Raw genomic sequence first — 72,089 nt, 5'->3', positions numbered from 1 at the left:
TTTATCCGGGTAGCCGGAAAGTAGAGCATTGCAGTAGTCTAACCTAGAAGTGACAAAAGCATGGATTAATTTTTCTGCATCATTTTTGGACAGAAAGTTTCTGATTTTTGCAATGTTACGTAGATGGAAAAAAGCTGTCCTTGAAATGGTCTTGATATGTTCTTCAAAAGAGAGCTCAGGGTCCAGAGTAACGCCGAGGTCCTTCACAGTTTTATTTGAGACGACTGTACAACCATTAAGATTAATTGTCAGATTCAACAGAAGATCTCTTTGTTTCTTGGGACCTAGAACAAGCATCTCTGTTTTGTCCGAGTTTAAAAGTAGAAAGTTTGCAGCCATCCACTTCCTTATGTCTGAAACAAATGCTTCTAGCAAGGGCAATTTTGGGGCTTCACCATGTTTCATTGAAATGTACAGCTGTGTGTCATCCGCATAGCAGTGAAAGTTAACATTATGTTTTCGAATAACATCCCCAAGAGGTAAAATATATAGTGAAAACAATAGTGGTCCTAAAACGGAACCTTGAGGAACACTGAAATTTACAGTTGATTTGTCAGAGGACAAACCATTCACAGAGACAAACTGATATCTTTCCGACAGATAAGATCTAAACCAGGCCAGAACTTGTCCGTGTAGACCAATTTGGGTTTCCAATCTCTCCAAAAGAATGTGGTGATCGATGGTATCAAAAGCAGCACTAAGGTCTAGGAGCACGAGGACAGATGCAGAGCCTCGGTCCGATGCCATTAAAATGTAATTTACCACCTTCACAAGTGCCGTCTCAGTGCTATGATGGGGTCTAAAACCAGACTGAAGCATTTCGTATACATTGTTTGTCTTCAGGAAGGCAGTGAGTTGCTGCGCAACAGCCTTCTCAAAAAAATTTGAGAGGAATGGAAGATTCGATATAGGCCAGTAGTTTTTTTTATATTTTCTGGGTCAAGGTTTGGCTTTTTCAAGAGAGGCTTTATTACTGCCACTTTTAGTGAGTTTGGTACACATCCGGTGGATAGAGAGACGTTTATTATGTTCAACATAGGAGGGCCAAGCACAGGTAGCAGCTCTTTCAGTAGTTTAGTTGGAATAGGGTCCAGTATGCAGCTTGAAGGTTTAGAGGCCATGATTATTTTCATCATTGTGTCAAGAGATATAGTACTAAAACACTTGAGCGTCTCTCTTGATCCTAGGTCCTGGCAGAGTTGTGCAGACTCAGGACAACTGAGCTTTGAAGGAATACGCAGATTTAAAGAGGAGTCTGTAATTTGCTATCTAATAGTCATGATATTTTCCTCAAAGAAGTTAATGAATTTATCACTGCTAAAGTGAAAGTCATGCTCTCTTGGGGAATGCTGCTTTTTAGTTAGCTTTGCGACAGTATCAAAAAGGAATTTCGGATTGTTCTTATTTTCCTCAATTTAGTTAGAAAAATAGGATGATCGAGCAGCAGTAAGGGCTCTTCGGTACTGCACGGTACTGTCTTTCCAAGCTAGTCGGAAGACTTCCAGTTTGGTGTGGCGCCATTTCCGTTCCAATTTTCTGGAAGCTTGCTTCAGAGCTCGGGTATTTTCTGTGTACCAGGGAGCTAGTTTCTTATGAGAAATGTTTTTAGTTTTTAGGGGTGCAACTGCATTTAGGGTATTGTGCAAGGTTAAATTGAGTTCCTCAGTTAGGTGGTTAACTGATTTTTGTCCTCTGGCGTCCTTGGGTAGACAGAGGGAATCTGAAAGGACATCAAGGAATCTTTGTGTTGTCTGTGAATTTATAGCACAACTTTTGATGTTCCTTGGTTGGGGTCTGAGCAGATTATTTGTTGCAATTGCAAACGTAATAAAATGGTGGTCCGATAGTCCAGGATTATGAGGAAAAACATTAAGATCCACAACATTTATTCCATGGGACAAAACTAGGTCCAGTGTATGACTGTGATAGTGAGTGGGTCCAGAGACATGTTGGACAAAACCCACTGAGTCGATGATGGCTCCGAAAGCCTTTATAGGAGTGGTTCTGTGGACTTTTCCATGTGAATATTAAAGTCACCAAAGATTAGGATATTATCTGCTATGACTACAAGGTCCGATAGGAATTCAGGGAACTCAGTGAGAAACGCTGTATATGGCCCAGGAGGCCTGTAAACAGTAGCTATAAAAAGTGAATGAGTAGGCTGCATAGATTTCATGACTAGAAGCTCAAAAGACGAAAACGTCATTTTTTTTTTGTAAATTCAAATTTGCTATCGTAAATGTTAGCAACACCTCCGCCTTTGCGGGATGCACGGGGGATATGGTCACTAGTGTAGCCAGGAGGTGAGGCCTCATTTAACACAGTAAATTCATCAGGCTTAAGCCATGTTTCAGTCAGGCCAATCACATCAAGATTATGATCAGTGATTAGTTCATTGACTATAATTGCCTTTGAAGTAAGGGATCTAACATTAAGTAGTAACATTTTGAGATGTGAGGTATCATGATCTCTTTCGATAATGACAGGAATGGAGGTGGTCTTTATCCTAGTGAGATTGCTAAGGCGAACACCGCCATGTTTAGTTTTGCCCAACCTAGGTCGAGGCACAGACACGGTCTCAATGGTGATAGCTGAGCTGACTACACTGACTGTGCTAGTGGCAGACTCCACTATGCTGGCAGGCTGGCTAACAGCCTGCTGCCTGGCCTGCACCCTATTTCATTGTGGAGCTAGAGGAGTTAGAGCCCTGTCTATGTTGGTAGATAAGATGAGAGCACCCCTCCAGCTAGGATGGAGTCCGTCACTCCTCAGCAGGTCAGGCTTGGTCCTGTTTGTGGGTGAGTCCCAGAAAGAGGACCAATTATCTACAAATTCTATCTTTTGGGAGGGGCAGAAAACAGTTTTCAACCAGCGATTGAGTTGTGAGACTCTGCTGTAAGGCTCATCACTCCCCCTAACTGGGAGGGGGCCAGAGAAAATTATTCGATGCCGACACATCTTTCTAGCTGATTTACACGCAGATCTCTGACTGTTTCATCCTAACATCGTTGGTGCCGACGTGGATAACAATATCTCTATACTCTCTACACTCACCAGTTTTAGCTTTAGCCAGCACCATCTTCAGATTAGCCTTAACGTCGGTAGCCCCGCCCCCTGGTAAACAGTGTATGATCGCTGGATGATTCGTTTTAAGTCTAATACTGCGGGTAATGGAGTCGCCAATGACTAGAGTTTTCAATTTGTCAGAGCTAATGGTGGGAAGCTTTCTGTTGGCTGAATGAGCGACACCGGTTGAGCGTTCCTACAGCATTTCCTTCCAGAAACCATGAGAAAGTTGTCCGGCTGCGGGGACTGTGCCAAGGGATTTATACTACTATCTGTACTTACTGGTGGCTCAGACGCTGTTTCATCCTTTCCTACACTGAAATTACCCTTGCCTAACGATTGCGTCTGAAGCTGGGCTTGCAGCACAGCTATCCTCGCCGTAAGGCGAGTACAGCGACTGCAATTAGAAGGCATCATGTTAATGTTACTACTTAGCTTCGGCTGTTGGAGGTCCTGACGAATCGTGTCCAGATAAAGCGTCCGGAGTGAAAAAGTTTAGGGGAAAAAACAAAAATATAAACGGTAATTAAAAAGTAAAAACTGTAAAGTTGTCAGGTAGCAAAATAGGTTGGCAACAAAACGCACAGCAACTCGAAAACATGTCTGCAAGTTGTGACCGGAAATGACGTCAGAGACGTAGAGGAGTTAGAAGAGAGACAAATGGGCCCTGGATAACCACATATTTGAATAGATACCCGCGTATTTGAATAGATACCCGCGTATTTGAATAGATACCCACGTATTTGAATAGATACCCGCGTATTTGAATAGATACCCACGTATTTGAATAGATACCCACGTATTTGAATAGATACCCACGTATTTGAATAGATACCCGCGTATTTGAATAGATACCCACGTATTTGAATAGATACCCGCGTATTTGAATAGATACCCGCGTATTTGAATAGATAACCACATATTTGAATAGATACCCACGTATTTGAATAGATACCCGCGTATTTGAATAGATACCCGCGTATTTGAATAGATACCCGCGTATTTGAATAGATACCCACGTATTTGAATAGATACCCACGTATTTGAATAGATACCCACATATTTGAATAGATACCCACATATATGAATAGATACCCGCATATATGAATAGATACCCACATATATGAATAGATACCCGCATATATGAATAGATACCCGCATATATGAATAGATACCCACATACAGTGGGGCAAAAAAGTATTTGGTCGGCCACCAATTGTGCAAGTTCTCCCACTTAAAAAGATGAGAGAGGCCTGTAATTTTCATCATAGGCACACTTCAACTATGACAGACAAAATTAGGGAAAAAAATCCAGAAAATCACATTGTAGGATTTTTAATGAATTTATTTGAAAATTATCGTGGAAAATAATTATATTTATGAATGCAACAACCCTGTCTTGGTCACTAACAAATACAGGCATAGGTGCTAACTCTACAATTCACTCGAAAGGCAATGCACCCTGGGAAATACACTATATATACAAAAGTATGTGGACACCTTCAAATTTGTGGATTTGGCTACTTCAGCCACACCCGTTGCTGACAGGTGTATAAAATCGAGCACACAGCCATGCAATCTCCATAGACAAACATTGGCAGTAGAATGGCCTTATTGAAGAGCTTAGTGACTTTCAACGTGGCACCGTCATAGGATTCCACCTTTCCAACAAGGCAGTCGTAAAGTGTCTGCCCTGCTAGAGCTGCCCTGGTCAACTGTAAGTGCTGTTATTGTCAAGTGGAAACGTCTAAGAGCAACAACGGCTCAGCGGCAAAGTGGTGGGCCACACAGAACGGGACCGCCAAGTACTGAAGCGCTTAGCCCGTAAAAATAATCTGTCCTTGGTTGCAACACTCACTACCGAGTTCCAAACTGCCTGTGGAAGCAACATCAGCACAATAACTGTGCATTGGGAGCTTCATGAAATGGGTTCCCATGGCTGAGCAGCCTCACACAAGCCTAAAATCATGTAAACGCCTACACTGACTGGGGCCATGACACCACTCCGCTACTGTTGAGTTATGAAAGTGGGTTCTCTGCACTAGGTTTTCATGAAGTGCTGTATGTTGTTTTCATGAAGTGCCCAATTTGTAAGTCGCTCTGGATAAGAGCGTCTGCTAAATGACTTAAATGTAAATGTAAATGGACTCTGGAGCAGTGGAATTGCATTCTCTGGAGTGATGAATCACGCTCTACCATATAGCAGTCCGACGGACTAATCTGGGTTTGGCGTATGCCAGGAGTACTTTCCCGAATGCATAGTGGTGAAGGAGGAATAATGGTCTGGGGCTGTTTTTCATGGCTCGGGCTATATGCCCCTTAGTTCCAGTGAAGGGAAATCTTAACACTACAGCGTATTTGACGATATACCGGTATTTATGCATGGACCGGTTCGTTTTTTTACTTTACCTTCTATAATGCTATCTTAATGTTTGGTTTGTTAAATGTGATAGTCCGTGTGTAACGACCATTTTTATAGTTTACTCCGCTACTTGAGTCATCGTCATCTCTCTCTCTCTCTCTCTCTCTCTCTCTCTCTCTCTCTCTCTCTCTCTCTCTCTCTCCTCTCTCTCTCTCCACACAGACCTAGTCCCCTTGTCACTCAAGGAGCGCATTAGTTGTTGCTTGACCGCGAGACACTTGCTTTCAGTCTGCATGGTCAATGCAGCACATGCAACAATGATGTTGTTTCCACTTTCATCTTAATATTAATCTACAAGCATCCTATAATTACAATATTAGTTTGTGTTTCTTACATCTGCAAACAGCTAGTTTGTATTTTCTTCGCAAGTTAAGCTAAATCGTGTTAGCCACTCATGCTAATCGCTAGTTAGCTAGCTAAAATAAAAGTACTGAGTCAGAGTAAACGTAGCTAGCTAATACAGCCTGATACGAATACTGGTGAAGGCTTAAATCAGCATATTGTTTGTGCAACAGTATCTTCTATATCAAAGAGGAATAGGCGAAGCATGAATATGTTGGCTATATGAATAAAGATTAAATGTAGCCTAAGATTATAGGGTCCCCTAAGAAACACTGATCATCACTTTGGTTCCTACCCTGTCACGATAACTCATCCTTGACGTTTTCATTCGCTGTCATGTCAAACAACACTGTAATCAAAGTGCCCACTATTATTTATATTCTAACTATAGAATTATAATAAACATTCTATTTCCATGATTCCAAAAGTTCACCCAAGGGTTTTGATCTAAATCGCAATTGCAACATTTGGTTAAAAAATAAGACCTGGTATTTTTTGCCCGTATCGTGGCAGTGTGGAAATGCAGGAAATAATTTTAGGTTGAAGTTGAATTGAACAGTATAAACCAATCACAATGGAGAAAGACCCATTGAAATAATGTAGAATATATGTGTTGCCACCCTAAGGTCACTGCTCATAAAGCAAATTTAGAACTTTTATTAATCAAAAACATAAAATACAGTGATATTATATTTTGGCCATATGGCCCAGCCCTAGCTACTGCATACAATGACATTCTAGACGATTCTGTGCTTCCAACTTTGTGGCAACAGTTTAGGGAAGATCCCTTTCCTGTTTCAGCATGACAATGCCGCCATGCACAAAGCGAGGTCCATCAGAAATGGTTTTGTCGAGATCAGTGTGGAAGAACTTGACTGGTCTGCACAGAGCCCTGACCTCAAGCTTCTACGGTCATCTTTGGTGTTTAAATCTTACCTCATCTTATCTCATTGGTCTTGTCATACTTTAGGTGTTGATCACCTTTTCCTGTCCGTTCCCATGGCTGCCATCGTTCTTACATTACACTCTGATGTACACTGAGTGGACAAAACATTAAGAACACCTGTTCTTTCCATGACATATTTTCACCAACTACTTGCTCCCGAGTGGTGCAGCGGTCCTAAGGCACTGCAAGAGGTGTCACTATAGTTCCTGGTCCGAATCCAGGCTGAATCACATCCGGCCGTGATTGGGAGTAGCATAGGGCGGCACACAATTGGCTCAGCCGTCATTGTAAATAAGAATTTGTTCTTAACCGACTTGCCTAGTTAAATAAATAAAAATTAAACATGTAAATACACTGAGTGGACAAAACATTAAGGACAACCTGCTCTTTCCACGATATGGACTATCCAGGTGAAAGCTATTATCCCTTATTGATGTCACTTCTTAAATTGACTTCAATCAGTATAGATAAAGGGGAGGAGACAGGTTAAATAAGGATTTTTAAGCCTAGAAACAATTTAAATGTGGATTGGGTATGTGTGCCATTCAGAGGGTGAATGGGCAAGACAAGATTTAAGTGCCTTTGAACGGGGTATGGTAGTAGGTGCCAGGCGCACCGGTTTCAGTGTGTCAAGAACTGCAACACTGCTGGGTTATTCACACTCAACAGTTTCCCGTGTGCATCAACAATGGTCCACCACCCAAAAGACATCCAGCAAACTTGACACCACTGTGGGAAGCATTGGAGTCGTCATGGGCCAGCATCCCTGTGGGATGTGGAGTCCGTGCATTGCCACAAAGAATTGAGGCTGTACTGAGTGCCAAAGGGCATATAACTCAATACTAGGAAGGTGTTCCTAATGTTTTGTACACTAGGTGTATAGTTTTAGCTCTGGTCAGATCCAAAAGCACTCGCTTTCTCTCCTTTCATACTAATGTAAACATTTTCAGACAGATGACATACTGTACTGACGAGACCACCTCCAGAGTTTTCCTACGGCCTGAAGCTATTCTGGTCGTTGTATCTTTTACCATGTCTCTCCTTATGGGGTTCATGCAAAGGCTTTGCTATGTCATCTTTATTGGCCCGGTCGTAACCGGATAGAGGACAGGCGGTCTTTTGTGTCACATACAGACAGAATCATTTACTTTTGAGCCCGTCTGGGGGCGCTAGATGGGCTGTGTTTGCACTTTTGGGACTATCCCATTGGTTCCATTGTGCCAGACAAGCTCAATCAAAGTGCAGTTTCTGCAAGAAAACAATTACTATTTGAACCCAGTTCTTGGCTGGACTTGTGAATAAGATTACAGATAATGACAGGCGAGCTATTCATCCAGACATAAGGGATGAAAAAATGAAAAAAAAAGGTTGAATCCAGACTTCACCCTGTAATTGAGTTGGACTCCACTCTATCCAACAGTTTCTGTTTAATGCCATGTCATGTAGACTCCATCCATAGCCAGAAGTCATCAGTGGGGAGGGAGATGTATGAGCCATGTTTATCTGCTATGGTTTTCATTTAGATATTTATTAGCGGATACAGACACACACTCTTTTCTCTCTCTCTCTCTCTCTTCCAAAGTAAATTCTTGGTGCTATAAATTTCCAGAACAGACAAGCTCATTTTTACTATGAATCAGATAGGGGAGTGAAATGTGTGTGTCTCTCTCTCGCTCTCTCTCTCTCTTTAGAAAACATACAAATATGTTGGTGCAATCTTAGAGTTAATCGTTTTAAAATGTGATTATACTATATTTAGAAAGCATATAAATAACTTCAAGCCTTATTCATACAGTTTTGTTTCAGCAATTTATAACTAACTACCAGAAAGGTGGGATTTTAACATTTCTCAGAGAATGCAGCCTTATTAGTTATTGTTTATTGCCCTCTCATGATAAAAAATTACTTCCTGGGATTACATAGATTACATTTTCAATTACATTTAACTGGTTTAACCAACAGTGCATAATTGTATGCTAGGTGCAATGCTACCACGTGAAGGGAAAGATTATTTGTTCCATTTCACAAAATACTTGGATAAGACACATTCGGGCCTCCAGTTATTGAAAATTAAAACACGCAGGTGGTTCCCATTTAAAGTGCAACATGGGAGATTAGACAAAACGCTACCATTCCAATATTTTTGGAACAGTCAGGCCTCTGCTGTGTGTTAGTCAAAGAGGAGCAGTGATCCTGATATTCCAATGTTTTCATGGCATTACTCTCCCTAATCCTGAACCAGGACAGGAAATCAACAAAGGAGGGGGAATGTGGTGTTCCCTGGGACGGATTCCCATTTTCCCATCCTCTTTTAGTTACAACTGGCACTGTAGCACGCAAGTATAAGGGTTGATAGTTCATTCAAACCCAAAACTGGTAGCAAGCGTCAGGAAGATAGAGGTTTTCCTAATCAGGAATGACATATTATTAAACCTTAAAAGGTAAGTTAAGATGGGTAGCGTCAAGAAGTTAAAGGAATAGTTCAGCGATTTGACATATATTTTTTTTGTCTATGGACAAGGAGTGACTCTATGGACTCTCTATGGACAAGGAGTGACTCTATGGACTCTCTATGGACAAGGAGTGACTCTATGGACTCTCTATGGACAAGGAGACACTTTTACAACATTATCATTTTGGTCAATCAGGTCAATCTCAGCCATTTAGCATAAAAGTATCCCTTCTAAATTGATATGTGTTTGTCTCAATTTGAAATAGTGTCCCATATTTAATGTATGTAGTTCTGTCCTTGAGCCGTTCTTGTCTAATGATGTTCTGTATTATGTCATTCTGTATTATGTTTGGTGTTTTTGTGTTGAACCCCAGGAAGAGTAACTGCTGCTTTTTGCTTTTGCAACAGCTAATGGGGATTCTAATAAAATACCAAAATACCAAAATCTCAGGTTTCTAGAGTGTGGGGAGCACAAAGGAAACTACTACGAGACAATTGGTGGACAAGGTGTGCTTCTGGACGTTGCAGCGTCATGTGAGTGAGAGGCCAGCAGGCCAATCACAATCCGAGACCAGTAAATGACAGGTCAAGGAGCTAATTCATTTGATAGAGATGTATTGGTCTTATTTATTGGACATCGGGCCAAATGTGTGTGCTTCTGGTGCTTTACAGTTTTTTCCAACTGGCTTACACACAAAATCTTTTCATGTCACACGATTTTTGAAGCCTCTCACTGAAAGTGCAAAACTACACACCAAATATCCAAAACCATAAGCTATTTCTCAGCCTTTGACTCAGTTGTCAATTGCATAAACACTTTTTTCAAAACACTACACACAATTCTCTACCTAAAACACAAAAATCTAACAGGAAGTGACTTGCTTTCCTTTTCCAAACTCAACCAATCAAAATGCTACACTTATTCACCAGGTCACACACACACTCCTCACATATGCAAACACTAATAGCTTAACTGATCACTAACCAATCACTGCTTTACTGTAGTATAGGCCTATAAATAGGTCAAAGGTCAGATTACCTGTTTTGAACAATGGATGCCAACAATGGACAGAGCAAGAGGAGTAGGAGGGAGAGGAAGAGGAAGAAGAGGACGAGGGCAAAGAAGAGAAGGAAGGAGAGGCATCTCTGATTAGATTAGGGCAACACTTGTTGATCATGTGATCAACCACGGTTTGACCATGAGTCGATTTACAGTGGCGTCCATAATTCGAACCTTCAGAAATGAGAACAGGTATGCAACTATCTAATGACTATTTTAGCATTACAGTAATGTACTGTAAAATGCATATGACTACATAGTATTGCATAAACATTTGTAACTCTAAGCCATCCATTTACTGCACTGCATTGAATGAATGAGGTTGGTTATCATGCTGTACTACATGTTTTTGTACATTGTTTACAGTTCCTATGCTGAACACATACTGTGTTTGAATTCTGTACAGAGTGGAAAGGCAAAGACATCATGGAGGACTAGGACGCTTGTTTACAGATGTACAAGAGACTGCAATTAAAAATATGGTTTTGGCCAACAATGCAATTAGGATTCGAGAGATAAGAGAGCATATCTTGAAGAATGACACCATATTTAACAACATCAATGCTGTAATCCTGTCGACCATACAACGCATCCTCCAACGGCACCGAGTGACGATGAAACAAATTTACAAGGTGCCATTTGAAAGAAACTCTGACAGAGTCAAGAATATGCGACATGACTTTGTAGAGGTATGTATGCAACACTACTTCCAGTAGTACTTCAGACATACCATATTTACTCATCTGTATATCCTTTTGTCTGTTACAGAGAGTATTGGAGCTGGATGCCCATGTAATTCGCCATGAATTTATTTATGTGGATGAGGTTGGCTTCAACCTCACCAAAACCAGGCGCCGCGGAAGAAATGTAATAGGACAAAGAGCAATTACCAATGTCCCTAGACAGCGTGGGGGTAATATAACTATGTTTGCTGCCATCACTCAAAACGGGGTCCTCCATCACAATGCCACACTGGGTCCGTACAACACCGGCCATATGCTCAACTTTTCTGGATGCAATTTACACAATGCTTGTCCCTGATCCAGATCAGGAGCCTGCTAGATTTGTGGTTTTATGGGACAATGTTAGTTTTCACCAGGCTGTTCTAGTTCAAAACTGGTTTGCCACCCATCCACAATTTGTAGTTTTGTACCTACCCCGATATTCACCTTTCGTAAATCCCATAGAGGAATTCTTCTCAGCCTGGCACTGGAAAGTGTATGATCGCCAACCCTATGCCCGCATGCCGCTTCTCCAGACAATGGAGGACGCATGTGGGGACATAGAGGTTGCCTCTGTCCAAGGTTGGATACGCCATGCTAGGAGATACTTCCCTCGATGTTTGGGAAGAGAAAACGTATCTTGTGATGTGGACGAAGTATTGTGGCCAGACCCAGGCCGGAGAAGAGATGAATCGAAGCGTAGCTTCTTTACGTCTTTCGGATGGGACGTTAAACAGGTGTCCTGACTCTCTGTGGTCACCATAGAACCCATGGCACTTATCGTAAGAGTAGGGGTGTTAACCCCGGTGTCCCGGCTAAATTCCCATCTGGCCTTCATACCATCATGGCCAACTAATAATCCCCAGCTTCCAATTGGCTCATTCATCCCCCCTCCTCTCCCCTGTAACTATTCCTCAGGTCGTTAATGTAAATGAGAATGTGTTCTCAGTCAACTTACCTGGTAAAATAAGGGTTAATAATTTGAAGATATGATAGGCTCGGCAGAAGAAGAAACCAGATGATTTTCTCGGCAGAAGCCATGGACAGCCAGTAAGGCCACCTATTGGAGAAGGTTGCAAATGGCGAGGACGCCATGGCAATTCCAAGATCTGAGGGAGGAGCTGGAAAAGCTTGCGACTGAGGAGCCTCAGTGGACTCCTGTGGAATGAACAGAACACAGAGACCTTGTGCTGAACCTGGACATTACATGTCTGATTCACAATCTAGGATGGGACCTGAACCATACTGCAGCTGGCTCTGACATTTTATTTTCACATTGTCCTTTCCAGCTCGGTTCCAGCAACTTTGAGGGATGCCTAGACAGGCCAGGTTAGTACAGCTACTAGGCTTGGCTTGGCCCTATAGTGGGAATCAGCCAACAGAGACTGATTAAATGCAGGGAGAGTGCAATATGCATCCATTCTATCCTTCATAAGTAAAAAATAATAAAACATTCATAAATACGACTGATAAATTGTAGATGGCCTCCAACTGTTGTCAACATTGAGAGTGGTTACATTTATCCAGCCCCATTTCTCAGCTGTTTACCCCCCCAAAAAAGTGGCTGGGTGGCCACTTTGTTGCTGTTTGAATCGTAGATTGCCCCTTTAAACTGGACTAAGACTCTCCTGCCAAAACAGAGGATATGTCATGGAACACGGTCACACCCGTGGAAGGAGTACAGAACTGTAAAGGGAAACAGACAAAGCAGAACAAATAATGCAGTACATTCTCTGATTCATTAGGCTAAATGTAAAATAATATTATGGTTATGTACTGTATGTGTGCAGTGTGAAATAACTAGTCCAGCTTCAGGTTAGTCACAGAGCACGGCTCTTAACGAACTATAGGAATGCAGATCCCTATGCCTCCTGTCTGAACATAGTACTTACATAGACATAAACAGTGCTATCGCGTGGCTATCGCCTGTGTGCCTGATTTTCTTTTCTTGAAGTTGGCATTTCTACATTGGCAACGAGGGTCGAAACATTACACATGTCCAAAAGCTTGTGGCCACACAGACCTTCTCCCTGCCAAGTTACAAACAGGAGCGTGTAATTACTTTGACAGCTGCACTACCTCAATTAAACTCGCAATGTATCCCAGAGCAAATATTACACAGACCCTCACCACATATAAAACGAGAAAACAGTGCGCAAAAGTGTAGTCAACACTTAATTTCGGTGAAACTAAATGAATTGAAGACATTATTTCGACAGGGAAACATTAGCAAGGAAACATGGATGGATATGCATGAAGCAAATTCATTGCATCTGTTGGGTCAGTGTCAAATCTTCTAATAGCAATTGAATTGTAAGGACGTTGTGGTAGGAGTGGTTGAATGTGAAAGGATTATAAAGATTACTGTAATTAGAAGGTGTCTGTTAATGTGTAAAGTTAAAGCAACCGTATGATTTAAACGTTGCAAAAGTGTGGATAAAAAAGGTCCTCGATTACAGAGGATGTGTAATAATGCCTTGAAAATGGTCATTAGTGACACATCATTGACAAACATCACCATATACAGTGATAATTACAGGATTTCACAGCTAATTTAGCAGAATGGCATAAAGCACACAACGAGCCCAGTAAATCTTTCTGGAAATCGATTTAACGGATGCATTCCTTAAATCAGGGGAATTTCCATCCTCTTCTGGACCATACTGTCAATTGGGTGTGAAAGAGCGTAAATGTGTCCATCACGTCTTCAAGAGGAAACCGACATGATGAAAAGTGAAAGTAGTTAAGTGTTTCCTGGGGATTCAGGCTCTAGAGAGTTATTAGAGAACTCCCTAAAGAGACGAGATGGCATTAGACTGAGAAGACCAAATCACTGACGTTACTTTACAGCAGGCTATTGGTCATACTCACTTAGGAGTTAGTCATTTAGTAAGTTAGTATTTAATTGTTTGATGAAAATATGTCTGAATTGTCCAGAGGCATTCAAATAAAAAAATATTATAAAACATTTTTCAAATATTATGAATCTGTTTTCAGCACTTTCAGTAACAATCACAGTTAATAAGCATTTATGCAAAACAGCATGGTCCAAGTTGTTTAACAGTATGGGTGGGTTCATTTTGGAGATGACAGACAGGTAGGGTCTGAGGGTGCATGAGGAGAGTGCCTCTGTGTAGGTATATTCACACAACGGAGAATTTGGAGTAGAATTTTCAAAGAGAATGGGAAATTACAAGAGGAAGGCTTTATTCAAAGGTCATATCAATCGTGGCGCTTTAGGAGGGAAACATGGTAACTATTTCCATGAGCAATGATGTGTTAACGTAAACTAGGGAAATTTGTTACAGGCTTACTGTTGGACATTTTCAACGGCTAACTGATTTGATTATGGTTTATTGTTCATATTCTTGCCGACCGTCCAATTGATGTAGACTTTAGGACACTGTCTGTGGCAGCCTTGCTGCAAGACACCAGCCATGAATCCATCCAGCGTGGCAATCTCATTTTATAATCGCACTGAGCATCCGCAGGCACCCTCTGACATCATAACAATCCTATTGAAAAGAGTGTAACGATTCAATGAAAATCCTTCTATTCTGTGTTTACAGTGGCTCACAGTTCACGTATGGTCCATTTTAAAGAAGTACAATGAAGGAATGTCCAGGGTAACACTTTATTTAAAGCATCCAGGTATACTGCTTTATAACTTGTTATAAACATGTATGAGCCTTATAAAGTACACTGATTATAATAACCATCGATTTGCACAATAAAATCGATTCACAACTTAAAAGTTAAATATACAATTAAATATACACTAACAATATTTACCAAGCTAAAAGTATACAATGTCATGTGGTCGTCCCACCTAACTCTCTTAAGATGAATGCACTAACTGTAAGTCGCTCTGCTAAATTACTAAAATGTCAAATGTAAAACATTTATTTAAGGATACAAATCGTAAATCTAGCTTTGAGCAGCCATGAACGGGGTTCACAGGATGACAGAAAGGACACAAGATCAGTTGGATAACAAAGTAAGAACTCCATCATGTAGGAACTATCATCCTTTATGTTCAATCAGCGAAAACATGACCATGTTTATCTCTCAATACCACAAGGATGACGCAAGTGAGGTTTAGTCTAGTGCGGTGAGTTGGTTATGTTTGGATGCAGCAGGTCATCAATCTTAAAGTCATTACTTAATGTATTGACTTTATATACCAATTCTGGGGTCAATTTGACCAATGGTTTATGGTTAGACTTGTAAAAAAAATCAGCATTAGTGTATTAGACTTTTGTTTGTTTCAATAAATCGCAGTTGGTACACTGCACATTCCAAAAGAGTTCCAGAACATGTGAATAGACAGCTGTAATACGCTAACTGTGCAAGCAGCAGGACTTCCCTTTTTTAATTTTCCCAAATAAAATATACATTTTTCACTATGCTCAGGCCACATAATAGGGCAACAATGTGTGTTTATACAGATCTACTATACAATATATTTTACATTTTTCGTTTGCGTCATTTAAATCTGATATTCATTCGTATGAGACAAAGTCCACCTGATCAATAATTATCGCTCTAGCATCCTATGGTGCCACTGGTCCCAATGACATCTATAGTGCCACCAACTGGTCTGGTGCAGCCAACTAAAGTTGCAGTGAGTTTAAATTCACACAGCTTCATATACATAAGGTTTACATACACAAATTTCATGGCACCATGTCCATCGGTTCAGTTTTTATAGTCCTGGTGGGATATGGTGCCATCTAGTGGTGTAGCATAGCCGATATTGAATGCAGCAACTAATCATTCTCAAATTCATTAGAGGCTAATTTACTGAGCGCATTCGGAAAGTATTCAGACCCTTTGACTTTTTCCACATTTTGTTACAGCCATATTCTAAAATTGATTACATTTCTTTTCCCCCCTCATAGATCTACACACAATACCACATAGTAACAAAGCAAAAGCAGTTTTTTTGAACTTTTTGTAAGTGTATACAAAACCCATATATATATATATTTTTTTTTTTACCTTTATTTAACTAGGCAAGTCAGTTAAGAACAAATTCTTATTTTCAATGGCAGCCTAGTGGGTTAACTGCCTGTTCAGGGGAAGAACGACAGATTTGTACCTTTTCAGCTTGGGGATTTGAACTTGCAACCTCTCGGTTACTAGTCCAACGCTCTAACCACTAGGCTACCCTGCCGCCCCCATATGGCGGCACACACACAAACACACATACACATATACACACTCTACACACACACACACACACACACACACACACATGCCCTCTACACACACACATACTAACACATACACTCTACACACACACACTAAATGCTGTGTTATTGTGGATTCTATATTGTTAATTTGTAATAAGATAGTAATAATGCAATTATGTCTTGTTTGATGCATTGTGTTATTTATAATGTAGTCTTTGTTGTGTTTTATTGTGATGTAATTGTTTTAACTTTTTATGGCTGCAGGGGCAGTATTGAGTAGCTTGGATTAAAAGGTGCCCATTGTAAACGGCCAGCTCCTCAGTCTCAGTTGCTAATATATGCATATATATATATATATGCATATTATTATTAGTATTGGATAGAAAACACCTCGGAAGTTTCTAAAACTGTTTGAATTATATCTGTGAGTATAACAGAACTCATATAGAAATCTGAGAAATTCCAGTTCCTGTTTTTTTTTTCTGGGGGTGGCAGATCTTCAACCAAGCTCTCATTGAAATTACAGCGAGATATGGATGAGTTTTCACTTCCTACGCCTTCTACTAGATGTCAACAGTCAATAGAACTTTGTCTGATGACTCTAATGTGAAGGGGGGTCGAATGACACAGGAAATAATTACCACTGCCACGAGTTGACCATGCATTCACTTTGCGCGTTCACGGGAAGCACCTGCGTTCCACCGCTCATTTGAAGTCATTCCAATTCTCCGGTTGGAACGTTATTCAAGATATATGTAAACAACCTTCTAAAGATTGATTCAGTACATCGTTTGACATGTTTCTACTGACTGTTATGGAACTTTTTGACATTTCGTCACGTTATAGTGGACGCGCTTTGTGACTTTGAAATTGTTTACCAAACATGCTAACCAAAGTAGCTAATTGGACATAAATAACAGACATTTTCGAACAAAATCAAGCATTTATTGTGGACCTGGGATTCCTAGGACTGCTTTCTGATGAAGTTCATCAAAGGTAAGGAAACATTTATCATGTATTTTCTGGTTTCTGTTTACTCCAACATGGCGGCTAATTTGGCTTCTGTTCTGAGCGCCTTTTTTATTGCATGTGTTGCTTTTCCGTAAACTTTATTTTAAATCTGACTATGAACTTTATCAATCAAAACATGCATGTATTGTGTAACATGAAGTCCTATGAGTGTCATCTGATGAAGATAATTCAAGGTTAGTGATTCATTTTATTTTCTTCTGATTTTTGTGAATGCTATATTTCACTGGAAAATGGCTGTGCTTATTGTGGTTTGGTGGAGACCTAACATAATCGTTTGTAGTGCTTTCGCTAAAAAGCCTATTTGAAATCAGACACTTTGGTGGGATTAACAACGAGAATAGCTTTAAAATGATATAAGACACATGTATGTTTTAGGAATTGTAATTATGAGATTTCTGTGGTTTGAATTTGGCGCCCTCTATTTTCACTGGTAGTTGTCATATCGATCCCAGTATTGGGATTGCAGCCATAACAAAATAACCCTGTTTGGACCCCCCGGGAATCTAATATACACCCCGGGAATCTAATATACACATACTGAAGCAATAGATTTCACAGCAAGAATAGAGGGCAAGAATAGAGGGCAATTGAACATGTTTCATCTCAATTCATTTTTAGAATTCCCATTCAGTGCACTCTGACCCTGTTGACACAACAATGGAACAGGATAGGTCTGAAACGCATACCGGCGGTTCGAGAAAGTAGAGAAACCAACCTGATCCGTTTTTTTTTTATTGTGGAAGATAACATCCCCAAGCTACCTAAATGAGACAAAGTCAATAACCCACTGTTTTTTATTCTACAGGTCCCCAAGCTACTGAATGAAGAAAGAGCCGTGTAATGCATCACTGAGGGACATGACTTTATGAGCTGTGATACCATGTGCTGAAATATTCTCGCACCACCGCTAAGGAATGCATTTGTGGAATTCATGGTACCTGTTGGGAGAAGCTGCATGTGTTTTTCAGCTTTGAGACGATTAAACCGAACTTCTGTTGCTGCTGAATGTTGTGTGTGGTTGAGCGTCACGAGAAGAGTACATTAGTGTACCTATATTATGACGTGTGTTACGAAGCAGCCGTTTCACGTCAGCTGTAGTAGGACAAGTAGTACACAGACAGTGACGTTGTTTTGGTAATAAGATTTGACCAAGTTACAGTTCATATGAGGAAATCAGTCAATTGAAATAAATTCATTAGGCCCTAATCTATGGATTTCACATGGCTGGGAATACAGATACAGTGGGGCAAAAAAGTATTTAGTCAGCCACCAATTGTGCAAGTTCTCCCACTTAAAAAGATGAGGCCTGTAATTTTCATAATAGGTACACTTCAACTATGACAGACAAAACGAGGAAAAAAAATCCAGAAAATTACATTGTAGGATTTTTAATGAATTCATTTGCACATTATGGTGGAAAATAAGTATTAAGTATCACGGTATCACTGTGCATTCAAATTGCCAACGATAAAATGCAATTGTGTTCGTTGTCCGTAGCTTATGCCTGCCCATACCATAACCCCATCGCTGTCACGATCGTCGTCAGGGGGGAAATGACCGGACCAAGGTGCAGCATTCTTTTTTATTTTATAAATGTCACCAACAAAACTAAGAATAAGGAAACGACCATGAAGCTTAATTCGGCTATACAGGCCACTAACAAAGACAACTACCCACAACTAAGGTGGCAAAACAGGCTGCCTAAATATGATTCCCAATCAGAGACAACGATAGAAAGCTGTCCCTGATTGAGAACCATACCCGTCCAAAAACATAGAAACAGAAAACATAGAAATAAAGAAACTAGAATGCCCACCCTAGTCACACCCTGGCCTAACCAAAATAGAGAATAAACGGCTCTCTATGGCCAGGGCGTGGTGCACCTGTGTAATGATCAAGCTGTTTAATCATCTTCTTGGTATACCACAACTGAAACATGGGACCAAACACTTTACATGTTGCGTTTATATATTTTTTCTGTGAATATTATCGAAGTAAAACTGCAGTAGAAGGTATGCACTGTCTGCGATATAGACTCGAAATTGAGAACAACACATTCTCTCCTTGTGTTGGGGAGTATTTGAAGGCACATATTTGACTGTTTTTCATTGCAGGGATTGTGCTGGGCACAGAGCCTGAAAAGTTTCATAAAGCAACAGTCAAAAGCCTTTTGTCAGAGTTAGTTTTTATCATTCCCACAGTTGACTATCGATTAAAGTGCTGTTTCATTTCATTGCTCACTTCCATTTTTTTTTTTTTTTTCTCTCTCTCTCTCTCTCTCTCTCTCTCTCTCTCTTCCTCTCTCTCTCTCTCTCGTTTAGGTGCACTGACATTGTAAAACAAAATATTATTTTTCAAATGTCTGGTAACACTTTACATTTGAAGTTACTCTGTCCTGTGTAGTAACACCGCGGTTAAATAGTACTTTAGTTACAAATTGGAATTAGGAACAATCGCCTATTAGTCTTACAACAACCGCTCATCTCTGTTGCTATGTAATTACTGTGGGATTGTCACATGTTACTGTTAAGTTGTTACTAGTGCAATTATGCTTTGTTTTCTACTGTCTTCCTTTTGAATCCCTAACCGAACTAACTCACTCTTAGAAGGATCTACGTTGACCGTCAGTTACAGACCCGGTAAGAGGTCATATAAAACACAGCGGTTTCAGTGGGCATTAGAAACCATGTCATTACACCTATACATTTACAGGATCCCTTGGTAAAAAAAAAAACGATATTATCTGCTGACATGGCAGTTGTGGAATACCACATGGTTTCATGATCCTCACGAAGTAAATATCGGGTGCATGTGTCAGACGACTGAAGGCATTCTTAACTTCATTAGAGGCTAATTCATTAGAGGCTACGTTATTAGAGGCTAATTCATTGAGTCCATATACCAAATCCGGAGTCAATCGGACTTATGGTTTATGAGAATGTATTTTTAGCATTAGCTCTAACGTGCATCTATAGGTACAGTGCGGCCATATTTGAATGCAGCAATATATATATATATATATATAAATATAATTATATATAAATATTTATAAATATATATTGGGTGCATGTGTCAGACAACTAAAGCATCAGAACATTGGGATCTCTTACAAACGTAAATAAAAAGCTCAAGAGTGAAGTGCCTAAAATGTGCTGATCCTCGTCACGGTCCCCATCACAATACAGCTCTTGTTACATGGTATTCGTCTCTAGTCTTGGTACTAGTAGAATACTGCTCTTGTTACATGGTATTCATCTCTAGTCTTGGTACTACTGGAATACAGCTCTTGTTACATGGTATTCATCTCTAATCTTGGTACTACTAGAATACAGCTCTTGTTACATGGTATTCATCACTAGCCTTGGTACTACTGGAATACAGCTCTTGTTACATGGTATTCATCTCTAGTCTTGGTACTACTGGAATACAGCTCTTGTTACATGGTATTCATCTCTAGTCTTGGTACTACTGGAATACAGCTCTTGTTACATGGTATTCATCACTAGCCTTGGTACTACTGGAATACAGCTCTTGTTACATGGTATTCATCACTAGCCTTGGTACTACTGGAATACAGCTCTTGTTACATGGTATTCATCACTAGCCTTGGTACTACTAGAATACAGCTCTTGTTACATGGTATTCATCTCTAGTCTTGGTACTACTGGAATACAGCTCTTGTTACATGGTATTCATCACTAGCCTTGGTACTACTAGAATACAGCTCTTGTTACATGGTATTCATCACTAGCCTTGGTACTACTGGAATAAAATGAGCAGCTCCCTCCACCGAGCAGAGAGATCTATTGACTTGTAATTGGATGCTGAAAAGAGACAGCCAGTTAGACGCAAGAAAGCAGGTTACTTGAATTCCCCAAAGAAGCCTAAGCAGCTTCCACATGTTCATCCATCCTCCACTCTACAGACAACACCCTCTCATTGGTAAAGTCAAGACTGGCATCAGTGACTGATTCCTAAAGGGCTAGTTGCAACGGGCTCCTCCAGATGGGCTGTCGTTTGGCTCGATTGGCTTAAGTTCTGAGCGCACCGAGACTTTGGGTTACTTCCTCTGCTCACATACATCACAGTGTGGATGGGAAGTTACTGCATCTATTCGCATTTGAACTTCTGCAGTTGCGCCTGATGTTGTTTGGATAAATCGAGCAACTCGAAAGATGAACAAGATAGTTGTCAAGAGGTCAAATCAATACAAGATTTTGGAGGAACACAGGAGTGAGGAGGAGAGATGCAATGTGGACTGTCTGGTAACAGATGAACAGCATATAGACTTACTGTGCCAAGATGCAATAGAAGACAACCTTGTTGTAGACAGGAGGTACGGGTAAGCACATTTTCTCTTATTTTTTGTCAAATACAGCACAACTTACTAAAGGTAAAAGTAAAACCCACATTGATGAGATGCATTTTCAAAAATCTTCATTGCAGTCCTATATTTGTATTTTTTTTAATACAAAAGACAGTGTTGATATTTTATTAAATATATATAAAATTGTTTGTAATATGTAATGCTGCAAAAATATATGTAAAATAAAATTGAGATAGATATATAATAACATTACTTATTCAGATTGAGGGGAAATAGATACCATGATCAAACGTTTGAATTGATTGGGAGAACCAGGTTATATCTGCAGAACAAGAACACTTCTTTAATTATTAAGGAACCTGACCCACATATTCCCATCACTGAGAGCCAACTTTCGGTAGCTTCCACAGCCCAACAGTGACACCTATGGATCATGTAACCAACAATACATAGTTAGGCATGATTTATTACTGAAAGTGAAAACATTAACGATGACTGTATTACAGTAAAAGTTGCTCATTATGATTTGATTGGTATAAAATACTATTTAAGGATTTCTATCATGTTGATGCCAGATGGGCTGGTCATTTTTTTGCCCAGTTTGCCTGTCTACAGAACATTGGGGGTTTTGTACAAAACAATCATTATTTGGCTAATAATGTGGGCCTCAAGAAAAAAAACGGGCCGGTGTGGAGACCTGTATGGAGATTTTTTGGTTTGTTGCCAGTGTAAATAATGCCCAGGTTGTATTCTGGTCCTAGTCCGTCCCTGAACTATCAGGTATAGCAACCCTATCCTTGCAATAACTATGACATGATGACAACTCATCTCCCGTCAGAGAATGATCAATTTTTATATCATATATCACCTCAACACAGGGCTAGTCTGGGTGGGATCAAAGTTCGCTACAAGCGGCAGGCACTTCAGGACATGGCGAGGCCGCTGAAGCAGTGGCTGTACCAACACAGGGACAACCCCTACCCCACCAAGACAGAGAAGACCCTGCTCGCCCTGGGGTCCCACATGACTTTAGTACAGGTGAGCAGAGACGTGACTTTAGTACAGGGGAACTGAGACGTGACTTTAGTACAGGGGAACTGAAACGTGACTTTAGTACAGGGGAACTGAGACGTTACTTTAGTACAGGGGAACTGAGACGTGACTTTAGTACAGGGGAACTGAGACGTGACTTTAGTACAGGGGAACTGAGACGTGACTTTAGTACAGGGGAACTGAGAAGTGACTTTAGTACAGGGGAACTGAAACATGACTTTAGTACAGGGGAACTGAGACGTTACTTTAGTACAGGGGAACTGAGAAGTGACTTTAGTACAGGGGAACTGAAACGTGACTTTAGTACAGGGGAACTGAGACGTTACTTTAGTACAGGGGAACTGAGACGTGACTTTAGTACAGGGGAACTGAGACGTGACTTTAGTACAGGGGAACTGAGACGTGACTTTAGTACAGGGGAACTGAGACGTGACTTTAGTACAGGGGAACTGAGACGTGACTTTAGTACAGGGGAACTGAGACGTGACTTTAGTACAGGGGAACTGAGACGTGACTTTAGTACAGGGGAACTGAGACGTTACTTTAGTACAGGGGAACTGAGGTATGTTAGTCATTCATGGATCATGTGGATGAACCATGGAAGTAGAAGTAGAAACCAGTCAGTGAAAAACATATTTGTTGACAAGTTGAAGTTCCTGAATTCCTCTTTCTCTTTATGCTGCAGGTCTCAAACTGGTTTGCCAATGCCCGGCGGAGGCTGAAGAATACAGTGAGACAGCCAGACCTGAGTTGGGCTCTACGTATCAAACTCTACAACAAATACGTTCAGGGCAACGCTGAGAGACTTAGTGTCAGCAGTGATGACACCAACTCTGAGGGTAAGAGGGGCTGCCGGTAGACTAAGCGAGATTAGAGCTGGGGATGTAGTTCCAACAAATATGCGTTACACATATCAACACTGCAAGTGTGAAATCAACTCTAAAATTGTTCATTGTAACACTCATAAACTAATGTCCCGTACCACACAGAGTTAATGTTTTACTTAAGAAAGTGTTGGGGATTTAACACTTTTAAAGAGTTTCTGTAACTCTGTAAAAAGTTGACAATTAACACTGGCCAATACTGTTATACAAAAACAACTGTCTCTGAGTAATTTTGTTAATAAGTAATAGAGTTGATTACCTTTCAACAAATAAAATGTTATTTGTCACATGCTTCGTAGACAACAGCTGTAGACTAACAGTGAAATGCTTATGTCACGGGTCCTTTTCCAACAATGCAGAGTTAAAGATAAGGTACAAACTAAAATAAATAAAGACCAGAGTTTCTTTGTGTCCGCAGAGAGTAAACTTAAAAAGTAACGTGAGACCGCAAAAATGGAAGAGGCAAGTAAGAAGGTGGGAAAAGTAAGGAACTTGTCTGTCGGCCCTGGTTTTAAAGGCCGAAATTGGTTAAAGAAAATTGTGATAAATAAAAAAGTATACCAGTTTAATTTAAGGACCAAAAAATTGACAGCTGTGCCATATAGATAGCAAAATAGTTGGGAAGAGATTTTTCAATGTACCAATTGAAAAGTCATAGTCAGTCGATCAATAATATAATAATACCTTTAGCACAAATAATTATCTTTAATTTACAATTTGTAAACTATGAGAATAAAAAGGTTCAGAACTTTCACAGCACAGTTGAAAAATATGTGGCAAATCAAAATAAAAACTGGATGGTGTTGGGGGGGTCGATGAGAGGGGTTGAGTGTGTCGATGAGAGGGGTTGAGTGGGTCGATGACAGGGGTTGAGTGGAGCGATGAGAGGGGTTGAGTGTGTCGATGAGAGGGGTTGAGTGGGTCGATGACAGGGGTTGAGTGGAGCGATGAGAGGGGTTGAGTGGATCGATGAGAGGGGTTGAATGGGTCGATGAGAGGGGATGAGTGGGTCGATGAGAGGGGTTGAGTGGATCGATGAGAGGGGTTGAGTGGGTCGATGAGAGGGGTTGAGTGGAGCGATGAGAGGGGTTGAGTGGAGCGATGAGAGGGGTTGAGTGGATCGATGAGAGGGGTTGAGTGGGTCGATGAGAGGGGTTGAGTGGATCGATGAGAGGGGTTGAGTGGGTCGATGAGAGGGGTTGAGTGGATCGATGAGAGGGGTTGAGTGGATCGATGAGAGGGGTTGAGTGGATCGATGAGAGGGGTTGAGTGGATCGATGAGAGGGGTTGAGTGGGTCGATGAGAGGGGTTGAGTGGATCGATGAGAGGGGTTGAGTGGAGAGATGAGAGGGGTTGAGTGGATCGATGAGAGGGGTTGAGTGGATCGATGAGAGGGGTTGAGTGGAGCTGAAGAGTGGGTGTAATGGGTACTATGTCCTATGAGTAATCAACATACTTTTACTCAAAATGTCAAATATACAAAGTAACAAATACACGCACAACATGACAGACCGAAAATACAATAAACAATCACTCACAAAAAAACCATGGGGAAAATAATAAACGAAAATATATTTTAAAAAATATCAAATCAAATCATATTTGTCACATAAATGTGTTTAGCAGATGTTATTGCAGGTGTAGCGAAAAGCTTGTGTTTCTAGCTCTAACAGTGCAGTAATATCTAACAAGTAATATCTAACCATTTTACAACAATACACACAAATCTAAAGTAAAGGAATGTAATTAAGAATATATAAATATTGGGCAAGCAATGTCAGAGCGGCATAGACTAAGATACAGTTGAATAGGATAGAATACAGTATATACATTTAAGATGAGGAATGCAAGATATGTAAACATTATTAAAGTGACTAGTGTTCCATTATTAAAGTGGCCAGTGATTTCAAGTCTATGTATATAGGGCAGCAGCCTCTAATGTGCTAGTGATGGCTATTTAACAGTCTGATGGCCTTGAGATAGAAGTTGCTTTTCAGTATCTCGGTCCCAGCTTTGATGCACCTGTACTGACCTCGCCTTCTGGATGATAGCGGGGTGAACAGGCAGTGGCTCGGGAATTGTTGTCCTTGATGATCTTTTTGGATTTCCCGTGACATTGGGTGCTGTAGGTGTCCTGGAGGGCAGGTAGATTGCCCCCGGGGATGCGTTGGGCAGACCACACCACCCTCTGGAGAGCCCTGTGGTTGTGGGCGGTGCAGTTGCTGTACCCGGCGGTGATACAGCCCGACAGGATGCTCTCAATTGTGCATCAGTAAATGTTTGTGAGGGTTTTAGGTGCCAAGCCAAATTGTGCCTTCTTTACCACACTGTCTGTGTGGGTGGAATATTTCAGTTTTTCAGTGATGTGTACGCCGAGGAACTTGACATCTGTGTGTATATATATATATATATATATATATATATATATATATATATATATATATATATATACACACAGATGTCAAGTTCATATATATATATATATATATATATGTGTGTTTATGTGTGTATATATTTACATAAAAATATATAAGGGAATTGAAAATAATGCAGACAATTACGTTGATGGAATCTACAATTACGTTGATGGAATCTACAATCTATCTACAATATTAAACCTGATTTCCCCCCAAAAAAAGAAAGATATTCAGGCTCTTTTGGAGACCAATTGATGGAGGCCAATGTTTTTTTGTTTACCCCCATGTTGCAGATGACGAATGTCCCTTACAAACTCCAGCAAATCAATCAGAGATCTCCAGGCCCTCCCTCAAGAGTGTCATCAAACAGGAGAAAAGGACTGATCCCGCCTACGGTGACGACTACATCTCTCCACCGCCCAAGTACAAGAGCAGCTTGCTGAAACGGTACCTTAACGACACCCTACGACACGTAATGGCGACCACTGATGACGTCACAAAGTCCCGCCGCAGGAACCACTCAGGGTCGTTCAGCTCCAACGAGTGTGACGATGACCTTGTCTCGCCCTCTTCCTCCGAGGCAGAGACACGCTTTGTCTACCCTATGTGTAAGAGATCACACATTCCTCATTATATTGTGACACTTTACTTGAAAACTCCAACCATAAAGTCTACAAAACACTGCCATAAGCACGACCTAAGACACGGCATACGCAGACATACCAGCTAATGTACAGTGGCAAGAAAAAGTATGTGAACCCTTTGGAAATACCTGGGTTTCTGCATAAATTGGTCATAACATTTGAGGGCAGGGCACCTCTAACCAGCATCTCCAATCTCGTCTCATTGATTGAACTCCAGGTTAGCTGACTCCTGACTCCAATTACCTTTTGGAGAAGTCATTAGCATAGGGGTTCACATACTTTTTCTAACCTACACTGTGAATGTTTGTTTAAATTATGTATTCAATGTAGACAAGAAAAATACAACAATTTGTGTGTTATTAGTTTAAGCACACGGTGTTTGTCTATTGTTGTGACTTAGATTAAGATCAGATCAAATTTTATGACCAATTTATGCAGAAATCCAGGTCATTCCAAAGGTTTCACATACTTTTTCATGCCACTGTATGTTTATATCGACTGGACAAAGTCGTGGGTTCACTTGCTTGGCATAACACTAACCAACTAGTTTACTTCTAATCAAGTTTATTAGTTGGGTGCACAGATTTGCAAAGCGAAATGCTTGTCGGGTTAACGTTTGCCATTTTAGGTTGGCCAAACTTCTGTTCCTTGAGTTGGTCTTATCTGTCAATGTTGAAAGCTTTAACAAGACACAAATAGGCACCTGTTTTAACACCTGTGTGCCCTTCAGGACCTGAAGTTAAGAGAACTGCCTTTATTTAGGTTGACTTCTACTGTGTCATTGACTTGTTTATTGTTTACTCCATGTGTAACTCTGTGTTGTTGTCTGTTCACACTGCTATGCTTTATCTTGGCCAGGTCGCAGTTGTAAATGAGAACTTGTTCTCAACTAGCCTTCCTGGTTAAATAAAGGTGAAATACAAATTAAAAATAAACAAAAAACTTGAAGTTAGGAGAACTGCCCTTAATCAGGTTGACCTGAAGTTATGAGAACTGCCCTTAATCAGGTTGACCTGAAGTTAGGAGAACTTCCCTTAAAATCAGGTTGACTGAAGTTAGGAGAACTGCCCTTAAAATCAGGTTGACCTGAAGTTAGGAGAACTGCCCTTAATCAGGTTGACCTGAAGTTAGGAGAACTGCCCTTAATCAGGTTGACCTGAAGTTAGGAGAACTGCCCTTAATCAGGTTGACCTGAAGTTAGGAGAACTGCCCTTAATCAGGTTCACCTGAAGTTAGGAGAACTGCCCTTAATCAGGTAGACAACTCTAAACTCCACAAAAGGTCCTGGAACCAAAGCAACAGCTAATAGGAATTTATGCTGACATTTAAATCCCTTACTTTAAAAATCCAGATCAGTGAATTCCATTATCCATATTCTAGAATGCGTAGTCAATTACAGGGTCAATTACAGAATATCTGATATTTTATTGTCCCCAAGGTGAGACGTGAGGACTTTTGCCTAAGTTTCTGGTACAGATGCCGTTTCAGAGTGTTTCTGCTTGGTCCCTGTCACTAAATCACCACAGAATTCTCCATGGAAGTTGGAACCACTGTATTCACACTCAGAGTTGACAGTATAGTTTCTAATTGTTTATCTCAGAATTGTGACTTAAATTGTTCAATAAAAACATAACAGTTTATATCACAGGAAGTTTTTACTTAATTAAGTCACAAAATACTTAGTTTTAGGGTAGGCTTCCAAAAGAAAATATAAAATTCAGAAAACTTGAAAGATTTCAGATGTCACAGGCACACTGTAACTGTTTGTGTCCCTGGAGTATTTAGGGGCTGCTTGGCGTGGGAGTGGAAACAGTAAACTAGTCAATATGCCTATGCTAATTAGTGCTGTTTCTGGGTTGTCCAAAATGACGGCAGGTCATCAAACACGCTTTATTTGCACTACAAAATAGTCAAAATAAAGAAATGAGTAGGTGCGTCCAAACTTTTGACTGGTACTGTAAATAGAATATTGTAAAAACAAATAGGAACTCAGTCGGGGTCTCAACTTACTGTTGAGGTGTTAGAATAATAGAATACACCAGGTTCAATTTAGAAATGTGGTTGTGCATCAGCAGTCACTCAATTAGCCCATATCAGCAAAAACATTTTAGATTAGCAAGTTATCTAAACTTGTAGTAAACATGGTCGAATTACCAACCAAGGTGGGGCCCATTGATTGTCAGTTATCATATTAAAAACTGCAAACATTTGCCTCCACTCTATAGGAAAATATATAGAATTGCAGGAAATTAGTAAAACTGCTCATCTTTCTTTCTGCCACATGGTAAAATGAGTAGAATTGCAGCAAACTTGCTTTAAAAGATAAACCTTTTCTCTACGCTCCATGTCAAAATGAGTAGAATTGCAGGAAATTAACTTTTGTCCAAAAAGTTCTAAATCTTGGTGGCTTGGTTTCCATGTCTCTCAATCTGCAACTGATTTTTAGAACCAGATGATTTGTCTATCCCCACTGCCAATCAATGTCTGACTAACTTTTGAGGGGATGTGAAAACTAGCAGCTCCTGCATCCCCTTGAAGACCAGGATTGTGCAAAAGACTTTAGGAGTTCATGAACTAAGTGGACTTCTATGACCAGAATTTACATTTTATTTTCAGAGTCAGCCAAGGTATTTTGTATTTGTTGTAGTCAGTTTCCCAGATCAGAATTGGTCTGAGAGGAACTAACATGCTTTTTACAGGTCTTGTAAAAAAAAAATTCAATCAGGAAAACTAAACTAGAATTATTGTAAAATATAAAGAGCGCAGAGACAAAAAAAAGCACAGTTCAATTTGCCCATAATGATTTACAGTTGAAGTCGGAAGTTTAGATACACCTTAGCCAAATACATTTAAACTCAGTTTTTCACAATTCCTGACAGTTAATCATAGTAAAAATGCCCTGTCTTAGGCCAGTGAGGATCACCACTTTATTTTAAGAATGTGAAATGTCAGAATAATAGTAGAGAGTGATTTATTTCAGCTTTTCTTTCTTTCATCACATTCCCAGTGGGTCAGAAGTTTACATACACTCAATTAGTATTTGGTAGCATTGCCTTTAAATTGTTTAACTTGGGTCAAACATTTCGGAAAGCCTTCCACAAGCTTCCCACAATAAATTGGGTGAATTTTGGCCCTTTCCTCCTGACAGAGCTGGTGTAACTGAGTCAGGTTTCTAGGCCTCCTTGCTCACACACGCTTGAACAGTTCTGCCCACAAATGTTCTATAGGATGGAGGTCAGGGCTTTGTGATGGCCACTCAAATACCTTGACTTTGTTGTCCTTAAACCATTTTGCCACAACTTTGGAATTATGCTTGGGGTCATTGTCCATTTGGAAGACCCATTTGTGACGAAGCTTTAACTTTCTGACTGACATCTTGAGATGTTGCTTCAATATATCCACATAATTTTCCTACCTTATGATGCCATCTATTTTGTGAAGTGCACCAGTCCCTCCTGCAGCAAAGCACCCCCATGACATGATGCTGCCACCCCCATGCTTCACGGTTGGGAGGATGTTCTTCGGCATGCAAGCCTCCCACTTTTTCCTCCAAACATAACGATGGTCATTACGGCCAAACAGTTCTATTCTTGTTTCATCAGGCCAGAGGACATTTCTCCAAAAAGTACGATATTTGTCCCCATGTGCAGTTACAAACCGTAGTCTGGCTTTTTGATGACGGTTTTGAAACAGTGGCTTCTTCCTTGCTGAATGGCCTTTTAGGTTATGTCGATATAGGACTCGTTTTACTGTAGATATAGATACTTTTATACCAGTTTCCTCCAGCATCTTCACAAGGTCCTTTGCTGTTGTTCTGGGATTGATTTCCACTTTTTGCACCGAAGTACGTTCATCTCTAGGAGACAGAACACCTCTCCTTCCTTGGCGGTATGATGGCTGTGTGGTCCCATGGTGTTTATACTTGTGTGCTATTGTTTGTACAGAGGAACGTGGTACATTCAGGCATTTGATGAACGAGACTTGTACATGTCTACAATTTGTTTCTGAGGTCTTGGCTGATTTCTTTAGATTTTCCCTTGATGTCAAGCAAAGAGGCACTGAGTCTTAAGGTAGGACTTGAAATACATCCACAGGTACACATAGAACACCTCCAATTGACTCAAATGATGTCAATTAGCCTATCAGAAGCTTCTAAAGCCATGACATCATTTTCTGGAATTTTCCAAGCTGTTTAAAGGCACAGTCAACTTAGTGTATGTAAACTTCTGATCCACTGGAATTGTGATACAGTGAATTATAATTGAAATAATCTGTCTGTAAACAATTGTTGAAAAAATGCCTTGTGTCCTAACCAACTTCCCAAAACTATAGTTTGTTAACAAGACATTTGTGGAGTGATTGAAAAATGAGTTTTCAAGACTCCAACCTAAGTGTATGTAAACTTCCAACTTCAACTGTACATGTACATTTTGATTTAGTGCTGAGTTTTCCAGAATAATTACTATTTTCCTTGGTAAAATGAAATGTCAGAACCACCAAAAAAGATTAGAGACATTCAGTAGCAAAATGTGAAAGAGGCCAGACGATTTATTATCTAGCTGTAGTTGATTTTGGCCCGGACCTTGCTATAGAAATCGGAGTCTGAGATGTTTCAGGCAGTGCGTTTTGAAAGCGGCATTTTGTGTGCTCGCAATTGGCCTCTAATTTTCTTGCTCATAGCTCCCTGAAGAAACATGGCTCTTGACCCGCCTGACTCGACTCAACATAACAGAGAGCCCGTTCTGCTGTGTTCACATGAAAAATGTGTGTGCAAACATGCAAATTACACACTAATTCTTACGCATTTATAAACTATATCATCAAAATGTATGATAACACCCAAACAGTACACAAAGTGTGTTTGGTAGATTGAAAATCCAACATTTGAGCTCATATTTTCCGTAAGATTTAAGTTTCAACCTGGAACGTATTCATTACACCAATTCTGTTGCAAAACGGAAGTGATCTATGTACCTGAATTTGTCCAACAGAAACTCTTGTTTTGCTCTGTTTGCTTCCGTTTGGTTTTTAAACTGTAAAAGTTTCCGTAATGAATACACCCCTGGCAACGACACTGTTCCATCTTTTCAACGACACTGTTCCATCTGTTCAACGACACCGTTCTCTGTTCAACGACACCGTTCCATCTGTTCAACGACACCGTTCCATCTGTTCAACGACACCGTTCTCTGTTCAACGACACCGTTCCATCTGTTCAACGACACCGTTCTCTGTTCAACGACACTGTTCCATCTGTTCAACGACACCGTTCTCTGTTCAACGACACCGTTCCATCTGTTCAACGACACCGTTCCATCGGTTCAACGACACCGTTCCATCTGTTCAACGACACCGTTCCATCTGTTCAACGACACCGTTCCATCGGTTCAACGACACCGTTCTCTGTTCAACGACACCGTTCTCTGTTCAACGACACTGTTCCATCTGTTCAACGACACCGTTCCATCTGTTCAACGACACCGTTCTCTGTTCAACGACACCGTTCTCTGTTCAACGACACTGTTCCATCTGTTCAACGACACCGTTCCATCGGTTCAACGACACCGTTCTCTGTTCAACGACACTGTTCTCTGTTCAACGACACCGTTCCATCTGTTCAACGACACCGTTCTCTGTTCAACGACACCGTTCCATCTGTTCAACGACACCGTTCCATCTGTTCAACGACACCGTTCTCTGTTCAACGACACCGTTCTCTGTTCAACGACACCGTTCCATCTGTTCAACGACACCGTTCCATCTGTTCAACGACACCGTTCCATCGGTTCAACGACACCGTTCTCTGTTCAACGACACTGTTCTCTGTTTAACGACACTGTTCTCTGTTCAACGACACCGTTCCATCTGTTCAACGACACCGTTCCATCTGTTCAACAACACCTTTCCATCTGTTCAACGACACCGTTCTCTGTTCAACGACACTGTTCTCTGTTCAATGACACTGTTCCATCTGTTCAACGACACCGTTCCATCTGTTCAACGACACCGTTCCATCTGTTCAACGACACCGTTCTCTGTTCAACGACACCGTTCTCTGTTCAACGACACTGTTCCATCTGTTCAACGACACCGTTCCATCGGTTCAACGACACTGTTCCATCTGTTCAACGACACCGTTCCATCGGTTCAACGACACCGTTCTCTGTTCAACGACACCGTTTTCTGTTCAACGACACTGTTCCATCTGTTCAACGACACCGTTCCATCTGTTCAACGACACCGTTCCATCTGTTCAACGACACCGTTCTCTGTTCAACGACACTGTTCTCTGTTCAACGACACCGTTCCATATGTTCAACGACACCGTTCCATCTGTTCAACGACACTGTTCTCTGTTCAACGACACCGTTCTCTGTTCAACGACACTGTTCTCTGTTCAACGACACTGTTCTCTGTTCAACGACACCGTTCTCTGTTCAACGACACTGTTCTCTGTTCAACGACACCGTTCCATCTGTTCAACGACACCGTTCCATCTGTTCAACGACACCGTTCCATCTGTTCAACGACACCGTTCCATCTGTTCAATGACACCGTTCCAAAAGCACTTCAAATCCAAAGAACCCAAGGTGAGATAGCCATCAATACACTGACTTAAGGTGATTGAATCAGTTTAGGGCATGACAGGAACCAAACACACTCAGAAGGAGAGACACTGCCACTAAAGATCCATAGAGGGAGTATTACATGTCGCTTATTCACACAATACTCTAATGCACATTCCTATGATCTTGGATGTACTGCAGTTGAAACAAAGGCAGAGGAAGGAATACAAATAAAAAAGCCAAATAACAGTCAAACGAACTCTGGAGACCTGGAAACACAGCGTCTGTGTTCATGACACCGCACAGATATCGGATTTTTCCATCTCAAAGGCAGAGGAGAAACATAATTGCATTTGTTTTGGCCGGAGTGCCTAAGAGCAGCTAGACTAGAGTACTTCAGTGAGTTAAGGCCCTCTGGGGCAGTTAAAGTTCACACACACACATGCAAATAGTGTAAAGCAAACACACACACACACACACACACACATGCAAATACTGTAATGCGCACACACACGCACACACACGCAAATACTGTACTGCATACAAAAAACACACACACACACACGTAAATATTGGAAAACACAACGTAGACAGTCACACAGATATGAAAATACAGTGCCTTGCGAAAGTATTCGGCCCCCTTGAACTTTGCGACCTTTTGCCACATTTCAGGCTTCAAACATAAAGATATAAAACTGTATTTTTTGTGAAGAATCAACAACAAGTGGGACACAATCAGGAAGTGGAACGACATTTATTGGATATTTCAAACTTTTTTAACAAATCAAAAACTGAAAAATTGGGCGTGCAAAATTATTCAGCCCCTTTACTTTCAGTGCAGCAAACTCTCTCCAGAAGTTCAGTGAGGATCTCTGAATGATCCAATGTTGACCTAAATGACTAATGATGATAAATACAATCCACCTGTGTGTAATCAAGTCTCCGTATAAATGCACCTGCACTGTGATAGTCTCAGAGGTCCGTTAAAAGCGCAGAGAGCATCATGAAGAACAAGGAACACACCAGGCAGGTCCGAGATACTGTTGTGAAGAAGTTTAAAGCCGGATTTGGATACAAAAAGATTTCCCAAGCTTTAAACATCCCAAGGAGCACTGTGCAAGCGATAATATTGAAATGGAAGGAGTATCAGACCACTGCAAATCTACCAAGACCTGGCCGTCCCTCTAAACTTTCAACTCATACAAGGAGAAGACTGATCAGAGATGCAGCCAAGAGGCCCATGATCACTCTGGATGAACTGCAGAGATCTACAGCTGATGTGGGAGACTCTGTCCATAGGACAACAATCAGTCGTATATTGCACATATCTGGCCTTTATGGAAGAGTGGCAAGAAGAAAGCCATTTCTTAAAGATGTCCATAAAAAGTGTCGTTTAAAGTTTGCCAGAAGCCACCTGGGAGACACACCAAACATGTAGAAGAAGGTGCTCTGGTCAGATGAAACCAAAATTCAACTTTTTGGCAACAATGCAAAACGTTATGTTTGGCGTAAAAGCAACACAGCTCATCACCCTGAACACACCATCCCCACTGTCAAACATGGTGGTGGCAGCATCATGGTTTGGGCCTGCTTTTCTTCAGCAGGGACAGGGAAGATGGTTAAAATTGATGGGAAGATGGATGGAGCCAAATACAGGACCATTCTGGAAGAAAACCTGATGGAGTCTGCAAAAGACCTGAGACTGGGACGGAGATTTGTCTTCCAACAAGACAATGATCCAAAACATATAGCAAAATCTACAGTGGAATGGTTCAAAAATAAACATCCAGGTGTTAGAATGGCCAACTCAAAGTCCAGACCTGAATCCAATCGAGAATCTGTGGAAAGAACTGAAAACTGCTGTTCACAAATGCTCTCCATCCAACCTCACTGAGTTCGAGCTGTTTTGCAAGGAGGAATGGGAAAAAATTTCAGTCTGTCGATGTGCAAAACTGATAGAGACATACCCCAAGCGACTTACAGCTGTAATCACAGCAAAAGGTGGCGCTACAAAGTATTAACTTAAGGGGGCTGAATAATTTTGCACGCCCAATTTTTCAGTTTTTGATTTGTTAAAAAAGTTTGAAATATCCAATAAATGTCGTTCCACTTCATGATTGTGTCCCACTTGTTGTTGATTCTTCACAAAAAAATACAGTTTTATATCTTTATGTTTGAAGCCTGAAATGTGGCAAAAGGTCGCAAAGTTCAAGGGGGCCGAATACTTTCGCAAGGCACTGTACATATATGTGAAGTACAGGTTCTGGAAAACTCCCGTCTCCAGTTTCCATAATTTTCTGCACAATACATTTAATTTAGTATTTTTTTTGTCTCTCTCTGTTTTTCAGACATGATGGACTTTGCATCAACTAGATGTGACAGGTATGTTTGTTCATGGATCTCTTCTACGTCTGCATGTCTTTAAAGTGAGTAAAAGACATCTAGCTGCACAAGGATGCAGACATATTCACTTTTCAAATCATTCATTAACATGTAATAATGTGGCTTTCACTTCTGGCATGCCCACATTGGGAGGAGCAAATAATGGCAGTCTAGGCAGATGCATTTCTGTCGTCTGTAGGTAGAAAGTCTCCCTGTTGTGTATGACGATTTCATCCTGGGGAGTGTACCATACAGTCTTTAAATCTCCGCCTGGGCTCTCCTTTATGTCTTTTGCAGTGATGGGAAGAGTGAAAGAGGCCAGCGGAGGGAGGTGGCAGAGTGGAGGGAGATCCACGCTGCCATGGCTCTGTCTAACTTGGCCCAGGGGCAGAGTTGCGCCACAGGGCCCACCACCACCAGCTGTGCCACAGGGCCCTCCTCCACCACCAGCTGCGCCACAGGGCCCACCACCACCAGCTGCGCCACAGGGCCCTCCTCCGCCACCAGCTGCGCCACAGGGCCCACCCCCACCAGTTGCATCATCCAGAAGTCTTCCCACATCTCCGAGATAAAGACTGTCAAAGTGGTCTAGACAATGATCACTCAATGTCTAGACACTATTTCCCTCTAGGCGCAGATCTAGGATCAGCTTCTCCTCCTCCAATCCTATCCTTAATAATTAGCGAGGAAAATGCAAAACTGAACCAAGATCAGCGTCTAGGGGCATCTTCAACCTACACCGTCTGGACCATGGCCAATCTGGTCACTTGAATCAATTTGAATTACAAAAGGCAACCTGTAATTTATATTATACGTTATTACAACCTACAATGTTAAATTGTGGTAAAAAATTTAATAAAATGCGATTTTCAAGACTTAACACAAGTGTAGAGGGACTGCAGTAAAAAACAGTGTTGACCAACTTTGCAAAGTTACCTACTCTGTCAAAGTGTTTCAACATTTTCGATTTTGATGTGAGAGGAATCTGAAAGGACAAATTGCTACCTTGATGTAAATGTAAATATTTTTTTATTTAACCTTTATTTAACTTGGCATGTCAGTTAAGAACAAATTCTTATTTACAATGACGGCCTACCAGGGAACAGTGGGTAAACTGCCTTGTTCAAGGGTAGAATATGACAGATTGCTTTTACCTTGTCAACTCTGTGATCCAATCTAGCAACCTTTCGGTTAGTGGCCCAACGTTCTAACCACTAGGCTACCTGACGCTCCAAATATTAGATAAATAGCATTGTAGCAGTATTGTAAAATAATGTGGCATCGAAGTCATGATAGAATATAGTAGCACATTTCAGAGCAAAAATAGAACTGAGGATTTTTTCAATACTAAAGACCAGTTTTCATCAGTTTTCACCATGAGGTGAACCCCCCTTTGGTAGTCTCACCTCATGGTCTGGGTATGGAGTAAAGGCGTCCGCATGCTTCCCAGACTAACAGGTTCGGAAGAGTTTGTATATACATTATACGCCATTTTGTGACATTTTTGTTTGTGTTGGACTCCAGTAAGTGTTTTTTCAGATTTTCGGGCACATTTAAAAAACATTTTTTTTATAGAGGCCAACCGAAGTTTAGGACTCAAAGTTTTCGCACCTTCTTCCATGATTGGTCAACTGTAGGGATTCTTTAATAAAGTCTTTGTTGTCATTCAACGAGAGAGACGACTTGTTTTCATGCACATTTTTTCATTGAGAAATACAGCACCAAACATCTTAGTAATTACGTGACTACGATCTCCACGGCAAAATCAATGACCGATTTCTTGAGTTACTGTATCTTAGATTCATTCTGACTCTTTTTAGGAAGTGTATATTGGCTACAGCTTCTCAAAATGGCCAAACAGTACTATTTTCTCATTTTTCAAGCGAAGGTCTTCAGTGAGTTTACGAGCACACTCGTTTGGTTAGCCTAGCCGACTTTGGCTAGCCACCAGTCGAACTGAAGCACGTCCAAGTAACCACATGACTTTAAATATGCTGAAAAGTGGAGCAGAGACAATGTTGTGCCAACCTGATTCTTGCTTCTTTGGAATGCTTCTGGCTTCTTCTTCCAAGACGGACAGTTCCACCTACCAGATAACCTACAGTTCCTTCAGAAAGTATTCATACCCATTGACTTATTCCACATTTTGTTGTGTTACAGCCTGAATACAAAACGGATTAAATATTTATTTTTTTCTCTCACCCATCTACACACAATACCCCATAATGACAAAGATAAAATATATATTTTTTTAAATGTCTACAAATGAAACTCAGAAATCTAATTTACATAAATATTAAGACACATAAGACACTTCAAATTGAGCTCAGGTGCATCCAATTTCCTTTGATCAATTTCCTTTGAGATCTCATTACAACTTGGGAGTCTACCTGTGGCCAATGTAACTGGTTGGAAATGACTTAGAAAGAAACACCCCTGTATATATAAGGTCTCACAGTTGACAGTGCATGTCAAAGCAGAAACTATATCATGAAGTCCAAGGAACTGTCCGTAGATCTCCCAGATAGAATTGTGATGAGGCATATACTGTATCTGGGGAAGGGTATAAAACAATTTCTAGAATGTCGAAAATCTCCAAGAGCACAGTGGTGTCTATCATTGGGAAATTGAAAAAATATGAAACAACCCAGAATCTGCCTAGAGCTGGCTGGACAACCAAGCAAGAAGGACCTTGGTCAGGGAGGTGATCAAGAACCCAATGACCACTCAGACAGAACTACAGAGTTCCTTGTCTGAGATGGGAGAACCTGCCAAAAGGACAACAGTCTCTACAACATTTCAACAATCTAGGCTTTATGGGAAAGTGGCCAGATGGAAGCCACTATTGAGAAAAAGGCACATGACAGCACGCCTGGAATTTGCAAAAAAAGGCATGTGAAAGACAGAGATCATAAGACAAAAGATTCTCTGGCCTGAAAGCAAAATGCCTGGGAAAACCAGGCACAGCTCATCACCTGTCTAACACCATCCCTACTGTGAAGCATGGTGGTGGTAGCATTATTCTATGGGGATGCTTTTCAGTGGCAGGGACTTGGGAGACTGGTAAGAATAAAGGCAAATCCTTGATGAGAACCTGCTTCAGAAAGAAAGAAGCAAACGACCTTAGACTGGGGTGAAGATTTACGTTCCAACAGGACAATGACAGCAAGCATACAGCCAAAGCAATGAAGCAATGCTGGAATGGCTTCAGAACAAGAATGTGAAAGTCCTTGAGTGACCCAGCCAAAGCCCAAACTTCAATCCCATTGAAAATCTGTGGAAAGATTTGAAGATTGCTGTTCACTGACACTTCCCATCTAATTTAACAGAGCTAGAGAAAAATCTCCAAGGAAGAATGGGAGGAAAATCCCCAAATTCAGATGTGCAAAGTTGATACAGACATACCCCAGAAGTCGCAAAGCTGATACAGACATACCCCAGACGACTCAAAGCAGTAATCGTAGCCAAAGGTGCTGCTAAAAAAACGATTGACTCAGGGGTGTGAATACTTATGTAAATGTGATATCTTTATTTACATTTTCAAAAACTTCTAAAAACATGTTTTCACTTTGGCATTATTGGCTATTGTGTGTAGATGGGTGAGAGAGAAGAAAAAAATGGATTTAATATATTTTGAATTCAGGCTGTAACATGACAACATGTGGAATAAGTCAAAGGGGTATGAATCCTTTCTGAAGGAACTGTATACTACACGGTTAACAAGTCTCATTCATTCACCACTTCCTGCCTTATTTCTATCGGATTGTAATGTCTGAGCGATAAAAAAATGACATTGGGGGGGTCAATGTGTGTATATCTTTATTGTAACCGTGAGATATATTTGATTACATGAGAACTGTGTTTTTGACGATTGACTATTTAAGAAAAATTCTCAATTCTCAAAAATTCTCAATGACTTGTTATATTCACTTTTAAAAGACTGGATTTGTATCCTAGGTATAAATATTATCACAACATAGCAGTGGAAATACTTTTGAAATAATACATTTGATTAAATAAATGTGAAACGTGTTCAACTTCTCTTGCTAATCCTATCCCACTAGGCTATACCTCACTAAAAATGATTTTTTTTTGTTATTTTGCTCAGAAACCACTTATGTCTCGGTCTTATAGAATGAGTTTTAAGGCTGCACAACCATACATCTGCTCGTTAAACTTTTTTTATCACTGTATTGGCCATCTGACAGAGTGGACTTATCATGATGCATTTTGGGGACATTCTCCTGACACTGAACATACGCACATAATCATACATTGGGCTCTGAGACAATACCCTAAAACATAGCTTAGTAGCATTTTCCACTGGTCCCTTTCGCATGCTTTGGTGACATCATGAGTAGTGTGTTCAAAGTCTTGCGTGTTGAGCTAGATCTGTAGAAGTTTATCAGGAAAGTTTCTCACATCTATCCAATGAGTGGACAAAACATTATGAACACTGCTCTTTCCATGACATAGCTTTCACCTGTTCAGTCTATGATCCCTTATTGGTGTCACTTGTTAAATCAAATCAAATGTATTTATATAGCCCTTCGTACATCAGCTGATATCTCAAAGTGCTGTACAGAAACCCAGCCTAAAACCCCAAACAGCAAGCCATGCAGCAAGCAAATCCACTTCAATCAGTGTAGATGAAGAGGAGGAGACATGTTAAAGAAGGATTTTAAGCATGGAGACATGGATTGTGTATGTCTGCCATTCAGGGTGAATGGGCAAGACAAAATATTTAAGTGCCTTTGAACAGGGTATGGAAGTAGGTGCCAGGTGCACCGGGTTTGTGCCAAGAACTGCAATGCTGCTGGATTTCTTGCTCAACAGTTTCAAATCAAATAACATTCTGAATTTTCCCGTGTCAAGAATGGTTCACCACCTAAAGGACATCCAGCCAACTTGACACATGGGCCAGCATCCCTGTGGAACACTTTTGATACCGTGTAGAGTCCATGCCCTGATGAATTCAGGCTGTTCTGAGGGCAAAAGGGAGGGGGGGGGGTTGCAACTCAATATCAGGAAGGTGTTATTAATTTTTTGGACTGAGTTAGGTATAGCTAACATTGAATACAGTTTCAACAAATAATGGACGTTTGGACTAATCAAAGATATGATTATCATAAGAAAACAAATAGTTAAAGAATACCGGTATGCGCATTCCCCACAAACATTCAGCTCGTAAAAATAGCCTATTGCAGTAGAAAAATTGTGCTCTCGAGGCAACTCGAACAACAAACTCAAAACCAGAACATTCCTCTTCTTCCTGTTGTCTTTTATTTCAGTTTGAAATAATACAAAATGTCCATGTCATGACCGAGCACAACACCACTTACAAGTGTCATTTGAATGTTATGGTATAGATATTCATAAGGTGATTCATAGATGGAAAACAAGCCCACTTAAAAAATAAAAGGTCAGACAAAAACTGAAGATACAACAAATAAACAGGATCATTATTTAAAATTCAAATAGCAAAACATGCAACAAACATACTGTATATCTTGCTACAGATACAGACTCAAATCTGTCTTGACAATGAGTTTTTGCATGTACGTGTGGTGTCACATGACTGTGTGTAATATGTTACGGAGTGGACCATTTAACAAGACGGGCATGAGAGAAACCTGTTGGGCTGATCCATGTAAATGCATCCCTTTTCCAGACCACGGGATACACTGAACATCCATAAGCATGCTTGAACTAACGCACATTATGTCATAAGAAGGCTTGATTGATTGATTGATTGGCCAGCTAGGTCAGAATGAAACCAAGTAGATTTTTTGTTTTTTGAGAGAAAAAAAAAGAATTTTTTTATTTATTTTGCAATAGCTTTAATAATAAACTGGTAACTTTTTTCCCCCTTCAACATTTGAGCCAGTAACAGCTATGGATAAGCACATCACTAGGCTATATCAACGCCACATGGACTGTGGTTTACGAAGACGTAAAACATTGCATGCATGTTCCCACATCAGGAAATAAAAAGTGGAAGAAAATATAAAATATTTAACAGCTTTGAATAGAGAAATCACCAAGTAAATAAAATGGAAGGGGATAAAAATAAATGACAATTGGTTGTCAACCAGTGGGATGGATACGTTTGAAGCGTACACTCTTCTTCCACGTTAAATGGATGTCTGTCTATGACTAGGCGCACAATGCGTGATGAATGCCTGTCAGCTGTTACGAAGTGCTTATGGGGAGGGGGGGGGTTATAGACCTACAAAACACTAGCTAGGACAAAGTGAAGGCGCGTGGAAGGTCTGAAGCCCCACCCCACATCGAAGGACTCTACCTTCATCTATTGGTCCTACGGTAACCATAGTTAAGGCATGCAGATCTACTCATCAAGTAGAAAACGACATAAATAGCGAAGGTTATAACTGCGGTATAACTTGGTAGGTACTTGACATGACGCAATGATCCTATTCATAACGTATTGCATAAACGTGTAGCAGAAGGTATTAAATATAGTGTAGAGAAGACCCCGTTTCACCATCCTGTGTTCGACAAGACTTACACGTGACTTGGTGTGGTTAACAAACTTGATACGATAAAACAAATGTACCTCCTTTAGCGTGATATTTTACACGTGATGAAAATCAACTGTGTTCTCAACACGACGCACTGTGACAACTGGCTGGCGTTACAGGAAGAGTGCAAACCGCAAAGTCCCTTTGTACCGAGACATCGGAAAGTGCAGATGAACCCTTTGCCGTGACTCAGTATATAAAACACACACACACAGTATATTAACGGACTCTTAATATCCTTCTCAGGTTCTGGTTTCCAGTATGCCGTTTGGGTTGGTTCCAGGTTTACAGTACGGAACAATATCCTCCACAGCCTCCAGCCCCGCGCTGCTCCTGGTCCCCCAGCTGAACGCCCCGTGGCTGGGCGTTGCTTTCCCAAAGCCCTGGAGTCTGGAGAATCTTCTCCACCAGCTCCTCGAAGGCACACTGGACACCATCCCGCGTTTTAGCACTGGCCTCTACAAAAGTGGAAGGGCACATTAGTGTGATATTAGTGTTAAGGGGGATGCAACAACAACAACTCACTTCAAAACTATTTTAGGGTCTGTTTTGAATAAAATGGGAGCAAAAGTGACAGTGGGTATACGTTTTCAGACTATTTCAGTTCAAGTCCCAGTAGCTGATTTTTTTAATGCATCAAAATATGTGCATGACAAGTGCCATTACAACATCGGACTGGGATGGATTTCTTCACCCCGAGAGTGATGTCTGATTCACCCAGTCCATACACTAAGGAGATATCTTTACTCTGTTGATTTTCTGACATATGATGATGATGATGATCTTGATTTGGGTAGTTTAGATTGACATGTGTAGACATGCACATTCAGCATTCATAAAATATGAATGTTCGCATCAAGAAAAAGTTGTGTGTGTGTGTGTATACATACACACACACACACACACACACACACACACTGGGCACTGTGTAGCCTACACGGCACATAGAAACAAAAACATGACCCTTTTCCATAAACCCTTTTCAAAACCTTTAATTTAGTCATTCTAAAATGGAAAGTCTTCAGAAATGCTATAACCTAATTTCAGGAGGCGATTGGAGCTGGGAAATAGAAACACATGTAGACATGAGGTTTGATAGATGATTGACTGCAGATTTGCGATCGTAATCCAGTTCTCCTGGAAGGGCTGCATCCTTCAGTGTTGTGCTGACAGTGGAGATTAGGAATGTCAAATGGAGAGTTACAGGATGACATCTGTGCCCGAATTCAAGAGTCTGCACACTTGTTGTAAAAGCTAGTCCCCAACTGGTATTTACTCACCAAACGGTGAAAGAGATCTAAGTAGTAGACCCCATTAACTTGAGTATCCGGGTTATTGTACTCAGACGCCCAGCTATTTTACAAAGACCCAAGAACTTACCAATAAAAAGCATGGAGTGTTTCCTTGCGAACTTAAGGCCTTCGTTTCGGTCAACTACACGGTTTTCCTGAAACAAAAAAAACTGAACTGTCAAATTTAACAATGGGTTCACATAACAGGTGTTAGCCTGTGGAATGTGTAACGGCATCAGGTACAATACCAGCAACACGAAACATTGCTAAGTGATAGGACTTTATTTGTTGCATTTGTTGCATCCAACACTGGAGACAATGGCAGCTAGGTGACAATAAGAGAAGCGCAGCTGAAAAGACAGATTCATGCCAGACAGGTATGACCCACAATGCACTGGGACACCCACCTCCTTATCAATCTTGTTCCCAACCAGCATTTTGACGAGGTCGTTCCGTGTGCAGTAAGTCTCCAGTTCATTCAGCCAGTTCTCCAGCCTAGTGAACGTGTCCCGTTTAGTGACATCGTACACTAACAGCAAAAAGAGGAGATTAACAGTGTCTGTACCTTATCCAGATCTACAATTAAAATGTGTTATACAAGCGCGGGGGGGGGGTGGGGGTACGGAAATCATACTGTGGAGGTCCACAGTACTAGAGGTTCAGAATTGAGAATGTGAGTTGAATGGAGTATTTGAAATAGGCACCTCATTTTTGGGAGACCAGGGACTGCTTCGTAATTTCACATCATAATGTCTAAGATCGTATGGCCAGGAGGAACCTGATCCTAGTTCAGCATGTTTAGTACATACGGCTCCAGACGTGATAATATATGTTCACCACTGTTGGTCAAACAAACACTCACCCAGTATGACTCCCTGTGCACCACGGTAGTAGCTGGGCGTCAGGGTCCGGAACCTCTCCTGTCCTGCTGTGTCCTAACAGGCCCAAAAGTCAACAACAACAACCGGCGTCAATGAGAGAAAGCGTCAATTTTCAGCACTGAACACAGAAACTGTTACCCATGCCAAGCCAGCGTCAAGAGGAATTCACTTCATAGAAAGTATCAACACGCAACATTATGGATAGGAATTATAACAACCTTTTCAATTAGTTTATGATTTTTTTTTTTTTGATGAGTCACAATTATCAAAATTTGATGAGACTATGAAGAGCTTCACATTTAGTAAATACTAAAACATGTCAATCTTCCCAGGTCCTGCTAGGGTCGTGGATTTGACTTTGGGAGGACAACCTTCCGCCGTCATAGCTTCTCTATGTGACACATTAGACAATAGCACCATCTCATGGTGCAATCCCATGGTGCTTGCAACTCTATCCTTGAACAAGCTGTTCTACAGTGCCTTCAGAAAGGAGGAGTCACACCTTTGAACTTCTTCCACATTTTGTTGTGTTACAAGGTGATAAATGGTTTTGTCAACCATCTACACATACACTATCTTGATTAGATAAGTATTCAACCCCCTGAGTCAACACATGTTAGAGCCACCTTTGGCAGTGATTACAGCTGTGAGCCTTTCTGGGTAAGTCTCTCAGAGCTTTCCACACCTGAATTGTACAATATTTGCACATTAAATTTTTTTTTTTTATTAAACAGGCAGTTAACCCACTGTTCCTAGGCCGTCATTGAAAATAGGAATTTGTTCTTAACTGACTTGCCTAGTTAAATAAAGGTAAAATTAAAAAACAGAGATGAGGTAGTCATTCAAAAATCATTTTAAAACACTATTATTGCACAGAGTGAGTCCACGCAACATATTGTGACTTGCTAAGCAAATGTTTATTCCTGAGCTTATTTAGGCTTGCTATAACAAATGGGTTGAATACCTAATGACTCACATAATTCCACTTTGACATGATTTAGTAGGCTAGTGACAAAGTATCAATTTAAAACTCAGGCTGTAACACAAAATGTGTAAAAAGGTCAAGGGGTGTGAATACTTTCTGAAGGCACTGTCTGTAGTTATTCTGAAATAGAACATCTTGGGATGTGTTCAGGAGGCAGGAAAGGAACAAACGTTCTGAAACTTAGGAGGTAACCTATCTGAATGTACAATAACATGGACCCAAGGACAGTCATGTTTGCATAAAATAATCAGAAAATGACTATTTGCATTTCAGGTAAAATAACAACCCAATGTCCAACCCCAGGTCAAACTAGCTAGCAACATCTAGTTAGCCAAATGTCCATTAATGTTTCATATGTATTTTGAACCTGCACCCAAAAGAAATCGGTTGTTCGCGTCTGGTTTGGACAGGCGAAATCAAAATGCGCGTATCGACTCATTTTCAAAACCTTTTTTTGTGCCTGCTGAAACAACCTTAATGTTTGAGCCAAACAAACACATGTTTTTCCAGTGTCTTTTAAAACACCAGAACAAAGTGAATGTTGTTAAACAATGTAATTGTAAACAACAACAAAAACACTGTTTAGCCTCAAAACTAAATTTTGATATCATAGATGGTCAGTCCATAGCTGTGTCTATGATGTTGAGAGTGGATACATTTCTCCATGCCTGAACAAGTATCTGTGCGTTATAAAAACGCCCAGAAAGCTCTGATTCAACAAATGTCAAAATATATGTTTGTTTATCACCAAATATAAAGTTTCGTTGAGCAACTCTTAATTTACTCCCGTTACAACTGGTATGTACTTCCAACAAAAAGTCAAAAATAAATAAATTAAAACATACTTGCAACCGAGAAAGGTCACAGGTCAGAAGACTACAACAGGCATTGTTCAGTTGCTTGTACATTATTTATTTTGACCTTTGTTATAAGTACATACCAGCCGTAACGGCGTAAATGAAAAATCGCTGCTCAGTGAAACTCCTTATTTGGTGATAAACATATTTTTACATTATAATGCTTGCAGAGCTGGTGAATGAGAGTCTGAGTCAGAGCTTTCTGGGCATTAGAGAGGTCTATAACACACAGATACTGGTTCACCATCCGTTATTTACCAAAACACTGGCAGGTGGCAACTTTGTTTTTGTTTGCACTGCAGATTATCCCTTTAAGAATGTGAATTTCCACCTCCAGGGTGGCGCAGTGGTTTAAGGGCGCTGTACTGCAGCGCCAGCTGTGCCGTCCCTGGGTTCGCGCCCAGGCTCTGTCGTAAACCAGCCGCGACCGGGAGGTCCGTGGGGCGATGCACAATTGGCCTAGCGTCATCCGGGTTAGGGGGGGCTTGGTCGGTAGGGATGTCCATGTCTCATCGCGCACCAGCGACTCCTGTGGCGGGCCGGGCGCAGTGCTCGCTAGCCAAGGTTGCCAGGTGCACGGTGTACACATTGGTGCGGCTGGCTTCCGGGTTGGATGCGCGCTGTGTTAAGAAGCAGTACGGCTGGTTGGGTTATGTATCGGAGGACGCATGACTTTCAACCTTCGTCTCTCCCGAGCCCGTACGGGAGTTGTAGTGATGAGACAAGATAGTAGCTACTACAACAATTGGATAACACGAAAAAGGGGTTAATTTTTTTTTTTTTTAAGTGAATTTCCTGATGTTCACTTCACAGAGTACGTTGGCCACACCTTAGAAAAATCTACCTAATTACAGTGAAAGAGCTTTGAATGACATTACATTTTCATACACTTACCCAAATAGCGAGCTTGGCACTATTCCCATCCACTGCAATTGTTTTTACTTTGAAATCCACACCTGTGTCAAAAAGAGGGAGGCAGGAGCAGACTCAAGTGGTGACCCATAAATTTGAATAGCCTAATGTGTGAGACATAACAATATTCCATTGTCACATAAGGCCTAGCAACGGTGTCAAAACGGCTGTTAAGAGTGGGAATGCTGTGTTTTCCCCTTCCCATTAACAGTGCACTGGGGCATACTCCTTTAGGACTTACCTATGGTTGCTGCCAGGTCTGGGTCAAAAGTATCGTCTGTGAATCTCAGGAGAAGACTGTTTGGGATACAGAAGGGAAACACCACGTCTGAGAGCAGGCATTTTAACACTGACACACCAGATAGCCTACCTAACCCACAACCTATGAAAACTATTTAGTTAGCTAACTAACAAGGGCTGGGGTGGGTTTGCCACATACCACCAGTTCCAGATAGCTAGCTTGTAGATCAACCGGTATCTGGGCAAACGAGGATGTGACAAGATCTCCTCTGTACCCAGAAAGCTACTCGTCGTTTCGTTTACCCAGCAGATATTGGTTCTACTAGACAAAGATAACTAACACGTAGCTAGTAATTTACCTGCAAATATTTAAATAATCATCAAGTAAGATGATAAAAAAGCAAGTGTAGGAAAGTTATTTTTATTCCCAATTCAAAAGGACAAACGGATGCAGCTGGTTATACAGCTAGCGTTAGCTAATGTGTTACCTAAGAAAAGTTACATAGTGTAGCTAAGGTTAGCTCAAGATAACGTTACTAGGCTAAATAGCCTTCCTGTAATGAGCAAAACTTCAAAAACAAAAAATACTATCTTACCTTGACTTGCCGACACCACTCTCACCAATTATCAATATTTTCAAAGTTGTCAACACGTCGTCGTCCATATTTCTAACGTTTTTCTAAGCTGTCTTATAATCAGTTTTTGGGGGATGTTTGTCTGACGTTGACAGTGCGATTTTCGGCTCGGTGTTGTGACCGCTACAACAGTAACGAAGCACTTCCGGTTCGTGGTTTTTATTTCTATCTTCAAAATAATAGTACTATCCTGTAAACTGTGTAAAATGAACACTTCATTAATTGTGAAGGCAAACATGATCGAAAATATGGAAACGTTTCAACATTTATTATAGTATATTAACTTGTCTCACACCTTGGTTCCTAGTGAATACACCCCTGGATTTTTCTTATGGAACATGCATATTGCTGTTACAGTGTAGGAACCATAGTTTAGGTCCATATTTACCAGGGGACCTTCCTGGTTAACCAGTTTGATGACTATGTTCAGGATTGCCAGTAAAAGGGTGAAGCTAAATCACATGTGTTTATCAGTCAAAGTCTCACTGATATGCATATGAAACATTCTCAGAGTAAATTCAGAAAACTGTGCTGCTGTTTAATATTTAACCCTATTATCGTTATTAATGCCCATTTACAAGTCTATAGTTTAGTCTAAACTCCTCTTGCTGTTGCTTGGTACTCAGCATTTAGGAGATAGAAGGGGGGTGGGGTACGACCCTGTGATAGACTAACTTCTGTCTAAGGGGTGTACTTGTAAATCAAGCTGCCTCACACTACAGAAACAAGAGATAGACTAGCGTCCTGTCTAGGGGGTGTACTTGTACATCAAGCTGCCTCACACTGTCTGTCTGTGTTCATGTGCCTGCCTCGCTATTTCTCTCAGTCTCTCCCCCCTTCTCTCCAGGGTTATCAGTCTCTCTCCAGTCACAGTGCACCTTCAGACGTACCTAGCCTCATTGCCTATCCTCATCAGTGCTTTGAAGATGCGAGTGAGGCTGTGTCTTAGCTGAGAGAGAAACTAGAAAACGTCCTTACAGAAGAATGGACAATAATCTCCACTACAGGTGGGTGGAAATGATCCGAAATTTTAAATAATACTAAAATACGAAAAATACTAAGAGGGGATTTTATGGAGTTCTTTATGGAGTTCTCTATTTAGTTCTCTATGTAGTTCTCTATGGAATTCTCTATGGAGTTCTTTATGTTCTCTGTAGAGTTCTCTATTTAGTTCTCTATGGAGTTCTCTATGGAGTTATCTATAGAGTTCTCTATAGAGTTGTCTATGGAGTTCTTTATGGAGTTCTTTATGTTCTCTATGGAGTTATCTATGGAGTTCTCTATGAAGTTCTCTATGGAGTTATTTATGTAGTTCTCTATGGAGTTCTTCATGTTCTCTATGGAGTTCTTTATGGAGTTCTCTATGGAGTTTTTTATGTTCTCTGTGGAGTTCTTTATGTTCTATGTTCTCTATGGAGTTGTTTATGGAGTTCTCTATGGAGTTGTTTATGTTCTCTATGGAGTTCTTTATGGAGTTCTCTATGTAGTTATCTATGGAGTTCTCTATGGAGTTCCTTATGTTCTCTATGGAGTTCTTTAAAAAGAACCAACATCTTGGTCATGTTCTGTTATAATCTCTACCCGGCACAGCCAGAAGAGGACTGGCCACCCCACATAGCCTGGTTCCTCTCTAGGTTTCTTCCTAGGTTTTGGCCTTTCTAGGGAGTTTTTCCTAGCCACCGTGCTTTTACACCTGCATTGTTTGCTGTTTGGGGTTTTAGGCTGGGTTTCTGTACAGCACTTTGAGATATCAGCTGATGTACGAAGGGCTATATAAATAAATTTGATTTGATTTGATTCTTTATGGAGTTCTCTATGGAGTTCTCTATGGAGTTCTTTATGTTCTCTATAGATTTCTCTATGGAGTTCTCTATGTAGTTCTCTATGGAGTTCTTTATGGAGTTCTCTGTAGTTCTCTATGGAGTTCTCTATAGAGTTCTCTATTTAGTTCTCTATGGAGTTCTTTATGGAATTCTCTATGTAGTTCTCTTTTGAGTACTCTATGTAGTTCTTTATGTAGTTCTCTATGGAGTTCTTTATGTAGTTCTCTATGGGGTTCTTTATGTTCTCTATGGAGTTCTCTATGGAGTTATTTATGTTCTCTATGGAGTTCTTTATGTTCTCTATGGAGTTCTCTTTGGAGTTCTTTATGGAGTTCTCTATGGAGTTCTCTATGGAGTTCTTTATGGAGTTCTCTATGGAGTTCTCTATGGAGTTCTCTATGGAGTTCTTTATGGAGTTCTCTATGGAGTTCTCTATGGAGTTCTTTATGTTCTCTATGGAGTTCTTTATGGAGTTCTTTATGTTCTCTATGGAGTTCTCTATGGAGTTCTTTATGGAGTTCTCTGTGGCGTTGTCTATGGAGTTCTTTATGTTCTCTATGGAGTTCTCTATGGAGTTCTCTATATAGTTCTCTCTGGAGTTCTCTATGGATTTCTTTATGGAGTTCTCTATAGAGTTCTCTATTTAGTTCTCTATGTAGTTCTCTATGGAGTTCTTTATGTTCTCTATGGAGTTCTCTATGGAGTTATTTATGGAGTTCTCTATGTAGTTCTCTATGGAGTTCTCTATGGAGTTCTTTATGTTCTCTATGGAGTTCTTTATGGAGTTCTCTATGGAGTTCTTTATGGAGTTCTCTATGGAGTTCCCTATGGAGTTCTTTATGGAGTTCTCTGTGGAGTTCTCTATGGAGTTCTCTATTTAGTTCTCTATGGAGTTCTTTATGGAGTTCTCTATGGAGTTTTTTATGGAGTTCTCTATGGAGTTCTCTATGGAGTTCTCTATGTTCTCTATGGAGTTCTTTATGGAGTTCTCTGTGGAGTTCTTTATGGAGTTCTCTATGGAGTTCTCTATGGAGTTCTTTATGGAGTTCTCTGTGGAGTTCTCTATGGAGTTCTTTATGGAGTTTTGGTTTCCATAGCTGGATTTCCTGTACAGAACTGCAGTTGCTTAGAAAATGTCCAAATGCACTAATCTGAATGAAACCTATAGGCCTAATATGTGTCCAGGAAACCATTCCTACAGATGCAGTCTTTTTTTTGCGTGCGTCACACCAGAGCATGCCACATTCGCGTGGATCAAAAGCTAGCTATGTGTATGTGACCAATAAAATCTAAGAACAGATTTTGCCACAATGATAAGTCCTGGAGTTTACGGTGCTTTATGTTGAGACTAAAGTATCATGTCCTCACTCCTCCAGAGTAGGAGTGTACCTGGATCACAAGTCAGGTACTCTGTCCTTCTACAGCATGAAGGATACAATGACCCTGTCACTCTGTGTAGTCTTGTATGTCCAAGCCTACCAGTGGGTTTTCCCAGTTTTCCTGCAATGCCTTTTCTCATTTTAGGACTCTAGTCCTTCTGGTTTTGACCCTTGCCTGTTCTGGAATCTGTTACCACCTGCCTGACCATTCTGCCTGCCACTCTATTTGACCTTTATTTAACTATATTTTTTCAATGATGGCCTAGGAACAGTGGGTTAACTGCTTGTTCAGGGGTAGAATGACAAATTTGTACCTTGTCAGCTCGGGGATTTGAGCTTGAAACCTTTCGGTTCCTTGTCTAATGCTCTAACCACTAGGCTACCCTGCCTCCCCCTTCTGTACCTCCTGGACTCTGATCTGGTTTTGACCTTTTGCCTGTCCACGACCATTCTCTTGCCTACTCCTTTGGATTAATAAACATTGTAAGACTCCAACCATCTGCCTCCTGTGTCTGCATTTGGGTCTCGCCTTGTGACATGATACTTTCCTGCCAACATTACCAAGATCAGGGTGCTAGTTTCTCTTTTCTTAGAAGTAATGAAATTAATCCCACACACCTGCAACTCAGATGCGCAAGTGATTTAAAAAAGAAATATATTTTTTTATATTGACTGCTTACGAATGAAATGTCAATGTTTGGTTGTCAATAAATCCGATTTTTTTTAAACTATAAAATCATAAAAGTGCACATACAGGCTTAGGGTACAGTGGTATCCATTAAGCTCACTTGTGACTTTTCACATATTCTGTGATGCCCTTATGAATGACGACCGATTTGAGCGTCGAAAAAAAGACTTTTAATTAATGAATTTAAAATACTCATAGTAATAATGGAGTATATATCAAACAAACATTTCATTTCATCCTAAGCCACTGCAGTATCTCAACATCTGTGGCATTATTGATATCAGATCTATTATTTTGTATTTTATAATTTAATTTATATAATATAATTTCTGCCACTGAAATTAACTTTATTAGACTACATTTCTATTTGAATACAAAATATAAGACAATCCTGAATGGCTCGATTCAGTTTCAAATTTCAAATGTGGACAGTTCAGGAATGATATATTTTTCACTCTTGGGAAGAAATGACCATAGTCCTTTTTCATTAAGCCAAGTTGTAAATGAATGGATTACATAAACTAAACATTTAAAAATTGTAGGTGATCACTAATGAGTTTTCAATGTTTAATGAGTTTTCAATGTTTAAAATGTGCAAGGTAAATTGCCAGAGTAGATTTGTCGTAGTAAACAAAGAAATACTTTATTTTAGTTGCATGGAATGATTGTCAACCCGATGAATCTGCAATAGTCTGCTCAACTAGCAGGCTTTAAGTTAACATGACCTAGCTTAAGCAGGAGCGGTAATATGTTGGCCTATAATGATTGCAATTGAGATCCACAGTGTGTGTGATCTTAGCCTGTATTGGCGGTTTAATGAGAGATCACCTGGCGGTAAAACAGTGACCAATAATTATTGCAATTTGCCTAAAAAACAACCCTGTTCAGCATGGCACTTACTCCACGTTTGGTATGCATTTCAACCATTTGTATAATTTTGTACCAGTTTCATCGCAGGTATTTTATTTTGAAAGGGAATCACAGAGATCACTGCCTTATTCTTGCTAAATTCATGCTTTTACTTGCTAAAGTCAGTCAACTTCTTTTTTTGTTCCCAGAATGCATTGTGAACATCAACAGTCCAAATAAAGTTGCTTGCAAAACTTCTGGGCAGACATTGTGCACTGCTGAAGAAAAAAACACAACAGTGCATTAATAACATAGAAAACAGTCTCAATAGTTGTATCATATGCAAAACACCCAGTTCAACTATGAGCAGAGTCACTATCCTGGCCTCCACAGCGCTTGTTTTCTCTTGAAAGTCCAGATGAAAGGACAGAGACAATGACCAGCAAAGTGGTAGTGACTGAGGCAAGCTGTTGGCCATTAGGCCTATAGTCTTGTTTGCTTTTTCCTGTTAAAAGAGACAATATATTTGCTATGTCTTTCAGCCTGGTCTCATAGACTACACGTAACATAATAAATGGAAATCCGGGACACTCAAATTAGTATGATATGCTACGTTTGGGATGGTTACATAACACAGAAGGTTACTGAAGGCAAAAACGAAAGAGGGTGGTTGGATGGGTAACGTGAACGTCGAGTAACCCAAAAGTTTGCATGTTTGAATCTCATCACGTACAACTTTAGCATTTCAGGTCATTAGCAACTTTTCAACTACTTACTTATTTTAACTACTTTGCAACTACTTAGCATGTTAGCTAACCATGACCCTAACCTTAACCTTTTTAGCTAAACCTTCCCCTAACATTAATCCTTTAACCTAACTCCAACCCCTAGCCTAGCTAAAATTAGCCAGCTAGCTAATATTAGCATTAGCCACCTAGCTAACATAGCTATATATATATATATATATAACATATATGTTTTGCAAATTCTTAACATATTGTACGTTTAGCAAATCCGTAACATATTCTACATATTGTACATCGTATGAAATGGATGATGGACATCCACAAATTAATACATACCATACGAAACGTAACATCTCATCCTAAAGGGAGTGTCTCGGATTGACGTACAGAATAATACGAAATGCTCTGAGACCAGGTTGTGACTTTGGGTATTAAATGTGTTTCCTCACATAAGGTATTGTGTTGAAAATAAAAACATCTGTTCGCAAAATACACATTTCAACAAATGCTATCTTACAGTGAAACAAAGCATTTATTACAAGAATATTGTTGTTGTATAATTAACCATTGGTGGTATAGTATTGCGTGATTAATCTGTAAGGATCCTATAGGGTCAGTTTAGATCAAATAGTACTTTAATAATCCCTTAAAGGGAAAATGTTGTTGCACCAGCTAATACATACAGTACAACACCAATAAATACACAAACAAGACATCATCAATGGATATTTAAAAACAAATATATTTTTTAAAAAGCCTCATAGCATAAGGTATTCTCATAGCTAATATAAATCTGTCTGCCATTGCACTGCGTTGCCCCAAGCAGATACCATGGTTGGTGTTGGTCTCTATGCTATTGAGCATCTTGAAGATCTGCTTATCCAGAATGGGCTCTAGATTGTCCTGGTGGGTGCAGATGGTAGAACCAGCTTTCTTTATGATTTTGTTCAACTTGTTAGCATCATCCGTTATGATATCACCACCAGTAGATCATACTGTAGAACAAGACACTAGCCAAAACACTGTTATGCAACATATGGAGCATTTTTAGGCAGACATCAAAGGATCTTAGCTTCCTTGAAAATAATAACTTTTTTACATTTATTAAATACTCCTTTCTCGTGATATCCAATTGGTAGTTACAGTCTTGTCCCATTGCTGCAACTCCCATACGGACCCCACCAAGCCGCACTGCTTCTTGACACACTGCTCACTTAACCTGGAAGGCAGCCACACCAATGTGTCGGAAGAAAACACCATACAGCTGGCAACTGAAGTCAGCGTGCATGCGCCCGGTCCTCCACAAGGAGTCGCTAGAGCGCAATGGGACAAGGACATCCTGGCCGGTCAAACCCTCCCCTTACGACGCTGAGCCAATTGTGCGTCGCCTCATGGGTCTCCCAGTTGCAGCCAGATGCGACACACCCTGGGATCAAACCCGGGTCTGTAGTGACGCCTCTAGCGCCTTAGACCGCTGCGCTACTCGGGAGGCCAGAAAAACAAGAACCTTTTCTGAGCCTTTTCAAAAACTATGGCGGTGTTCTCCATAATATGGTATATTGTAAACTAGAAGCATATCTTCACAATGCTCGCAACACTGTGGGGTTCATTTATAATGCAAAACAAAATATCATTATGATGACTAGGGTTGCAAAAATCCAGGAACTTTAAACACATGTCCTGGATTTTCAGAAATCCTGGTTGGATAAGTCGGCATTTCCTGCTTATTCACTCCTGATTCAATGAATCCTCCAACCGGGATTTCAAGAAAACCAGTGAATTTATTGTAGGTTCTAGGGATTTTGCAACCCTTACAATGATCAGAAACACTTATTTGATTTTGACAATCAAACAAGCAAATAAATGAAGGTCTTTCATAAATAAGAAACCATTCAAATGGCGACACATGGAGTACGATAGTGGAGCCAGAATCACCACTAGAGAGCAGCAAAGGCTTGACTGTTGCTCTGCAGGTTGTGGAGACATGGGACACAGGTAAATACTATTTAAACCTGTACAGAACACTGGTAAATACTATTTAAACCTGTATAGGACACAGGTAAATACTATTTAAACCTGTATAGGACTGTCATGCCCTGACCTTAGAGAGCCTGTTTATTTCTCAATTTGATTAGGTCAGGGTGTGATTTGGGTGGGAAAATCTATGTGTTCTATTTCTTTGTTGGACGGCTATGGTTCCCAATCAGAGGCAGCTGTCTATCATTGTCTCTGATTGGGAATCATTCTCAGGCAGCCTGTTTTCCACCTGAGTTTGTGGGATGTTGTTTTTGCACAGTAGCTGTATAGCCCTGCAGAACTTTACGGTCCGTTATATTTTGCTGTTGATTTAATAAAGTATCATGAACACTTTCCACGCTGCGCTTTGGTCTCACTCATTCAACGACGGACGTAACAAGGACACTGGTAAATACTATTTAAACCTGTATAGGACACTGGTAAATACTATTTAAACCTGTACAGAACACTGGTAAATACTATTTAAACCTGTACAGGACACTGGTAAATACTATTTAAACCTGTACAGGACTGTAAGGGTTTTCCTCCTCTTCGTCTGAAGAGGAGGGAGGTGTAGCAAGGATCGGACCAAGATGCGGCATGGTAAGTGTCCATGGTTGTTTATTTAAAAACATGAACTGAACACTCAATGAATACAAAACAATAAACGTGAACAAAACCGAAACAGTACCGTGTGGCGAACAAACACAGACACACAGTGAAACCCAGGCTACCTAAGTATGATTCTCGATCAGAGACAACTAATGACACCTTCCTCTGATCGAGAACCATACTAGGCCGAAACATAGAAATTCCCAAAACCTAGAAAAACAAACATAGACAACCCACCCAACTCACGCCCTGACCATACTAAATAAATACAAAACAAAGGAAATTAAGGTCAGAACGTGACAAGGACACAGGTAAATACTATTTAAACCTGTACAGGACACAGGTAAATACTATTTAAACCTGCATAGGACACTGGTAAATACTATTTAAACCTGTACAGGACACAGGTAAATACTATTTAAACCTGTATAGGACACTGGTAAATACTATTTAAACCTACAACATATCGAAACAGTATTTATTTAAATTGTATTTACCAGTGTTCTATACAGGTTTAAATAGTAAAAGAGCAAGTGCGCATGTGTTTTTGTGTGTATAAGCCTGTTGTGTGTGTCAGTTTGTGTGTCTGTTTCGGTTTGGTTTTACTATCCTTGTGGGTACCAGAAGTCCTCAAAAGGATAGTAAAACAAGGAAGACTTGCAAAAGTGGGGACATTTTGCCATTCCCCACAAGGAAAAAGGCTATTTTAGGCTTAGGGGTGAGGTTTAGAAGTTAGGGTTTGGTTTAGTTTTAGGGTTTGGGGTTATGTTTAGGTTTAGGTTTAGGGGTTAAGGAAAATAGGATTTTGAATGTGAATACATTTTTTGGTCCCCATAATGATAGTAAAACAAACTTGTGGGTGTGTGTGTGTGTGCGTGTGTGTGGTAGGTAATCTGTCACAGCTGTGAAAGGGGGTGGGTTGTGATGTTGTGCTAGCACTTCCAAGTTCTCAGGAGGCCTTTTCTCCTTCAACAAACTGTGATTTTATACCTGTCTGTTCACACGTTAGCCGAGCCAGACTGCTCCCGTCACTATTGCACCTCTCAACACTCCACATCACAGCCATCTGTGGGAAGACGGGCCGCTATTTTCAACTGACCTGTATTCTTCCTCTCATACTCCTCACGAAAATTACACATTTCTTGAGTCATTTGATTGACAGTGATATGAAAGGGATTCATTAAGAACTGTGTTCCTGGAACATGTGGACCATGGGCTTCGGTGTGTGTGTGTGTGTGTGTGTGTGTGTATGTGTGTGTGTGTGTGAGAGTGTGTGTGTGTGTGTGTCTGTGTGAGAGTCTGTGTGTGTGTGTGTCTGTGTGAGAGTGTGTATGTGTGTATGTGTATGTGTGCCATTGTGTGTCTGTGTGTGCCAGTGTGTGTGTGTGTGTGTGTGTAGGCAGTTGCTTACCAGCGATAAATAATGTAACTTTTAGGTAAATATTATCATCACCTTGCTCCAATCTTTGGTAATACTCTCTAAAGATGTGTGAGTCATGTACCGAAACAGGACACTTCGGCTCAATGTCAGTGACAAGACCCTGATGGTAACAGATCATCTGAAATGTATAGCGATGGATAGAACAAATGTAAAAAAATATATATATATTATTATTTAAAAAATGGGCCTTTTGCAAATGAAGCCATTCCACATGAAATAGACTACAGTTCTGCATTATTATTGAAGGCTTAATAAGATGCTGTATAACTGTAGAGAAGCCTACATTATGTACCTGAACATCTACTCTGTGAAAGTGGAGCCTCAATTTAGTCCGGTAGGGGAGGTAGTGGGACAGTGGGTACCTTCTAATCCACCCATGTCTCTGGGAAATTCTACAAAATAATGTCCGTTGAGGCTATAAACTTTTGACAACAAATACCATTGTTGATTTGCATAGGTTGGGGTTAGTTTACCTGCAATGCCATAAAACCCCTTTGATGGTTTGGACAGGCAAGTGGCCAGGGAATACAATGAACACATTCAGCAGTCGCTTAAAAGCAAGGTACACTTTGGGGGGTAGCGTGACAGACAGATGGTGTTCTTGCTAAGGTTTTCTGCATCTCTGATGGTGTGGAGGAATTTTCCACTTGCAAAGAAGAACAAAGCAAGGCAAAACAAGAAAATGATCAGAAAATGTCAGTACCAGTCAAAAGTTTAGAAGTACCTACTCATTCAACGATTTTTCTTTATATTTTATACATTGTAGAATAAAGACAACAAAACTTTTGTTTGGAAGAAAAAGGGGGAGGCTTGCAAGCCGAAGAACACCATCCCAACCGTAAAGCACAGGGGTGGCAGCATCATGTTGTGAGGGTGCTTTGCTGCAGGAGGGACTGGTGCACTTCACAAAATAGATGGCATCATGAGGTAGGAAAATGATGTGGATATATTGAAGCAACATCTCAAGACATCAGTCAGGGAGTTAAAGCTTGGTCGCAAATGGTTCTTCCAAATGGACAATGACTCCAAGCATACTTCCAAAGTTGTGGCAAAATGGCTTAAGGACAACAAAATCATGGTATTGGAGTGACCATCACAGAGCCCTGACCTCAATCCCATAGAAAATTTGTGGGCAGAACTGAAAAAACGTGTGCGAGCAAGGAGGCCTACAAACCTGACTCCGTTACACCAGTTCTGTCAGGAGGAATGGGCACAAATTCACCCAACTTATTGTGGGAAGCTTGTGGAAGGCTACCCAAACATTTTACCCAAGTTAAACAATTTTAAGGCAATGCTAGCAAAAATACTATTTGAGTGTATGTAAACTTCTGACCCACTGGGAATGTGATGAAATAAATAAAACTGAAATAAATCATTCTATCTGCTATTATTCTGACATTTAACATTCTTAAAATAAAGTGGTGATCAGGGAATTGTTACTAGGATTTAATGTCAGGAATTGTGAAAAACTGAGTTGAAATGTATTTGGCTAAGGTGTATGTAAACTTCCGACTTCAACTGTATATATATTTTTATAATAGAATCTTTGGAAACTAATGTCACGCCCTGACCTTAGATATCTCTGTTTTCTATATATTTTGGTTAGGTCAGGGTGTGACTAGGGTGGGTACACTAGTTTTGTATGTCTAGGGTTTTTCTATGTCTAGGTCAGCTGTTTATCGTTGTCTCTGATTGGGGATCATATTTAGGTAGCCATTTTCCTCATTTGTGTGGTGGGATCTTGTCTACAGTAAGTTGCATTTGTGCACTCCAGTAGCTTCACGTTTTGTTTGTCCTTTTGTTGTTTTTGTTTAGTGAGTTAAAATGATGTGGAACTCTATTCACGCTGCGCCTTGGTCTCATCATTATAACGAGCTTGACGAGAAGATCCCACCAACAAAGGACCAAGCAGCGTGCCCAGGAGGAGGAAGTATCCTGGACTTGGGAAGAGATCCTGGATGGGAAGGGATCCTGGACTTGGGAGGAAATCCTGGCAGGACAGGATCGCCTTCCTTGGCGGGAGTCGCCTAGGAGCATGAGAGGACAGCAACGACGTCGGGGAGGTAGGCCACAGAAACCCCAATCATTTTTTGGGGGGGGAGCGCATGGAGCAGTCGGCGAAGTTGAGGGGTGAGTCAGAAACTGTAGAGGAGTTATTGGACAAATTGGAGGAGAGTGAAGAGAGGGAGCTGTTGGTTTGGCATAGTATGCACGGCATTCGCCATGACGAGCGTGTTAGCTGTCCAATGTCATCTGTGCCAGTTCCTCGTAATCGTCCTGAAACGTGTGTTACAGTTCCGGAACAATTGTTGCCGGCTATACACACCAGGTCTCCAGTGTACCTTCACAACCCAGTACGTCCTGTGCCAACTCCTCACACTCTCCCTCAAGTGCGCTTTTCCAGTCAGGTGTGTCCTGTGCCAACTGTACCGGTCCCACGCAACAGGTCTCCAGGGCGCCTCCACAGTTCAGTACATCCTGTGCCTCTTCCCCGCACTCTCCCTGAGGTGCGTGTCATCAGCTCAGTGCCACCGGTAACGGTCCCACGCATCAAGCCTCCAGTGCGCGTCCACAGTCCAGAGCTTCCGGGCGACAGTTCCCAGTCCAGAGCTTCTGGTGACAGTTCCCAGCCCAGAGCTTCTGGCGACAGTTCCCAGCCCAGAGCTTCCGGCGACAGTTCCCAGCCTAGAGCTTCCGGCGACAGTTCCCAGCCTAGAGCTTCCGGCGACAGTTCCCAGTCCAGAACTTCCGGCGACGTTTCAAAGTCCGGAACCTCCAATGACGGGTTAAAGTCCGGAACATCCTGAGACGGTCTATAGTCCGGAAACTCCTGAGACGGCGACGATCTACGGTCCGGAGCATCCAGAGACGACGAACTAACTAGCTTCTAATTGGCTCATTCATCCCTTGTAACTATTTCCCAGGTTGTTGCTGTAAATGAGAATGTTTTCTCAGTCAACTTACCTGGTAAAATAAAAAAAATAACAATCACCAAAATAAAAGCTTGGCAGGGAGATTAGAACATTCCAGAACGAATGAATTTATTGAATTTGTTATTATGTTTGAGCATTACAACACAGCATTAGCCATGGCAAAATGCATAGAATTTGTTTTAAACTGCAACCTTTTGTCTCCGTTTAAAAAAAAAATACATTTAGTCTCAGTTTTAAATCCCATTTCCTGCAATTCTATGCATTTTTCTATGTAGAATCGCATGAAATTAGCTTTAAAACCGCAACATTTTCTTTCGGCGAAACAGCAAAATTTGTAGAATTTCAGGAAATTAGCTGTCAAACTGCAAAAATGTCTATCGGCTCCATGGAGAAATTGTAGAATTGCAGGAAATTGTCTTAAAAACGCAAAAATTCTGCTTCGCTGACGGCCCGACCGGGCTCCTGCCACACCCCCTGCCATGCTCACCACCTAAACCCCCTTTTGATCAAGAAAAAACCTGAATATGGAATCATATTCATTCATTCATATTCATCTAATACATTATATTAGCATCTGCTTGATTCCTTGATAGCGTATGACTCAAGTAAAAATAAATTGGGATGTGCCTCCTCTTAAAACGACATGAACAATCTCAATGAGATTAATGAATGTAAATAAAATATAATTATTATGAAGTAAATGTTCAGAAGTCCTACAGAGCAATGATCCAATTCTGATCAAAACTCCTCTTGCTCTCTTGTCTAAATAACAGATGGAAAGGTTTGTTGATACTCTCTATAGGCATTTCTGTCAGTAAATAACATCGGCACACACACTTCCCAGCTCTTTTAATCAAGCCCCTGCAGTTGGACTGGACATAGTGATTGATCACTGTTGAGGGCCTGCTTTGACCGTACCCACCAAAATGAATGTTTGAGAATGTTAACTACAGTACATTGAATTTTATATCCCTGGCTATCTGTGTATGTCCCTTCCTACTTCAAAAATGTGATATACAGTACTTATGTATTTTGGTCTACAGGACTGTTGATACAATAAAAAAATATACACGCTAGCTAAAAATATTCCTAATAAGTAGATTAAAAAAACGAAATCTAGACCAGGGATCATCAACTAGATTCAGCCGCTGATCAAATTTTTCTTGAGCAGATGGTCAAAGGGTCTGGAACATACAGCGCCTTCGGAAAGTATTCAGACCCCTTGACTTTTTCCACTTTGTTACGTTACAGCCTTATTCTAAAATGTATTGAATAAAAACAATCCTCTACACACAATTCCCCATAATGACATCACGATTCCCCATAATGACATCACAATTCCCCATAATGACATCACAATTCCCCATAACGACATCACAATTCCCCATAATGACAAAATGAAAACACATTTTTGCAAATGTATTAAAAATAAAAAACTTAAATACCTTATTTACATAAGCAATAAGACCCTTTACTATGAGACTCAAAATTGAGATCAAGTAAATCCTGTTTCCAATGATCATCCTTTAGATGTTTCTACAACTTGATTGGAGTCCACCTGTGATAAATTCAATTGATTGGACATGATTTGGAAAGGCACACACCTGTCTATATAAGGTCCCACAATTGACCGTGAATGTCAGAGCAAAAACTAAGCCATTACATCGAAGGAATTGTCCGTAGAGCCCCAAGACGGGATTGTGTCAAGGCATAGATCTGGGGAAGGTTAGCAAAATATTTATGCAGCATTAAAGGTCACCAAGAACACAGTGGCCTCCATCATTCTTAAATGGAAGAAGTTCAGAACCACCAAGACTCTTCCTAGAGCTGGCCGCCTAGCCAAACTGAGCAATCGGGGGAGAAGGGTCTGAAGGGTCTGATGAAACCAATATTCAACTCTTTGGCCGGAATGTCAAGCATCACATCTGGAGGAAACCTGGCACCATCCCTACGGTGAAGCATGGCGGAGGCAGCATCATGCTGTGGGGGTGTTTTTTCATGCTGTGGGGGAGACTAGTCAGGCTCGAGGCAAAGATGAACGGAGCAATGTACAGAGAGATCCTTGATGAAAACCTGCTCCAGAGCACTCAGGACCTCAGACTGGGATGAAGGTTCACCTTCCAACAGGACAACGATCCTAAGCACACAGCCAAGACAACGCAGGAGTGGCTTCGGGACAAGTCATTGATGTCCTTGAGTGGCCAATACAGAGCCCGGACTGGAACCAGAAAGAAAATCTCAGGAGAGACCTGAGAATAGCAGTGCAGCAATGCCCCCCATCCAGCCTAACAGAGCTTGAGAGGATCTGCAGAGAAGAATGGGAGAAACTCCCCAAATACAGGTGTGCCAAGCTTGTAGCGTCATACTCAAGAAGACCTGAGGCTGTAATTGCTGCTGAAGGTGCATCAACAAAATACTGAGTAAAGGGTCTGAATACTTATGTAAATGTTACATTTCCGTTTTTTATTTTTTTATATATAAACTAGCTTTTCTAAAATGCAGATTTTGCTTTGTCATTCTGGGGTTTAGTGTGCAGATTAATGAGAATAAGACTATAACGTAACAAAATGTGGGAAAAGTGAAGGGGTCTGAATACTTTGCGAAGGCGCTGTAAATCATGTAGATTTGCATCATGTGTGTCGTGCAGTGTGTCGTGCAGTGTGTCGCGCAGTGTGTCGCGCAGTGTGTCGCGCAGTGTGTCGCGCAGTGTGTCGCGCAGTGTTTCGCGCAGTGTGTCGCGCAGTGTGTCGCGCAGTGTGTCGCGCAGTGTGTCGCGCAGTGTGTCGCGCAGTGTCGTGCAGTGTGTCGTGCAGTGTTTCGTGCTCAGTATGACGTCTCCTTTGCTGTAAAAGCTGCGATGTGTTTACAGCCCTACACCTTATCAATTCGAGGTTTATCATTAAAACAGTGTCTGTCTTTGACACCCAGTGGCTGAGGTGACGGTAATCCTCTCAAATTAAAGAGGAATATCTCTATCTGCATAACCTCAACATTTTCTTCTCATAAGATCAAGTGATTGAGGCATATTTCCACTACTGATAAGACTGACTTACTTTTAAAACTGCTTTTGAAATGGATCATTTTTAAGTGTTCGACTTTGAATAGTTCAATGACATATTTTAATTACATTCAAACTTTGTTGAAAAATGACCTTTTGTAGAATACAGGTCAGAGGCAGGTAGCTCCAGTAAGTCCTGTTCTTTCCAATGTTATTTCTATCATAAAAGGGAGTGTCTCTTTAGTCTGGTGGTTTAAGGCTGAGATTTTATCTTTTTTCATCTTTGACATCAGCATTGCAAAAGTATGTATTGTAATTTATGAACACGGAAAATATATGAATTGCATACATTATGTAAAGATCTCATCTTCAGAGTTGCTCAGTGTATAATCAGGAGCACCCACTCCATTGAGTGTAGGATTGCCTCACACAGCGTTGTGTAACTCACCCCAAATACTGCAGAACTAGCTGCTGCAATTATTTCTTCTAAAAAAACAGCCGTGTCACAATCGGATGAAATCTGTTGTGAAGTTATTTTTGTGTGTGTGTGTGTGGGGGGAACATAGAGTCCGTATCCCAAATGGAACCCTATTCCCTATATAGTTCACCTTAAAAAAAAATGATTTAAAACCTATGGGTTTGGGGGGGGGGTCAAAATAAGTGCACTTTGAAGGGAATAGGGTGCCATTTGGGACGCATCCCAGAGAGTGAAGGTGAAAGCTTTACTCGTAGCGCTGCTGCTGCTGTCAGGAAGGCCCCAGTCGTAAGGAATGTAGAAGATGCACCCGACGGCCATGAAATATTCATCAGGCCATAAGAGGTTGTCGTGCTTCCAGGAGAGGAAGATTACATGGAGGGGCATAAAGGAGTCTGCATGCACTGGGAAATACTGTCAGTATAGAAATGAAATGGATTGATATGATATCACTAGGGTACAGCAATCTGTGATTATAGGAGGATTTGGATAAAGGTGTAGGTGGTGAGAAACGAGGATGCTGACTTGTCGTCTGTACTGCAGTCAGCAACATAGAAATTGAATGAATAGAACATAGAAACAAACTGGATCTTTTCTTTCTTTTAACAGTAATCTGAAACGATCACTGAAGTGATTCATTTTCAGTCCTTTGAAGATTTTTCTTTGCTCTATGCTAATCATAACCAATTACCTTTTATTAGTACATTGTTATGAGTCCAATGCATTACACTATGTTCTCCATTCTATCTATCTGTCTCGGTGGAGCTGAACCTGGGACCAGTGCATTTGGGGGCAATGCGGTCGTAACCTTTGTCACCATGGTAACAGCACGTCACCCCAGGCGGCAGGCAGCTCTCCTGGAACTGGCTCTTGATAAACCCCACAACACAACGAGGCACAGCTGTATTTAGAAACACAAATAAGCAGGCACACCCGTAGGGTACAGAGAAAGCATGACACTATAACATTTCCGTCATCCAGGTTGACTTACAGAATTGAAAGCATACATTTTCATACTAGCGGCCCGTGGGAATAGAACCTACAACTCTGGTGTTACATGCGCCATGATCTACCAAATGAGCTACACGCTTATGCATTTTTCTCATTATTAAAACTGTGGGACATTAGGCTACTGGACAGTTACCATGGAAAATACAAAAATAATAGGGACTATTCCATCACCTACAAAAGCCCAATTTAAACCCTGAACGTTTCACTTTAGCAGTCATGCATAAATCCGTGTTCTTTCCCCTCCCCACGCACTACTTTCAGAACCGGACAGCTCCTGGCAGCTCGCGCCACCCATATTATCCCACCTCTCAAAGACGATTGGCAGCAACAGCAGTCACACACGCCTGTCTACGGCTGCATTCACACAGGCAGCCTAAGTCTGACATTTTTTTCACAACTAATTGGGATTTTGACCAATTACATCAGATCTTTTCACAGTAGATCTTTTTCAGAGCTGATCTGATTGGTCAAATGACCAATTAGTGGAAAATAATATCAGAATTGGGCTGCCTGTCTAAACGAAGCCAAATACACCTATGCGATATTGGGAGGGATGGGAATTTGAAAGCAATTGGCTCCAGCCTCCCCTCTGTTTTCACTCTAATTCTACAGCCTGCACTAGGAGGGTTGAAACTGGCGGCTTGAGTGTTAACTCACCCATGTAAAGCGACCACCGGAGCTCACCGCTGCAATAACTAAGCCTGTCTTGGCAGTAAGAGGATTGGTTGACTGTAAAAACATCTGCCTGACGTTTGGTTGCAGAGCGTGAACGGGTGTTGAGGAAGCGTCTCTCTATCACGGACGAGCATGTGAGCAAGTAGCCTACAGCTTTTGATAGTATCGTTTAATGGCACCTTACGCTATTGAATTGGGATGTTACTAATTCATCTCCTAGTAGGTGTCCATTAGCCTATCAATTTAGTCACTGCGCGCAAGTGGTTGGTTTCTGTTATGCTAAATGGAGAGCAAACTGATTCTTCACTCTGTCGGTAAAAGCAGTCACGGTATGGCTTTTTTTCTTATGCATCTGCTTCTGCAAATGGGATTCGTTTTCGGATCTAATTATGGGTATGTGGAATGGTCGGATAACGACAAAGACGCTGAAATACGATCGAAGAACCCCACTCTGTACAGCACTCAAAATATCAACAAGGAATCGATGCACCATCCAACTTCTTACCCAGGACCCTTCACGGAGCGCACCATTGTGGCGCACAAAATCGAAGAGGACCTGCCTAGGGTGGTAACAGCTTTCCTGCACACGGGAGACTCGTCGGCTCTTGAACAAGTCAACTGTTCTCGGAGGTATGAGTTGAGTAGCCTCCGCGGTGGCACCAATGTGGCCTCACACTATTTTCTCCATAGCGTGCTGGACACCATGGCGCACGCAACCAACTTTCTGAACATGATTTTACAAGCCAACAGGTCAAGAGAGCACAGCCTTCGGAGGGATATTCACTGGTACCACGCACTGGTTCGGAGTATTCTCGAGGGGGACCCCAAAATCCACAGGGCAGTGGTTACATTCCATACTGATGCTCCGACGCCGAGTCCCCATGTTTTCCTTCAAGCGACAAGAACTGGAGGGGAAGTGGTTCTCCAGGACCTTTCCAACTCCGCTCACCACCATCTCAAGAGCAGGAGCCCGGATTCTGAGTGGTTTAACGAGTTCAGGGACCGAAAAAAACCGTACATACAGAGAAGGGCGTCAAGCCGAGACCCAGTAGCCACTCAAAATGGCTACATTCTCGACAAAAGTCAAATCAAGTGGTCTGCGCCTTACCTGGAATGCGAGCATGGGAATTTCGTACCACACTGGCTACTCACCTTGTCTGCAGGGTTCTATGGTCTGAAGACAAATTCCGCGCCCGAGTTCAGGTGAGTAGCCTATAGACCAAGGGACCTGGCTGTGACTCATGACTGTTTGTTTGAAGGGAACACTTTTGGTTTACATTTGACACGTTTATCTAATCAAACATGTTTTTGTAGGCCTGTCTCGGTTGTTGCAGTCCTGATTTAGTGCGCTTCTCACGCTTTGAATCAGGCCATGTGCATGGAAAAGGGCCCAAATAAATCCTGTCAACACAAACCGTAGGATAAAGCTGCTTCGCCACAGCAAAGTTGTGTGGTTTACCGTACTGTATTTTGATCTACATAAGTGACTTTAGAGCTATCCTCTATTCGGATGCGTATGGATAGTTTCCACAGACCTAGCTGACTAAACTCAATTCCATTGTGAAGGAAGTTTCTGATGAACTTCACCAATGGAGAAGAGCAGAGACCAGACTTTGTGGTGGAACTCAGCTCTGACTACATCAATTCGCACAAGGTCAATACTTTATTATGAAATGTTTACCTTGTAGGCTACCTATTTTTGTCCTCTGTAGTTGCGTGCCTTTCTTTGTTTGGTGAAATCCATACTTTTTTAATAAACGTTAATTACATAAGTTACAACCACCGACTGTTATCTCATTGACATTGTAGTTGCTCTGGCAATTCAGCGCTAATGCGCATGGAGCCTACCAACAATGAAAGAGTCGATGGTTGTATTTGCTTAACGTTTTATTAAAAATACTGTCCACGAGTAACCAACACTACTATCCATCGAAAACGGCTGTGTATTGTATTCACACTGTAGGCCTCTACACTTCATGTGTTTGCTGTAAAAAAAATCATTTTAAAAAAGTTTTAAAACTTTTAAAACACAAAATAGATGGCATTATGAGGGAGGAAAATGATGTGGATATATTGAAGCAACATCTCAAGACATCAGTCAGGAAGTTAAAGCTTGGTCACAAATTGGTCTTCCAAATGGAAGACTTTGCCCGCATGGTTAAAAAAAAGCTGTCTTTGCTGTGTGAGTAGGTCTGTGCATTAGCAAATACAACAAATATGTCACATTTCAAGGTCCAAGTGTGTACAAACATCTATTTAGTCATGAATGAATTATAAAAGACCACTTTGAATTTCAAGTCCACTTTACTCCCACTTAAATGCAAGTGCTGTGTCTACACAATAATTCCAGCATGTTAGTTTGTCCCTGAGCTTTATTCATTTAGGCAAGACTACGTACTGTAAGTTTAGTTTGTTTTGGTCATGCCTTTAGCATACATGCAAGATCATCTCAAAGCTGTTGCCTGAGCTGATCCAAAAACAATTCCCAAGCCCATATCACTAAGCCAGAAGCTCTATTATGGAGTGCTGCAGGTACAGCAACATTTAGTTCTAAACAGGCACCACAACTGACTACTAATTCACTTCACCAACTAACCCTTTTTTTCTACTTGCGTTTGGTATTTGAGGTGTGTATTTCTGTAATTGCTGTAATTCAGTGCTTATCTGTAAAACAGATCTTGGTCTCAGTATGACTCTCAAATAAAATCAAGGTTCAATCACAAATAATCAAATCCACGTCATGCACAGAGGGAAGCATTATCGACCTTGGAGCTGCTTTTGAAGACATCGGATTTCAAGCCCAATATACTTTATTTTGTAAAGTTCACTTTGCTCTCTGACACCCGTTTTATGAGGACATTGGTATTAAAAGCCATCAGTGAGATGACCTTTAATTGGTTGCAAAATTAACTGCTTCCACTGGTTTTTAAAGAGCTGGTTCCTGTTCAGAATTTCAGAATGTCCCGAGGGCGCATTAAAACTCATTTGACATTCCCACAAATGGATGTGGCATCGTCGTCTAATGATTAGCAGCAGCATGACTTTTAGAATAGGCCTGTGGATTCAGTTTCACAATTATAGTTCAGACGTGTCAAAGATCTAAGAGAATCCCTCTGCACGGTCTCGTCTCTTCCTTTTTAGGAGAGTTTGTTGGCCAAATCTTTGGATGTACATCCCAAGCAATCTATTCACCCCAAGGATTAAATAAACCAATACAGACCCCTTTTTGTAAACCTAATCAAAATGTAAATGATTCCAGTGTGATTTTGTGGAGGATATGCAGAATGAGAGCAATGGCTTTGAGGCCAATATCATAAACAGTATGTTAAGCCTGTGACATATTGGTTGAGATATCATCTAGTATAATGGCTGTTTGGTAATGGATTTGTTTGAATTAGACTGGTTACATGAATGTCATCTGTTACTTGCTTGTAACAGATGACATTCATATTCTGACTATCTCTGAAACTCACTTAGATAATACCTTTGATGATAAAGTGGTAGCAATACATGGTTATAACATCTACCGAAAATACAGTAATGCCAAAGGAGGTGGTGTTGCGGTCTAGATTTAGAACCACATTCCTGTAAAGCTTAGAGACAATCTAATGTTAAATACTGTTGCGGTAATATGGCTACAGGTTCATCTGCCTCACCTAAAGCCCATTCTGGTGGGAAGCTGCTATAGACCACCACGTGCTAACAGTCAGTATCTGGATAATATGTATAAAATGCTTGATAATGTATGTGATATCAACAGAGAACCATATTTTCTGGGTGATTTAAATATTGACTGGCTATCATCAAGCTGCCCACTCAGGAAAAAACGTCAAACTGTAACCAGTGCCTGCAACCTGGTTCAGGTTATCAGTCAACCTACCAGGGTAGTTACAAACAGCACAGGAAAGAAATCATCAACATGTATTGATCACATTTTTACTAACGCTGCAGATATTTGGGAGAACTTGCACAATTGGTGGCTGACTAAATACTTTTTTGCCCCACTGTATATATTTTTAAACCTGCATATTTAGCTAAAAGAAATCCAGGTTAGCAGGCAATATTAACCAGGTGAAATGCAGAGTCAGGGTATATGCAGCAGTTTGGGCCGCCTGGCTCGTTGTCAACTAATTTGCCCGAATTTTACATAATTATGACATTACATTGAAGGTTGTACAATGTAACAGGAATATTTAGACTTAGGGATGCCACCCGTTAGATAAAATACGTAACGGTTCCATATTTCACTGAAATAATAAACATTTTGTTTTCAAAATGATAGTTTCTGGATTTGACCATACACACAACGTATTTCTGTGTGTTATAATGTTATAATTATGTCTATGATTTGATATTTGATAGAGTAGTCTGACTGAGCGATGGTAGGCAGCAGCAGGCTCGTAAGCATTCATTCAAACAGCACTTTCGTGCGTTTTGCCAGCAGCTCTTCACTGTGCTTCAAGCATTGAGCTGTTTATGACTTCAAGCCTGTTCATGACTTCAAGCCTATCAACTCCCGAGATTAGGCTGGCGTAACCGATGTGAAATGGCTAGCTAGTTAGCAGGGTGCGAGCTAAAAGCGTTTCAAACGTCACTCGCTCTGAGACCTTGAAGCAGTTGTTCCCCTTGCTCTGCATGGGTAAGAGATTAGGCTGGCGTAACCGATGTGAAATGGCTAGCTAGTTAGCGGGGTGCACGCTAAAAGCGTTTCAAACATCACTCGCTCTGAGACTTGGAGTAGTTATTCCCCTTGCTCTGCAAGGGCTGCGGATTTTGTGGAGCGATGGGTAACGATGCTTCGAGGGTGGCTGTTGTCGATGTGTTTGTTCCTGGTTCGAGCCCAGGTAGGGGCAAGGAGAGGGACGGAAGCTATACTGTTACACTGGCAATACTAAAGTGCCTATAGGAACATCCAATAGTCAAAGGTATATGAAATACAAATGGTATAGAGAGAAATAGTCCTATAAATACTATATTAACTACAACCTAAAACTTCTTACCTTGGAATATTGAAGTCTCATGTTAAAAGGAACCACCAGCTTTCATATGTTCTCATGTTCTGAGCAAGGAACTCAAACGTTAGCGTTTTTACATGGCACATATTGCACTTTTACTTTCTTCTCCAACACTTTGTTTTTGCATTATTTAAACCAAATTGAACATGTTTCATTATTTATTTGAGGCTAAATTGATTTTTATTGAGATATTATATTAAGTTCAAATAAGTGTTCATTCAGTATTGTTGTAATTGTCATTATTACAAAAACAAAAAAAATTAAACGGCCAATTAATCGGTAGCGGCTTTTTTGGTCCTCCAATAATCGGTATCGGTGTTGAAAAATCATAATCGGTTGACCTCTACCAACAATGACAAGCCACCAGGGTCTGACAATCTAGATGGAAAACTACTGAGGATAATAGCAGACGATATTGCCACTCCTATTTGCCACATCTTCAATTTAAGCCTACTAGAAAGTGTGTGCCCTCAGGCCTGGAGGGAAGCTAAAGTCATTCCACAACCCAAGAATAGTAAAGCCCCCTTTACTGACTCAAATAGCCAACCAATCAGCCTGTTACCAATCCTTAGTAAACCTCTGGAAAAAATAGTGTTTGACCAGATACAATGCTATTTTACAGTACAAAAATTGACAACAGAATGTCAGCATTCTTATAGGGAAGGATACTCAACAAGCACAGCACTTACACAAATGACTGATGATTGGCTGAGAGAAATTGATGATAAAATTATTGTCGGGGCTGTCTTGTTAGACTTCAGTGCAGCTTTTGACGTTATCGATCATAGTCTGCTGCTGGAAAAATGTATGTGTTATGGCTTTACACCCCCTGCTATAATGTAGATAAAGAGTTACTTGTCTAACAGAACACAGAGGGTGTTCTTTAATGGGAGCCTCTCAAATATAATCCAGTTAGAATCAGGAATTCCCCAGGGTAGCTTTTTAGTCCCCTTGATTTTTTCAATTTTTACTTACGACATGCCACTGACTGAGTAAAGCCAGAGTTTCTATGTATGCGGATGACTCACCACTATACACGTCACCTACTACAGCGACTGAAATGACTGCAACACTCAACAAAGAGCTGCAGTTAGTTTCAGATTGGGTGGCAAGGAATAAGTTAGTCCTAAATATTTATAAAACTAAAAGCATTGTATTTGAAACAAAACACTCACTAAACCCTAAACCTCAACTAAATCTTGTAATAAATCATGTGGACATTGAGCAAGTTGAGATGACTAAGCTGCTTAGAGTAACACTAGATTGTAAACTGTCATGGTCAAAACATATTGATGCAGTAGTATCTAAGATGGGGAGAAGTCTGTCTATAATAAAGCGATGCTCTGCCTTCTTAACAACACTATCAACAAGGCAGGTCCTACAGACCCTAGTTTTGTCGCACCTTGAATACTGTTCAGTCGTGTGGTCAGGTGTCACAAAAAATAACTTAGGAAAATTGCAATTGGCTCAGAACAGGGCAGCACGGCTGGCCCTTGGATGTACACAGAGAGCTAATATTAATAATATGCATGTCAATCTCTCCTGGCTGAAAGTGGAGGAGAGATTGACTTCAT

The 72,089-nt window shown here is 40.8% G+C and overlaps 2 protein-coding genes across 2 annotated transcripts; one reads left to right on the top strand and one right to left on the bottom strand.

Annotated features, from left to right (window-relative positions):
- The first annotated feature begins 21,153 nt into the window (after window positions 1-21,153).
- Window positions 21,154-39,618, top strand: LOC115119188 (homeobox protein Mohawk-like). The gene is made up of 6 exons (XM_029647947.2): window positions 21,154-21,579; window positions 22,443-22,602; window positions 23,303-23,456; window positions 26,212-26,526; window positions 35,477-35,510; window positions 35,808-39,618. The coding sequence occupies exons 1-6, from the start codon at window positions 21,413-21,415 to the stop codon at window positions 36,100-36,102; spliced, it is 1,125 nt and encodes a 374-aa protein (XP_029503807.1). The 5' UTR covers window positions 21,154-21,412; the 3' UTR covers window positions 36,103-39,618.
- A 1,156-nt stretch (window positions 39,619-40,774) lies between these two features.
- LOC115119189 (ras-related protein Rab-18-B-like) lies at window positions 40,775-47,978 on the bottom strand. The gene is made up of 7 exons (XM_029647948.2): window positions 47,816-47,978; window positions 47,221-47,276; window positions 46,962-47,023; window positions 44,207-44,279; window positions 43,752-43,873; window positions 43,433-43,499; window positions 40,775-42,510 (listed from the first exon to the last, which is right to left on the bottom strand). The coding sequence occupies exons 1-7, from the start codon at window positions 47,881-47,883 to the stop codon at window positions 42,338-42,340; spliced, it is 621 nt and encodes a 206-aa protein (XP_029503808.1). The 5' UTR covers window positions 47,884-47,978; the 3' UTR covers window positions 40,775-42,337.
- Between the last annotated feature and the right edge of the window lie 24,111 nt (window positions 47,979-72,089).

The sequence above is a fragment of the Oncorhynchus nerka genome, linkage group LG20, assembly GCF_034236695.1.
Source record: "Oncorhynchus nerka isolate Pitt River linkage group LG20, Oner_Uvic_2.0, whole genome shotgun sequence".
Taxonomy (NCBI): domain Eukaryota; kingdom Metazoa; phylum Chordata; class Actinopteri; order Salmoniformes; family Salmonidae; genus Oncorhynchus; species Oncorhynchus nerka.
Note: the sequence above shows the minus strand (reverse complement) of the source record. Positions and strands in the feature narration are given on the sequence as shown.

Excerpts from the sequence above, each read along its gene's own strand:
- LOC115119188 (XM_029647947.2), top strand. The coding sequence starts at position 21,413 with ATGAACAAGATAGTTGTCAAGAGGTCAAATCAATACAAGATTTTGGAG. Across the intron at positions 23,457-26,211 it reads TGATGACACCAACTCTGAGG|ATGACGAATGTCCCTTACAA; the intron begins GTAAGAGGGGCT and ends CCCATGTTGCAG. Across the intron at positions 26,527-35,476 it reads ACGCTTTGTCTACCCTATGT|ACATGATGGACTTTGCATCA; the intron begins GTAAGAGATCAC and ends TCTGTTTTTCAG.
- LOC115119189 (XM_029647948.2), bottom strand. The coding sequence starts at position 47,883 with ATGGACGACGACGTGTTGACAACTTTGAAAATATTGATAATTGGTGAG. Across the intron at positions 47,024-47,220 it reads AGACCTGGCAGCAACCATAG|GTGTGGATTTCAAAGTAAAA; the intron begins GTAAGTCCTAAA and ends TTTTTGACACAG. Across the intron at positions 43,874-44,206 it reads TGCACAGGGAGTCATACTGG|TGTACGATGTCACTAAACGG; the intron begins GTGAGTGTTTGT and ends TTTTGCTGTTAG.